Genomic DNA, 72,089 nt, shown 5'->3' on the forward strand with positions numbered 1-72,089 from the left:
CCCTTAGGGTAGAATAATTCTACTCCTGATTATAAATGTGGAAAAAATTATAAATAAAAAATATCTATACCTGTTCTCTCTATTATAGCTCAGTCTTCCAATAACACAGATATATTCAGATCTAGAAGAGATATAAGAAAGGTAACATTTCCAACCATTGTAAAGTTTTATATATATATCCATATCCATATCCATATCCATATACATTGATTAAAATGTACACCAGCCTGATATGGAACCAGAAAAAATATTCCTAGTGTTCTCATTTAGATAACCATAATAAAAGCAATCTACAATAACTTAATCAAACTAAGCACACAATTGCCATCCATCCCTGCAACTCAGTCCCTGATAATTTAACCCACAGAAACATTCAAAAATTCATGAAAGGAAAAGATGTCTTTCAATGCTACATTGGGCAAAAAGTAGGAAATAGTTTTAGATTTCCTTTAAGTAAGAAACAGATAAACTATGAGGGAATGTATGTAAATCACAAAGTATAGCAGGTTAGAATATACAGGACAAAATAAAGTATTGGCATGTGATGATAGGATAGAGAAATATGGAATAGAATAAGATCTATTACAAAATTGCTTTCTGTAAATTAATGTAATGAAACAATAATGCATTCTGGTAGGGAACAGCTACTAAAATATTGATTAACCATGTAATAATACTTGAAGGGAGAACAGCTTCAGTAAAGACGTTAAATACAAGTATTTAGAAATAGGGTGCCTTGCTGGGTGCTGGTGGCTCACGCCTATAATCCAAGTTACTCAGGAGGCTGAGATCTGAGGATCATGGTTCAAAGCCAGCCTGGGCACAAAAGTCAATGAGACTCTTATCTCCATTTAACCACCAGAAAACCAGAAGTAGCATTGTGGCTCAAGTGACAGAGCACTATCCTAGAGCTTAAGAGTTCAGGGACAGTGCTCAGGCCCAGAGTCTAAGCCCCACGATGTACAAAAAAATAAATAAATAAATAGGGTGTCTTGAACAGAGAAGTATAATTGACATTACATTCTCCCACTTATGTCCACAAAAGACAGACATAAAATAGCTCTGAATGCAGAGAGTAAAATCATGGAGAAAGTATATAAATATATATGTATTAGATGTGTGTATATATATATATTCTATAAACATCAAATAGGCAACAAGATTTATTTCATTTCCTTTAATGTGTTTCTTTGCAAATAAGCCCAGTGATCCAGCAGTGAAAAATGAATGAGGCTCTGTGGATAAAACACTGTTTTGTTTTGTTTAAGTTCTTTCTTCTACTTTGATTCTGGAACAGAGTTACAATGTGATTTGGTCAGGAAAAGAGTCTATAGATAATTCTGCAATTTAGAATTGGGAAGGAACTCCAGGGTCATTAAGCAAAATCAACTGAGTTTGAGAAGACTTGAAAATAACAGGCCTTCCCTAAAGCCCACAGGCCAGAATGCTGGGGGCCTACATAAGTCCATTTTCATTCCTGTTCTCTGGGATTTCTGCTATGGGGCTTTATTGCCTCATTGATACTTAGGGAAGGCAGCAGACAAAGAAGGCTGCAAATCATGACCAGGAAACTCTTATAGACTGGTAGGGAAACAAAGGTGGTGAAACTCTCAGAACTCTCTAAAATTATGTCTCAGTCAAACTGAAGCCTTTAAGGCAAGTTCTGCTGGATAATTGATTTGAAGTTGCTTTTATTAAAAATACAGTTCATTATAGTAAAAATGATACTGTGTCTTTAAGGAACTGGTAAACTCTTTTTGCTCTTGGAGTAAGTAATTTGAAGAAAGGCACATTCCCTTGAATAAAAGATTTCAGATTCTTCACTTGCAACCTTGACATCGCATTATTTGTAACCACAGAGGATAAAAAGACTCTGCCAGATGAGTTCTTATTTCAAAGATGCAAACTAGGGATTGTGCTTTCGAATGACCCTTTACTACATGTCATTCTCTCTCAAATTTGATCAATCTCAGTAATGATTCCATTATTGATGCTTGTATTAAAGAGGAAGTATAGCATAGACGAATCTTTCTAGCTTTGCAGACCTTTCTTGACAGAACTTCACAGTCACCTCTTTGGATGAAGATGTACTGTTAAAGTAAAGCATGTTTAGAAGTAAGTGAGTGCCGGGGCCAACCGGCAGCAAACCAGGGTTCGCAGAAATAGGGGGCAAGGACTAGGAAGAAATAGAAGAGAGACAGACACACCGGGTCCGGGATGTCCGCAGTCCAGGTAAAGACTGCCCCGTTTATTTTCCACTCCCCTTCCTCCCTTCTCTAGACCCAAGGAACTTCCAGGTGTTACATTCATATGGTAAATCTCAGGTCATTTAAACAGAATAAGGCCAGAAAACAATAAGACAATAAAGCCATTGTCTGATGCAAATCAAGGTACAGTTTGATCCCACTCTGGCTCCCAACAAGTGAGAAGGGGCAGCTTACTCTTTCTGATCATGGGTAGTGGTAAGAAAGTATATGCAGTACTCGCTAGGAATTTAGTGAGCCTTGTAAATTTCTTCTGCAGTTTTTGCTGTGACTCTTGAAAAGTGGCCTACTAAAAGACCACAGATCAATGAGATCATTGAGGGTGGGTGGAGAAGGGAGATGATTAGATGATCTGTTAGTTGCTTGTGATATCTGGGCAGCATACCCAGACCTTGAGATTCAAGGGCCAAACATGGTCTTGGCATCTTAAGACAGCTGATCCATTATACAGTAAATACTGTACATTAAATACTATGGGATTGTAGGACAAGGCCTACATGATCTGTTACAAAACTTTGCAGAAATGATGAGCTAAAAGGTACATAAAAGAGAAGCCAAGCACATTGGCTCACATCTATAATCCTAGCTACTTAGGTGGCTGGGATTTGAGGATCATGGTTTAAAGCCACCCTGGGGAACTAAAGAACACAAGACTCTTATATCCAATTAATCACTAGAAAATGGAAAATGGAGCTGTGGCTTCAGGGATAAGGCAGTAGCCTTGAGCTGAAGAGTTCCAGGACAGGGCTCAGGCTCAGAGTTCAACCCCAGGACCAACCAAAAAAAAAAAAAGATAGATAAAAGAAAATCATTTTGACGTGAACAAGTAAAGACCATATTTCATTTCTCAAGAAAGTTGGTAAGTGTTGAGCTTAAAGAACATGTTTATCAGCATTTGCATGCTTCCCATCACAGGAAAATAAGTGAAACAATTGATGTCTTATAATTGAGGTCTAAACATAGAAACACAAGTCTGCATAAAAAACACCAGCACGCACTTCAAACATTCGTAGTAAATTTTAAGCAGGAGATTCTCTAAAATAATGTAAAATATATAATGGTGCTAAACATCCTTGTACATATAGATCTTCATCTTGATGAAATAAAGGTTGACTTAAATTTAATTTGCTAATTTCCCAACTCCAAGATTATTTCTCATATACAAGCAAAAAGCAAATCAATTCCTGTCAATGCGGTCTGTGAGCAGAAATACTTGGTGAATGGTTCAATGGCACAAATTTCATCAAAATGTCTCAGATGCTATAAATCGAAATCAGTTAATTCCACTAATTACTTGATTTCAATAATCCAATTTATTCAGAAATGTGAAACCTTTCAGGAATAAAGATTTGGCATTGCTGTTACTTTAAAAACTGAAATAAAAAATGCAGTTGAGGGCCAAGCATGGAAAGGCTGGTACATACCTCTAAATCCTAGCTCCCTGGAAGGCATAAATAGGAGGATCACAGTTCAAGATCAGCATTAGAAAATAAAAACAAACACATAAACAAAACGATACCTTACCTAATATATATATATATGTTACTAAAGCAGGAAAGGACTTGGGAGAGCATGGTTGAAAGCATAGGACACCTACATAGCAAACACATGTTCTGAGTTCAAAACCTCAGCACTACTCAAAAAGAATGTTGCTAAAATATTTCACCATAAAATGAACATTTTTATTGTGACATAAACACTATTTTTTTCTGAAATGGATTCATACAACACAGTTAATAATTTAACTATAAAAGATTATGTATTCTGTGGGAAACAATCCTATGACAATATTTCTATTCTCACATGATCTTCTAACAATGTGACCTTAGCATTTATCCCTGGAGCCCTTGGGGCATAATACCTCCCCTACCTTAAACACAAGGAACACTTGTTAATTCTCTAATAATGTAGAACTGGTGTTGTCATGTGACCTCATCCGTTAGCTTAGGAGGAATGATCTTCTCTGCCACTCGATGAAGAAACCAAAGCAAGCTCTCTTCAAGTGAATGAGGTGACACGCAGCTATGCCAGGCAATGACCACTGGATAGACCATGGGTGGATAGGTATATACATACTAAGTATATACATGATCACAAATGGTTTTAGATAAATGTAACCATCATCTGTCAAGTTTTCTCAAATCCTTAGTCCTTCCTAGCTGAAATCCTGGACATCATGCTGCAGAGAAAATCATCTAACTATACGTACCCTGACATAGAATCTATGATCTTAACAAAAGTAATTTTTATACCATGAACTATTGTGGTAGCCAAAAAAAAAAGAAGAACATGGTTGTGCTGATACTTTAATTTTAATGTGGCCCAGTTTGTGGTCAATTCCAAGAGTGGAATTACTGGGACATAGGGAAGTTGTTCTAGCCTTTTAAGTAATCTCTAAATGGCTTTTCAGAGTGATTGAACAAGTGTACATTTTCAACAACAGGCCACACCCCTGCCAGCATCTGTCATTGTTAATTTTCTTGATAATGGCCATTCTAACTAGGGTGATATGGAATCTCAACATTGTTTGGATTTGCATTTCTTTAAGGCCAGAGATGTTGAGCATCTCTTCATGTGTCTAGTCGCCATTCTTCTTCCTTGGAGAAGTCTCTCTTTAAATCTTTAGCCCCTTTATTAATTGGGTTGCTGTTTTTTTGAGGATTTGTTTTGGGAAAATTTAATTTTCTGAGCTCAGAGTATATTTTAGATATGAGGCTCTTGTCTGATGCATAGCTAGTTAAAATCTTCTCTTGCGCTACAGGCTCTACAAGCAATCTCTATTTTGCCCAGCAGAAACTCTTCAATTTGCAATCCCATTCCTCTAGTCTTTCTTTGATTTGCTGTGATTCTGGATCTTTACTTAGGAAATTGCATCCCCTGCCTACAAGCCCTAGTGTTTCTCCTAACCCTTCCTATAATATTTCCAGGGTATTTGGTCATACATCAAGGACTTTGATCCATTGTAATTGATTCTACTGCTCTAGTTTCAGTTTTCTGTACATGTATAGCCAATTCTGCCAAGTGCCATTTGTTGAAGAAGCTTTCTTCCTTCCATCTGGTGGTTTTTGGCTCTCTCATCAAATATTAGGTGGACATAGGTCTGTGAGTTCAGTTCTGGGTTTTCTATTTTCTTGCAATTGTCCTCAGGCCTATTCTTGTACCAGTACCAAGTTGTTTTTATTAGTATGTCTTTGTAATAGAGTTTGAAATTGGGCATTGATATTCCTCCAGCACCATTGTTTCTTCTAATGAATTATTTTGCTATCTGGGTTCTTCTATTATTTCATATGAATTTTTCTCTGTATCATTGAAGAGTGTTGTTGGGAATTTGATGGGTATTGCACTGAATTTGTAGATAACTCTAGGAGGTATTATTATTATGTTCATTGTAGCATTGTTTACAATAATCAATCAACCCAGATGCTTCTCAGTGGACGAGTGGATCAAGAAATAAAATTCTATACTGTGGATCAAGAAATGAAATTCTATACTGTCTGGAAAGATGTATTCATAGGGCAAATCTTTGGCTTACACATTGCTTCTTTGATAATCCTTTCAAACTGTCCATTTGTTATATTTGAAATCCTCCTCAGTGTCAGTCTACTGTCATGTAAGTTCAAAAGGGGAAGTTTTCTTTGTTTTATTCTTCACTGAGGCCTCACCACCTCATTTTGGATGTTGTATGTGCTCAGAGACATATGTGAAAATGAGATGGCTAACATAGCCCCTACTTATTTACTGGGAATATGTCCCAAGAATCCCCAGTGGATACCTGGACCTCACATAGTCCATTCTCTATTTAATTGTTTCTTTATCGTGAAGTTCATTTTTCAATGAGCTAAAGATCACAGCTGATTGTGAATGAATGAACTCATTAATAAGGAAATACAACAAATATAATGATGTGTGCAGTAATAAATTTACATGAACATAATTTCTTTCTATTAAAGAAATCACAATTGCTATTAAGCTGGGAACTAGGTACTGATCATTCTAATCTTAGCTAATTGGGAAACTGAGAATGGGATGATTAATATTTTGTGGCCAACCAGGTTAGAAAAGTTTGTGAGATTCCCCCATTCTCAACTGATGGCTGAGTGTAATGTTACATGCCTGTCAAGCCAACTTTCATGGAAGACTGAGCTTGGGAGGATTGTGGTTCTAAGCTAGACAGGAAAGAAAGTCCATGAACCTCCATCCCCATGAAGGGAGCTGGATTTGGTGATGTATACCTGTGACACCATAAAGGAAATGAAGTCTAAAATGGATCATGAAAAACAGCAGGTAGTTCAAATGGTAGAGCACCTGACTAGCATTTCCAAGGGCCTGTCTTGGAATTCCCAGTACTACCAAAACATGTTATTAATATTTTCAGCCAGCAATGAACCTGGGGTGATGGAGGAGAGGGAACTCCTCTATTATAAACTGATTTTTCTGTGGGCTAAAGTCAAGAAGACTTGGTCAACACACTCTGTGAGAGGTGTATTATCTTAAAAAGACTCTTGCTGAGGAATGCATAAGACCAATTTTCCTTTCTCAACATCACTTTTGCTACACTTCATTTCGGGCTCTTCATTCCTCATGTCAGATGAGCGACAAAATCATGATCCTCAAGGCTCATTCACAAAGCAGCAATTATTTCCAACTCTGCTATTATTACTCTCTTAAGCATACTCAAGACAAATTCTACCAGTGGCACAAGCTCAACAAATCCTTGGAATACACTTTCTTCTCCTGCATCTTTCATGGTTCCCCAGTCTTTCCTCCCACAGAATTCTGGCAGGCTATGACCTTGAAGTTATTATTGCCCTAACATGGGCAAGTATCGTTTTATTACAGTCTTTCCTGCTCTGTAGGTGATCTGACTTCATGAAGTTTCAAAAGAGGAGGTTTGCAATGAACAGAATTTAAATTACAAGTTACCCTTAATTTAGAACCAATTGAAGATGATTTTTTTAAAAGTTCTGTCTAGATTTTGTGGGGCTGGCCACTGCTGTCTATGTTTGATCTCCTTCAAATGTCAACCTCTGACCACATCCATAATTCAGAAGAGTAAGAAACTACCACTTACTTTTCAGTAGTGTTCCATAGTCTCACTGTGGATTTGCTTCCCCAAATTTTGCACCTTTTGAGAATTACACCTACTTGGTTAACTTGTAGTGAAACAAATGTGAAAACCTCAAGTGAAACTACTGTTTGAATTTATCAAACATAACCTTAGCCTTTTCAATTTCATTTCATCCATTCTCTACTCATCTCAACCCTGATGAGGCTTCTGCCTCACTCCATGCACATATGCCCATGCACAGATGCCCGCACCCCCCCACCTATAGTATGTACACCTAGTTGCTGCAATAGAATGAGACCTGATGACTTAAGTCTCATTTCAAGACAAATTCAGGACTAGTGTTTATGCAACCTTCTAGATGTGACCATAAGGACACAGATTACTAATTGATCTTTTCCTGATGACCTATCTCAAGATTTGAATTCAGTGGAATTAAACATCATAGGAACAGGGTTATCATGTATTTTATTTGTATCCAGCTGTTTATAATGGGAGATAATTTTTATGATTATCTCACTACTATTTATTAAATAGTTTCATCTCTATGACAACAAAATCCTTTTGAAGAATTCATGTGTGGTGTGTGCATGCACACACATGCAAGTGTGGTACTGGTGGAGTGAATACTTATGTGCTTTGTGGGGGTTTGTGATTACTGTGAAAATACTTTATCCCTCATCTCTGTTCACCTCCCCACTCTGTGCCTTAAAATATTATCCATTTACAGAACTTGTTTCCAACACACTCTTTCACAGGAAAGTGTTTTCTCCGGGACCTTCATCTGATAACAGATGTGACTTTTTATCTGTTGTTTAAGTCCCTTCTGTGTCAGAGAGATGTACAGCAATCCTCTAGCAATAATAATGTTGCAGTAATTAAAAGGAAAACAAACAGATAGGACTTTCCATTCTAAGCAAGGAAACTGACAAGTCCTCACTGGAAATGTAGGGCAGAATTTTCTAGTCCAGACTTCAATTCTTTACAGAAGCTGATAGGGTTCAACATCTACAATGTTATTAATATAGGCAGCAGGTAACCCTGCATGTTAACTCAACCCCAAGGCTTCTCCCATTAACTTCCTTTAAAGCAGAACACTCTTTACTGCTAGAAACTTACTAGTTTTTAATCTAGGAAGAGAGATTACTCCTTCATCTATGGCTACTTCTATAATAACTCATTTATAGGAGAGCTTATCAAGAGCTGAACAAAAAAGGAAATTATGCTAAAATTATCTTGAATTATATTAACCCATTTCCCCTTAAAGTATCTACAAGTTTGAAAACAATATGCTTCCAGACACCTTATCAGACAATGCTTAGTCTGTGGATTACAATGTTAGATATTTAATGATGGTACTGACATTCATTATACTTCCAACTTTTCAAAGCCTAAGTGAGAAAAACTTGCCTGGAAATGGCTGAAATTCCTTTGAGAAATAATTATTCTTGGCAAACAGTAAATAAGCAACTCTCAAGCATTTCTGTATCAATACTATTTCTTTCCCTAGTTTTGCAGATTTTGTAATAAGACACACACACACACACACACACACACACACACACACACACAATGTCACCAAGTTATAATGAGTTGACATGATTGCTGTTATATTTTTGGTTTCAATTTTTATCAGGCTTTTTCTTACATTCCTTGTTTCTTATGATATATTAGTTATTTCTCTTTTGTCCAACATTTCGTCATTAAAATAGCCTCTTTTTGTTTTCAAGTATTATAGACTAGAACTCAGTTGCCTTGCTAGCTTATTGCTGGCTCTTTATCCCTTTAGCCCCAACTGTAGCTCTGCTTTACGCTGTATATCTAGAAATAGTCTTGAGGCTTTTCTGTTTCAGGCTTTGAACTGAGATCCTCCTGATATCAAGTTTCTGAGTAGATAGTATTCCAGGCATAAGTTACTGACTCCTGGAGTTTTGAAGTAAACTTTCTCAAATAGAATAAACATAGTTTATTACTAGTTGTTGGCAAGAAAAATGACAGAAAATCCTGCTATTTTCACTAATCAGTCTCATCTTTACCCCTTTCCTTCAAACAACATTCCCTTTCTAAAAAATACCATATTCTCTTTTGTATGGTGTTCTGTCTTGCTTTTAAGTTAAGCAAATTGCTTCAAATTTAGTTTCAGACTGTGGATTGCTTCTGATGATGATAAATGTTTACATCTTTGAGTCTCAATAAAGAACAATAATATTAATAAAGAAATTAACTTATGGAGCTCAGCCGATTTAAATCTCCAAAGATGTGATAAAATTTCAACTACCCTTTGGATTGTGAGATCTTAAATCTAACTGTTTGAGTTGCGAACATTGATACAAAAACCTAGGATTTAAAAAAAAAACACTCAATGATTTCCAAAAATTGCCTGAATACAATGACATACAAAAATTGAGATTAAATGACATCAGTAAATGTTCAGTCAAACTCAGAGTCCAGTCAAACTCAGAATGCAAAAGGTTGTTTGGCAGGACTATCTTTTTACATCTACCCACTAACAGGAGCTGAGGACATAATGCAGGATTCTCCCAAAAGGAGCAACTTCAGCTAAAGTGACAAAATAGCTTTTGACAAAATGGTTTTTTTGAGATGCCTTACATGTATGAAAATCACTGTGCATATTGGAAAAAGAAAAATACATATATATATAAGTTCAGAAAATATATAAAAATGGGAAACCCATAAAATATAACATAAAATTGAAGATATTTTAATCCAGGTCTCAAAAAATATTAGTAATAGGATGGCTCCTAAAAATATAATGCACAATGATCTGATAGAACAGTAATTTTCAGGAGTTCATTGCTTGGCACTAGAAATTGAGGTGGTTACAAAACTTTTGTTATAGGATGTAGATCATTGTGATATAGTTTTCTATACCACACAATATAATAAACATATATCAATAGCTCTTGATTTTTAACATTATTCTCCTTCCTACATCAATCTCTTTCTCTTCTGATTGTACTCTTCTTAAAATTCTCCCCTCCTTAATTATAACTTAACATGCCACATCCTCACTTATCCTGTACAGAAATTATCCCATCCCTTCTGTGGTATTTTTAAGGACCATAGTTATTTCTATCAGAATACTTCTTAAATCGTATGTCTAAAATGAGAACCCTAAATTACTGAAATGAACACAGACTTCTCCTGGATGTGTTCTCCATTTGTGTTGGTGGAAAGACATGTTCACTAGTCATCAGAATTCAGATCTTGATTTTATATTAATCTGATTCTATTCACACTCTATCACATGTACAATCACCTAGCAAATGGCTTGCAATTCTGACTTAAAATATCTTTCAGATATTTATCTTTCATCCCTTCAAACATTCTTTTAGCACTTCCTTAAAATATTAAAATAATTAAAATAATTTCTCTATGTATCTTCCTATCTTTCCTCCTTTTGTCTATTATTCCAGATCTTTTTAATGGACCTTGTAATGGATGTTGCAATTGCCTAAGGACAAAACTCCAAACTTTGCTCCATCTCCCTTTATGCTGAGTCTGAATGAAGGAGACTTCTTCATCACAGATATTGTTTGGAGGAAAAAGCAAAGCAGACCCAGGAGAACTGTATGAGGCACCAGGCTGAAATTCTCCTTCAAAACTGATATCATGTATAATATATAGAAATGTGATTTTTGTCAACTCTTTGTACAAATTAATGACTTCCCTTAATATTTTATTCAGGTAGGTGAAAGCTTCTTTTTTATTTCTGCCAGTCCTGGGGCTTCAGTATTGTCTTTGGGCTTTTCTCAAGGTTAGAGCTTTACCATCAGAGCCACAGCACCCCTGCCTGTTTTTTTTTTTTTTAACGTATGTGGTACTGAGGAATTGAACCCCAGTCTTTGTGCATGCTAGGCAAGCACTCAACACTAGGCTAAATTCCTGGGCCAGAAAGCTTCTTTTACTCAAATGATGTACATATCTAGGATCTTACAGCGTCCTTAGCCAAATACTTCGAAAACTCAATTATTTTTTGGAAAAAACTCTACCTTAGCTACCCCTGATAGTCTTTCCTCCAAATGGAAATTAAATAGTTCTCTGGGAAGATCAGAGCATGAGCCAGGGATTCTAAATTTTCAGATTAGAATACTGGTTTTCTGCCTGCATGTCACACATATCAAATGCACATGGATGGCCATTAAATTGATAATACAGAATAATCTGCCCTGCAGCATTTGCAAAATGCAGAGTTGACATATCTTGTGCTTAGAGGACTAATTCAAAGAACATAATAGCTGCTCATTCTTCTAGGTTCTTCAAGATCCATCACTATATTGGTTGATTTATAATACTCTTCATTGCTTTTATCTTGAATATTTATTTCCTCTGAAATTTTGAAGTTGACGTTGACTTGAAGTCTAATTGGGTACACTTAGTCTCTGCAGAGGTCTTGAGGGAGACAATAAAATATATTTTTCTAATTCTTCACTAATATTTTGGCAAAAAGCTCATGTTTTAGAGAAATCCCCTCTAGATTATATAATCTAGAGAAATTATTGTTTCAGGAAAGTAAAGCAAATACATTTCTTATCTACTGATACATATAAATTATGCCCAAAACAGTAAATTATAATAATATGTATTCATGATCTCTTAGATCTTGAGATGATTCAGCCAGGTACAGTTAAGCATCATCATTTCCAGTGAATTATAATCTCTTAAAAGTTCTGGCAAAGGCTGACAACTCATCAAATGCTTGACTGCAAGAACACTCTCTTCAAAGTTTGTTGACAAGGTCTTTATATAGAATTCAGTAAGAGTTGGGATGTGGAGTCTCTGTTCTTTGCTAAAGGTTGTCAAGAGTCTGCTCTACGGATTTTGTCGTATGAACCTTTTCAATAGGACAATTTTCTTAATCAAAGATTGTAGCAAAACTTCCATTACATCAGTCATAGTCAAACACATTTTTTCAGATTCTGTTTGTTAGCAGTATCTACTACAGGTGACAGTCAATGACAGGATGGATAAGCACACCTGTGATCTCTTCAGTGGATGAATTTTAATATCTCCCATGATCATTCATTTGTCTCTTTTAAATTTGAAAACCTTTTAGAGTTAAGCTATAATAGTCCACTCTTCCAAGTTTCCTAATCCATTTTTATTTTAACGCTAAGTATTTTAAAACTTATTTTCCATCGGACTAACCTGTTTCTAACACTTCTTTATTACTAGGAAATTCAAATATATTTTCACACCAAGAGTGGATAATTAGAGATTAATAGTAGATGGTTGCTGTGCTACTTAGGCTAAAGGACTACTGCACAAAAGAAACAAGTGTAATCCAGCAGTCTATTCAAGAAAATATTTTTAAAAATACAACATTTGAGAAATCCATGGTTTTTACCTCTTTATTTAGTCAGCAATAGCCACACATTAGGCTCACTGTAAAAAAAAACTGACTTTTTGAGTGTTAAATATCATGTAATGGAAAATTATGGTAACGACATTTAGGAGAAAAGGCTAACCTATTCGGTGATCTGTAATCATGATTATGATACAAATCTTTTCCGAATGTCATGACACATGTCTTGAAATCATCTCTGGATGATTTTTTCATTTCCTTCTGCCTGTATTTATTATTGGATTGTAGCTACACAGTAATTTAGCTTTTTGACATTATGACCAATATTCTACTAGGAATTTTATGCAATAGTGAAAGAATGCCATTTTTTTAATCAAAACATTTAATTTAAACCATGTTTCACTCCTGTTCCTGGGAATAAATAATTATAATAATAACATGAGAAATATTTTAAATATTTGAAGGATAACTTTCTTCAGATAGAGCAATCTTCTAAATTTTACAAAAAGAATTTACATATTGGTAATTGGAGGCTTTTCTTGTCCTTTGCATGCTTCCATCAAGCTATAGATAATATGCTTTGAAAGTAGATATCAGATCCTTTTAATATACAACAAATGACTTTTGCATTTATCTGGAAATACAGAAAATAAAAACAGAAACTCTGGTTTCCATGGATGCCAGTTATACAGCTTACAGTTGTTTGGCACCCAGAAACAAGACAAAGCCTTTCTTATTTATATTATGGTCTTTTAACATGAAACATAAAGAAAACCAATAAATATAGCATTAGTGCCTGATAATCCCACCAGGAGCTTGATACTGCACAACTCACCCCTCCAGTTCTAGAAACTTCCTTTCAAGGCAGTGGTATGAAGCAGGTATGGGACAGGAAAGATAAGGAGGCACAAATGGAGCTATGTCTTTTATTTCAGTAGCCTATCATGCCATCTAGGAGTAAATGAATTTGTAAGCTCATCTTTTCATTAATGGATGGATAGCTATAGAAAATGCTCCATAAATTCAACAAGAGTCATCTCAATGAGATGTGAAAATGTCTTTGGCTAGCCTGAGCTTCATTATATAGTTAGGAAAAACATGTTGTTGTTCCAACAATCTCACAAAGTATATTGTAAAGTATTCAGGAAACTAATGAGTCCCTTCTTTCGTCGTCTTTCATCTGAGCCCTCAACTCACAAAACAGTGCTCGCCCACACAGAGGGTGGGTTCACCAACTCACTCGCCAATCTCATCTCAGAATACCTTCACAGACACATACAAAAAGAATGATTGTCTTGCTAGCTAGATATCTCCTGATCCATGCATATTAACACCTAAAATGAATCATCACATAGTCAATGCCTTTTAAAAGGTTAATTTTAAACCAGGACTAATTCATATCAAACTTAATTTTAGAGAAAAAATCAAATTCACTTCTCTTTAGATACAATACAAATCTAGTTTTATAAGAAGACACTTTGGCATGAGAAGTGGACTACTATTTGGAAAGCTATTAATTTGCTTCTCTTATGATAAGAAATAACAAGTAATTTGGACTAAGTTTCAAAAGAGTGCACAAGCAGTAGATAATTTAAAATATAAATAACAATGTGTTGAGATAAAATTCCATACTGCTATTGAATTGCTATTGGCACACATAACTAACCTTTCAAAATCCAGCAGTCATGAGATGAGAATTCTTATGTGTTGCAAACAGAAAAATACTAAGAATACATCTAATTCCCAGTAACATTTGGTGAATGAACATATTGCATCTTTTTTCCATAGGTATGAGTATTGAGAATATAGTTGTTCACTTCAACTTCCCTTTCCTAGGGCACTTTAAAGCTCAACTAACCATGCAGAAACATGCTACTCTGCTGTGACCTGAAATAAGTACTCTATTCCTTTGACTTTAATTGAAGTATTACAGAGTGCCAAGTCTGTCAAAAGTGCTACTCTCTACTCAAGAGAATGTCTATTACTGTTGAATTTAAAATGGAGTGAATGGACATAGGTGAATAAAGTAAGAGTTGTGATCAAGGGACCAGAATGGAATCATAGTAATTTAGAGAAAAATTCACAGAGAAGGAATCAGAAAACGCTTTATAGAGGACTCAACAATTGAGCTGGGCCTTGAAGAAATACAGCATATAAGAAGACTCAGCAAATGAATAAAATTATATTTCTATCCAACATAAGTGGCTTCTCCAGTAATACTAACTATATAGGAGGCTAAGATCCAGAGGAGCATGTTCAAAGCCAGCCTATTCAGAAAAGTCTGATTTTTCTCATCAAAATAATCAGCAAAATAACCAGGCTAAAGGTATGGTTCAAGTAGTATAGTGCCAGCCTAGCAAGAAAAACAAGTGTATATGAGGCTCTGAGTTCTAAACCCAGTATCATATAAAAATGAAATAAAAGATTATTTCTTCCCAAGAACAGTTCTATTGAAATATGGTAGCATTTTCCTGCATATGAACTTCAACTAGATCTCCTAAATTCATAGTGGAACAATAGACTAGTGTTTTTTTTTTAATAACAACTTGATTAATGGAGGGGACTCAAAATTCCCCCTATATTTTCACAGCTTATTGTCTGTGTTTCCAGTCGGATGTAAGATCCCAGACAACAACAAGGAATTAGAACTTTTATGTTTCACTACAAAAAGAGGAACTTAAAAATAATATCAAGAACATTGAATACTGGTGGCTCATCCCTGCAATCCAAGCTACTTACAAGGCTGAAATCTAAGGATCACTGATTGAAGCCAACCCTGGTAGAAAATTCCATTGAGACTCATCTTCAATTAGCCACCAGAAAATCTGAAACCAGAAGTGATGCTATGGCCAAAGCGGTAGAATGCTAGCCTTGAGCACAGCGAGAATCAAAGACAGTGCCCAGTTTCTGAATTCAAGCCCCAGAACTAGCATAAAAACAAATAAAACAGATAAAGAAGAATATTCAAAATTATTCAAGCTTGTTGTCAACTAGGTTTTTGATTAGTAGTATGGTAAAAACATAACAGGATCTCTTAAAAGATGCTAACTGTTCAACCCACTATTAATAGCTATAGACTAGAAGCAATATAGCAGATCTCTTTCTTTCAAGATAAGCAACTTGGGAGACCCAAGTCTAGCTACCCTCAAATCTCCATACTGAAAAGTCCATGCTGAGAGTATGTGAAGTCAAACAGAACCCTTGTAAGGCTCAGATCATTCCAACTACAGCTTCTGATCTTTCCTGGGAGGTGTCAAAGAATTTCTTTCTAAACCTTGCCCAAATTTCATATTCCTAAGTCAAATGATCACTGATAGGCTTATTTATTTATTTTCATATGATGAAGTGATTTTAATCTATTTAGAAACTTGTGCAACTGTTACTATAATCCCAGTGTTTGAGCATTTCTAACAGTTCAAACAGATCTCTCACACCCATTCCCATTTATAATAATTTTCTATTCCCACCACTGATCAATCACTGATTTATTCTCAAACTCTATCTTTGCATTTATTCGAATGAGAGAAGCATTGCCTCTGTCTCATTCAGAATGCATCTGAAATTCCTGTATCAGTATTCTGTTTATTTTATTGTTAAGTAGCATTACCACATCTATATAGTTTTACCATATTTCACTTATCCATTCAGCAGTTAATGGACTTGAAGGCTGTTCATCCTCTTTGGCTACTACAAAAGAATTTTTCTCTGAACTTCCAGATAAATACTATTCTGTGAAAGTGTATTTTCATCTTTCTTAGATAGAGAACTAGTTGAAGAACCACCAGGTTATACGGTTATCGAATCTCGATATTTTATAACCATCTAAACTGTCAAGTGATGACATCATTTTACCTTCTCCTTGTCATATGAGAGTCCTTGTTATCCCTTCTCTTTTTTAACATTTTAATGTCATTATTTTAAGCTACAGTATGATTGTAAGAAAGCTTGAAAGAGCAATATATATTTATATATATTATGAAGACAATTTCATTATTTATTTTTCTATCTCCACCCAGAGTATAAAATATGCTGGCACATATGACTCGATCTTTTTCTTCAGCCAATATAAATCATGCACCTAGATATTTGAACATTTAAAGGAATCTGTTTCTAATGATTTAGTCATCAATGACATCAGGTTAAGATGGCACCCTTGTTACTATACATAATTATTAAATCTGTAATACAAGTCTGTTGCCAAATAATATAAAATAATCTCCAGTTAATCAATTGTTTTTTCTCTCTCTTCTCTACTCAGATTTAAAGTAACAAATAATGTGTTTTGTTTTCTCTTACTTTTTTTGTGTATGAAAGTCATCTGGCAGGTGGCAGGCATCCTATACCTATTATGCCTAATGTTTACCAGGAACTCTCAAGGTAAACACCTCTTGAAGTCAGATTTCCCTGAAGGAGAAGTTGAGATGGGTTATTATATTTCAAATTCTCATAAGAAGCTGTATTGTGAAAGATTTAGTAGGAAATTCCTCTCAGAAAGCAACAAGGGATTCGAAGAACTGAAATAGAGACTGGACCAAGTAAAGCCAGCCTTGAGCATGAGCTCAGGCAAAGGAATTCAGATGGTTGCTTCAGCTTAATCTTCAGGGGAACACTTAAGATGTCCCCTCACCAGAAGCAAAGGAGCTGGTCTACCCTCCACGCACTCACTCTCTCTCTCTCTCTCTCTCTCTCTCTCTCTCTCTCTCTCTCTCTCTCTCTCTCTCTCTCTGTCTCTGTCTCTGTCTGTCTCTCTGTCTGTCTCTCTCTCTGTTTCTCTTTCTCTCATTGGCCAAGGGGCTTGAACTCTGGGCCTGGACTGTCTCTGAGCTCTTCAGCTCAAAGCCAATGCTCTACCACTTGAGCCACAGTGCCACTTCCAAGGGAACTGGTTTTCTATAGTCCTTAATCCATCATTAAACTAGTGGATGACTTAGTGGATGAGGTGAAGCTGTTAACCTCTGTCACAGGACTGAGGAGAAATAGAAACTCAATAGAAATTCTGAACAAAGCTTGGGATCCCAAGCTTTATATTTGTTTCAAAAGCCCCACAATTGATTCCAACATTCTGTGCTCTCCTTCCAGTCTTCCTTCACTTCAGCTGTTTATCATTCCAGTATTATTGCTATTGTTGTCACTTGGACAAATCTCTCCTAATAGTAGTTTTTCTAGCTCTGCTTTGCATCTGCCTTTGCTAAAACAAAAGAATCAAGTCTCCAGTTGTCTCCTTAGAGTGTTTGTTTTATTTGAAAACATTTCAATACAGTATCTGAACTTCTAAAGATTACATATAAGAGTGATGTGAGAAAAAAAGTACAATCTTAAAGACTGTGTATGTGAACTTCAGAGAAGAAGACAGAAAATATAAACTATTTGGGACAATTATGACAAATTGTCCACCTCTTCATTAAGGTGTTATTCTCATCAATCCAAAACCTCTAATTGGGGTTTGATCAAGACTGATTTAGTTTTAAAAACCTGAACTCATTGCAGGTAGGTGAGCTATATTATCTTGACATTTTCTGCAGTTCTATCATCTATTTGCATCCTTCATTTCTAAGCAATGTGGACATATCTCTGCTCATATATTTATGTCTTCGTAAATGTAAAACCTAAGGTTCTATTTATCTAGTCACTGAAAGTCTATAAAATAGTAATGTGAAGTGTAAAATATTCAGTGATTCTAAAGAGAAAAAATTCTATATTTGACCTTATTTCCATTATTGGTCCATTCATCAATGACGCAAAGTATTACTAGCTTGATAATCATACATAAATAAGGACTGAATCTCTAATGAGAGATTAAACTAAAATCACTTTCAAAGAAAGGTGTTATAAAACCCTGACTTGGATCATAATTTTGCTTGTCACTTTTTTCATAAAAGAAGATTTATTGTCCTATAATAGTGCTAACCTTTTCAAAGAATGGCAAGTAGACTTCATATATTTAAGGAATTATGACCCATAAGTTACAACGTCTAAAAATAATCAGAGAAAATGTGGGAAAGTGGGATAGATCAAATGAGAATAGGAAGTGATTTTGTTCCATTTTAACTGTATGTGTAGCACTATATTATTACCATCTCTAGAACTTTTACCCAGTGATTCTAATTTCCTTTGGCTTTACAGATCATAAGTAGGAAAATAAATACATCAGTTATTACAAAGATATTTCATGAATGCTTACTAAACTGAAGTGTTCGTTATGCTAATGGTATTCAGTTTAGGACCTTGTTTTCCAAGATGACTCACTCATTAAAACACTCAACAAGAATTTACCAGGTACCAATCCTGGCAACGCTACACAGAGATGAAGCAAACTATTTGCCTAATGTCAGGAGCAATCTCATAAGACAGAAAAGTCCAGGAGGGGCATGTTAAGGAGTGTGAAGAGAGGAAAAGAAGGAGAAATGCATACATATAGAAGGCCCAGTCTAGGAAAGTGTTGTAGAGGGAGATATGAGGTGCAGCTGTGGCAGTAACGAATAAGGATTCTTAACAATCCAACATCTGAATCCAGAAGGAAAGTGTGGGAGCTGTGAGGCAGGAATTCAGAATACTTTCTTAAACAGGAAGTAGGAAAATCATATGTACAGATGGAGAAACATAGAAATATAGCTGTGCATGTCTTAATTCTGGCCAGAAGCTAGCATTAGACAGGAAATTTGAGAGGCCACAATTTTTCATGGTATAGAGCTTGGGATCCCATCCAACAAGAAAATAGGATGCTTCAGAAAGTTCCTAATGGGAACTTTCATATGTTGGTTGATATACAGGGTGTTAAAAAAAATCAATGCTGGAAATCAAACCACTGATCTGTATCTCTGGCCATGGCATACTACTTTAGAAGCTTATTCTTCATCTATTAGAGAGGTTTGTTTTGGAGCAGTTGAGACATTAGTGAAATGCCAAAAGGAAAAACATTAAAACATAAATTACCATCAAAGCATTAGAGGAAATGTTAACAGAATACTATTACTATTTCAGACTGAAACTAAGCATTGGGGAGGGGAGAAGAAAGATCTGACTGAACTATTTTATTTTCCATATATTTTTGTTGTAATTGATACAAAGGTTATATTATATTCACCAGATAGAAGGTGTTTACTTCACAAACATTGATACCCTTTCTCATGTCTTGGTCCCCATTTCCCTCCCCCCACCCTCACCCTCCTCTTGTTTTCTCCCCTTCCCTATCCAATTTCAAATAAACAAATATGCAGATATAGAATATATCAGATAACAAGGTGAAATACTGTAACAATATGAGATAACCAAGGGACAGCAACATACTACATTAAGGACAACAATCACTTATTTTGTTTCTATATCCTGGAGGTCCTTTCATTTAGCATCATACTATATGGACTTATGTATCTAGGTTTTGCTCTATTGTAAATCTCTGCTAGGAGAGCCAAAGGTTTCTACTGATTATGACAAGAGGGAAACCATTGAGCCTATGTTCCTTTGAGTTTGGCTTACTTCACTTAATATGATTTTTTTCTAAGTCTTTCCATTTCCTTACAAATGGGGTAATGTCATTCTTTATGAAAGCAGCATAAAATTTCATTATGTATAAATACCACATCTTGAAAACTAAAATTGGATCCTTCTTTGTCACCCTGCACCAGGATTAACTACAAATGGATCAAAGACCTGGAGGTAAAAGCAGATACACTGAAAACTTTACATGAAGGTAAACTAGGTACACTAGGTCTTCTTGGCATCGGTCAAATCTTTCTTAATAAGGACCAAGAATCACAACAAATCAGAGAAAGTCTGGATACATGGGACTGCATTAAACTGCAGAGCTTTTGTATGGCAAAGGACATAGCTAGCAAATTAACTAGAACACCTACAGAGTAGGAGAAGTTCTTTACTAACCATACAACGGACAAAAGCCTCATATCTAAAATATATCAACAGCTCAAAAAATTGAATCACTCCAAAACTAATCTCCAAAGAAACAACCATCCCATTAAAAGATGGGCCAAAGACTTAGAGTCTTCTCTGAAGAATAAATAAGAATGGCCTATGGACACATGAAGAAATGCTCGACATCTCTGGCCATAAAAGAAATGTAAATCAAAACAACTCTGATATTCTACTTCACTTCAGTTAGAATGGCCATGATCAAGAAATCTAATAACAACATATGCTGGAGGGGATGCGCCAGGAGGGATCACTACTACACTGTTGGGGGAGTGCAAACTCATTCAACCACTATGGAAAACTGACTGAATTATTCTTAAAGACTATTCATTGATTCCATACTTCATTCAACAAGTAGTCATGCGACCAGAGGAGGTTAGTGAAAATAACCAGAGTTGCACAACTAGCAGGAGATATGACTGACTCAAGACACATGAACACATTATAGAAATTATATGTGGTTGAATCTGAAGAGATTAAGTTATTACCTATTGGGAAATTGAATGGATTGGAGCCATGGTACATGCTAAGAAATTGGTCATTCTCTTTTCACACATTGTTTGAAGAATGTAGACTAACATGGGTGAAGATAATCACCATCATATAATATATATTATATGTACTATTAACATTAGTACATATATATTATAGTAATATATATTATAATAATGTAGTATATTATACTTATGTATACACACATATATATGAACAACTGAATACTAAAATGGTTATAAATTTCTCTAGAGAAGCAAGATTTTCAATAATTATTGAAAGGAGTAACTATTTTCTTTCTTCCATACAGATGTAGCCCTATTCTAGAAGAAACAGTAAAATATCATAAAATCCTTTCACACATGCAGAAAATTCATGTTATGTGAAAAAATACATATGAAACTTATTTCAGCAAATATCAAAAGGATGCCAAACAACTATGACTACAATAACATATTTCACATTCCTCATACGATTTATGTCCCTACACTTTTTCAAGAATTAAACGCTAAATAAAGGAGCAGGTGGTATAAATTGGGGTGGGAGAAGCAATGGTGCCATCAGAAGAAATAAATTTAAACTCCCAAGCACTAATGTGCACATTCCATATGTTTTAAGCACATACACACTGCATTATGTGGGAGTTTTAATGTCTATAGTTTTTAGAAATAATAATTTCTGTAAGATTGAGAAGGTATAATAAATTGACAACTGTCAACAAGCTGAAGAGTTGAAAGGGACCCTATGAAACATAAAATACACAACTTCCTGATGGAATTACTTAATGAGAATGCAGCAAATTAAGGTTTTCTATAAACAAAGGATGTCCTAGGCAAATGTTTGGAAATATGTTTTATCGATGTATTCTTTTATTTTTACAAAACCATATTTATCATTTTCTTTAATATGGTGACTGGTAAGATAAACTTGCAGGAGAGACTTAGAAATTCTTTCTTTAAAAATATTTTGAAGAGGAAGGGAAGATGGGGCCGGGACAATAGGGACGCTGCCTAGCTCTCTATCACAAAAAGAGAAAACCAGGGAGTCCCACGAGTCAATTGCCTTAAAAAATCCATAACAACAAACTCAAGAAGCAATGGAGAAGGACTCAAACTAGTAAAGAAATCCAGATAAAACTTACATCCAACTTTCTCAAAGAATTCGGAATGCGAGGACCCCTCCCCCACCCCTCACCGCTGGCTCCAAGCCACAAAAAGCCACAGCAGAGGGCGCCGGGCTGGGCAGCCCCGACCCGCAGAAACCAGCATAAGACTGGGCCAGCAAGCCGCAGAAGCAGCGGAACCCAGACATGGAACACAGGCAGCAGCAGAGATCCGAGGGGAGTGAAGGATTCTCCAACACCGTGCAGCACCCACAGACTAATGCAGAGGTGTGAGTAGTGCAGCAGGTCCCCAAACCCATTGGGAAAGCAGAGCTGGTGCCAAGCAGTAAACTTTAACTCAGACCCCTCCACCCCGCCTGAGAAAGACTGGCAGGAGCAGGGGGGCAAGGAATTTAGAATCCTGTCCCTTCCCTCAACAGCCCTGTCCCATTGACTGGCCACTGACAGGCGGGTGGCACTAAGACCTAGCACCTCACCAAGGGAGGCAGAGGTGTCCCAGCGCCCACCCACCCACCAGGTTCCTCTCCCAGGCCACTGGGTCTGGAGAGTGGGGGGCGCTGAGACCCTGCCTTACAACAGCGGGTGGGGTGTGCGGGAAAATAGGAGCCAGCATCTGTCCCCCTCAAATCTTGAGCCGGGCATCCTCCAGTTGGGAATCCTGAGCAAGACAGCACCGAGGGCCCCTCCCTCCCCCAGTCACAGACTCTCTGACAAAGCAGCAGGGAACCGAAGGGCCGACCAGCAGCCATGCTTGCCTTCTGAGAATCAGAAAGGCGCGGCTCCCTGCTTGGAGCCCACATCCTCAGCTGGGACCCGCCACTGGGAACAGAGTGGACAGCTGCTGGTCCTGCTGAGAGCCCTTGGAAATTCCCAAACCCCAGACCCTTGGCCGGGGGCCTGCCCCAAGAAGCAACACAGGAAAACCAACCATCTGCCCAGCACGCTGGGACTGAAGCTGGCAGATCCATCCCACGGCCCACTGTGAGGCCACTGGTTGGGCTGAGAGCTAGTCATGCAGCAGCACACAGCCTCTGGGAACAGGCCAGAACACCTGCAAAAACTGCAAACTCTGACCTAGTCAGCAGAGGAATCAATTTCACCGAGAACCACAGGTATTCACATATTCCCAGAACCACTGGTCCCAATCCAAGTAAAGACCGCTACCTACTGACCACAGAGCGAGCTACAACAACAGTTCTTGATGCTGAGGAGAGCGCAAAGAAGAATTATGACATACATAAATAATCAAAGTCTCACACAAAGCCCAAAAGGTAACAAGAGCGAAGGGACAAGAGAGATGTCACCATCCCAAGAAATGACACCTGAAGGGACGCAAAACATGACCCTATTCAAGGAGATGATTGTGAACATGACTAAAGAGATTAAAACAGAACTCCAAAAACAATTCCAGGAACAAAAGCAGGAAATCTCCAAAGAGCTCCTTGAATTCAAAAGAGAAATGGAAGAAAAGATTAATACCCTCAGAGCAGACATGATCAGCTCAGTGTCCACACTTAAAGCAAAAATGGAGGCATTAAGCAGCAGATTGATGGAGATGGAGAATAAAACATAAGAAATGGAAGATAAAACACAAGAGCTGGAACAGAGAATCGCCACCTTGGAAAAATCAGTCAGAATCTACCAGAGAAAGCTCCAGGAACTGACAGATGCAGCAAAGAAGTCTAATCTTCGTGTAATAGGGATTGAGGAGGGGGCCGAATTCCAGGACAAAGGTATACAACCTTTATTCACCAAAATCATAACAGAGAACTTCCCCAACTTCAAAAGGGAAAACACTCACATTATTGAAGGTTTTAGGACCCCAAACAGGCAAGATCCTAGAAGGAACTCATCTAGACATATCATAGTAAAGACACTAGACCTGAATACCAAGGAATTGATCTTAAATGCTGCAAAAACAAAAAAGGAGCTATATTATAATGGGAAGAAAATTTGAATTACAGCAGATCTCTCCATGCAAACCCTAAATGCAAGAAAAGCTTGGAAAAACATCATTGATGCCCTGAAGACCAACAACTGCCAACCCAAACTGATATATCCAGCAAAACTAGCATTTACATTTGAGGGAGAAACAAGAATATTTCACTCCAAAGAGAAGCTTTATGAATATGTGCACACTAAACCAGCGTTACAAAGAATACTAATTAATCAAGAACAAATTGTAGAACATCAAGAACCCCCATCAAGAAGCAAACATCTATAATTCACTAAACACAAAAGGGGAAAAAAGAGAAAGAAAGAAATCTAGAAGTAAAAATAAATAATGACAATGGACACTGACCACTTCTCCATAATCTCCTTAAATGTGAACGGGTTGAACAATCCAATCAAAAGACACAGAGCAGCAGACTGGATTAAGAAACACCACCCATCCATATGTTGCCTCCAAGAGACCCACCTCACTGCCAAAGACAGAAACAAATTCCAAGTGAAAGGATGGAAACGAATTTTCCATTCCAATGCACCATGCAAAAAAGCAGGAGTAGCAATCTTAATCTCCAACAAAATTAACTTCTCAGTAAAATCAGTACATAAAGATAGAGACAGCCATTATATATTAGTAAATGGTACAATCCATGCCCATAATATTACAGTTATAAACATCTACTCCCCCAACATGGGAGCACCCAAATTCGTCAAACAAATTCTTTTAGAATTATAGAACAAGATAGACTCAAACACAAGCATTGTGGGAGACCTCAATACACCACTCTCAACAAATGACAGGTCAACTCAACAAAAGTTAAGCAAAGACACCATCGACTTAAATGACACCATATACCAGCTGGGCTTAACAGATATACACAGAGTTTTCCACCCAATGGCGAAACTTTTTACATTTTTCTCAGCAGCACATGGAACACACTCCAAAATAGATGCTATAATAGTTTGTACAGAAAACTTAAGCAGATACAAGAGGTCAGATATAATCCCATGCATCCTATCAGACCACAGTGGAGTCAGACTAATTCTGAACAATGCAGTCAAAGTCAAAAAACATTCAATCACATGGAAACTGAACAACACACTTTTGAATAACTCCTGGGTAACAGATCAGATCAGAAATGAAATTAAAAACTTCCTTGAATGTAATGACAATCAAGAGACATCACAAAGGATCTTATGGGACACAGCAAAGGCAGTTCTAAGAGGCAAATTTATTGCACTAGGAGTGCATATTAAAAAGACAGAAGAAGAGCATGTAAATAACCTTAAAAAAAACTGAAACACCTAGAGGAGCAAGAAAAAGTTAATTCTAAAACAGCTAGAAGGACAGAAATAACAAAAATAAAATCAGAAATTTCAGAGATTGAAATAAGATCTACTATACACAAAATTGATAAATCAAAAAGTTGGTTCTTTGAAAGAGTCAACAAAATAGACAGACCCTTGGCAAGATTAATCAAAAAAAGGAAAAGGGAGACTCAAATAAACAAGATTAGAGACCCCACGGGAACAATCACAACTGATTCCCAAGAAATCCAGTCCATAATGAATAGGTACTACCAGGGCCTATATTCAAAGAAACAAGAAAATCTAGTAGAAATGGATGATTTCTTAAATAAATATAGGCTACCCACACTGAACAATGATGAGGTAAACAAATTGAACAGACCAATTTCTTACAACGAAATTGTGGAAGCAATCAGGGAAATGCCAACCAAAAAAAGCCCAGGTCCAGATGGATTCACTGCAGAATTCTACAAGACGTTTAAAGATGAAATAACACCTATACTCTTGAAACTCTTCTGAGAAATAGAAACAGAAGGAGTAATACCAAAATCATTTTATGAAGCTAATATTACTCTCATGCCCAAACCAGGGAAAGACCCAACAAAAAAAGAAAACTACAGACCTATCTCTCTAATGAACACAGATGCAAAACTCCTCAATAAAATATTAGCCAACAGAATCCAGAAACAAATTTAAAAAATCATACACTATGATCAACTGGGCTTCATTCCACAAATGCAAGGCTGGTTTAACATTTGCAAATCAATCAATGTAATACATCATATCAATAGATTTAAGGATAAGAATCATATGATAATTTCTCTGGACGCGGAGAAGGCATTTGACAAAATACAACATCCATTCATGTTGAAAGCACTAGAAAAAGTAGGAATAAGAGGTACATTTCTCAAAAGAATGAAAGCCATATATGAAAAACCTACATCCAGTATTATGCTAAATGGTAAAAGAATGGAACCATTCACCTTAAAATCAAGAACTAGACAGGGATGTCCACTCTCTCCACTTCTCTTCAATATAATGCTGGAATCCTTAGCCAGAGCAATAAGGCAAGAAAAGGACATCAAAGGGATCCACATAGGGAAAGAAGAAATTAAACTATCCTTATTCACAGACGACATGATCCTCTACTTGAGTGACTCAACAAACTCCACTCCCAAACTTCTAGAATTAATAAACCACTTTAGCAAAGTGGCAGGATGCAAAATCAATCTTCAGAAGTCAGTAGTCTTCTTGCACACCAACAATACACAAACAGAAGGCCAAATCAAGGAAATGATCCCATTCGCAATAGCCCCCAAAAGAATAAAATACTTAGGAATATACTTAACCAAAGATGTAAAGGAATTATTCAATGAAAACTATAAAAGCCTAACAAAAGAAATTAAAGAGGACACCAGGAAATGGAAAGACATCCCATGCTCATGGCTAGGGAGAATCAACAGAGTGAAAATGGCTATACTACCAAAATTGTTATACAAATTCAATGCAATCCCCATCAAAATCCCAGAGACATTCTTTATGGAAATTGAAGATATAATCCAAAGATTCATATGGAACAAGAAAAGACCTAGAATAGCCAAAACAATTCTAGGCAAAAAGAGCAATGCTGGTGGTATTACAATACCAGACTTCAAACTCTACTATAGAGCCATAATAACAAAAACTGCTTGATACTGGCACAAAAACAGACCAGAAGATGAGTGGAACAGAATAGAAGACCTAGAAATAGAACCACATACCTATAGGCAACTTGTATTTGACAAAGGAGCCAAAGATATACAATGGAACAAACACAGTCTATTCCATTATTGGTGCTGGCAAAACTGGGCAGCCACATGCAGAAAACTAAAAATTTATCCTAGCCTTTCGCCATGCACAAGCATTAACTCAAAGTGGATCAAAAATCTCAACGTCAGACCGGAAACCGTGAAACTGCTACATGATAAAGTAGTAGAGACACTGGAGCTCATAGGCACAGGCAACAGATTCCTGAACAGAATCCCAGGGTCACAACAGATTGGAGAGAGACTCGATACATGGGACTACCTAAAAATAAAAAGTTTCTGTACAGATAAAAACATAGTTGCAAAAGTAGAGAGACAGCCAACCAACTGGGGAAAGATATTCACCAATAATACATCTGACAAATGCTTAATATCCAGTATCTACAGGGAACTCAAGAAACTAATCCCCCCTAAACCCAATAAACCATTCACTAAATGGGCAAGGGAACTAAAGAGAGACCTGTCAGAAGAAGAGATTAAAATGGCAGAAAAACATATGAGAAAATGTTCATCATCTATGGTCATAAAAGAAATGCAAATAAAAACAACCCTAAGATACCACCTTACCCAACAAGAATGGCCAAGATTTTGAACTCAGACAATGACAGTTGCTGGCGGGGTTGTGGAGAAAAAGGAACCCTACTACACTGCTGGTGGGAATGTAGACTAGTTCAGCAACTCTGGAAAGCAGTGTGGAGGTTCCTTAAAGAACTGAAAATAGACCTTCCCTATGATCCCGCCATACCACTTCTGGGCATCAATCCTGAACAGCATGACCCAGGATATTATAAAGACACACACCTGCTCAGCTATGTTCATCTCTGCACTGTTCACAGTAGCCAGGCGATGGAAACTATCCAGATGCCCTACTGCAGATGAATGGATACAGAAAATGTGGTATATATACACAATGGAATTCTACATAGCCAACAGACAAGATAAAATAATGGCATTTGCAGGGAAGTGGATGAATCTAGAGCGAATCATGTTGAGTGAGACAAGTCAAGACCTAAGGAACAAAAGGTGCATGGTATCCTTAATATGCGGTTATTAAATCCAAAGTGTACAAGAGCAAGGACTCAATAACTGCATACCCAAAGCTATGGACATGGTAATGGAAATACAAACATAACTAAATAGACAAAAAAACCTATGACTGTATAATCATAATGTTTTATTTCATAAATTGATATGTTTCTATGACATACAAACCCTTAGCCTAATTTTGATTAAGTTCTAAATACTAAGTCCCAGAGATTGTAGAGATTCCCCCCTTGAACAATTCTTTGTTAAACTTGTCATTTAAAATATGATGTAAACATAAGCCATATAATGAATGATTGTTGTTCTTAAGGTACTAGGTTATCTCTCATCACTTTTACTGTCCCTTGGTTATCTCATATTGTTACACTATCTCACTTTGTTACCTGATATATTGGATATATTTGTATTTGGTTATCTGAAATTGGATAGGGAACGGGGGAAAACAAGATCAGGGGTGGGGGTTGGGGGAGGGAAATGGGGACCAAGACATGTGAAAGGGTATCAATGTATGGGAATTAATGCACCATCTATCTGGCAAATATCATGTAACCCTTCTATTAATTACAATAAAAAATATATGAAAAAAAGAAGGAAGGGGGAAAAGTGACAAAGGGGCAACATCTGTCAAGATGCTTTGAATTCATAAACTGAACTGTTAAATGGTTACTCTCTTGTACAATTACTTAAAGATAATAATAAAGATGTAAGTTACAAAGACAAAAAATATTTTGACAATGAATTATTATTTTAGGAATAATTAGCAATATCAATGTTTTCATTTTTGTCAGTCCTGAGCTTGAGCTCATGGCCTGAACACTGTCCTTGGACTTTCTCAAGGCTAGACCTCTACCACTTAAGCTCTCCCACTTAAGCCTCAGCACCACTTCCCGCTTTTTTCTCTGTATATGGTACTGAGAAATCAAACCCAGATCTTCGTGTATGCTAGGCAAGCACTCTACCAGCAGACCAAACTTCCTGGCCCACTATCAGTGTTTTCTAAAGCTTCATTCTGAGAGCTAATCCAAATTAGTTGTTGGTGGTGGGGGGGTGTTTTTGCGGGTGAAGAGTCTTGAAATCTGAGCCTGGGCATTGTCCCTGAGCTCTTCAGCTCAAGGCTATAGCCCTACCCCTGGACCTGGGCATTGGCCCAGAACTCTTCAGATCAAGGTTACCACCCTCTCCCTTGTGCCACAGTTCTACTTCCCATTTTCTAGTGATTAATTGGAGATAAGAGTTTCAAGTTCTTTAGTACCTGGGCTGGCTTTGAACTTTGATCCTTAGATCTCAACCTGCTGAGTAGCTAGGATTACATATGTGAACCACCACATTCAGCAATCCCACTTCTTTACCTTCATTCTGCCCATAAAAGAGATAGAAAGGACAAGAGAACTTTTTTCCTGTTGTTTTCATTTATTTACCATTTCTATTCTTTTTTTTCCTTTCAAGTACATTTACAATGATTAAAACGATGATAGCTAAATTCATCAATGGTACATAGAGAAGATGCCAAAAATAGCTACCTTTATTCAGGGTCTAACCCACGGCTGATTAAGGATTTGGCAATGAGGCTTTCCTTCAGTATCAACACTTCAGTATAGTGAGTATTTGGGGAGTACATGTATCAGAGATATTTGTCACTAGTCCCAGAGGTGGAAAGGATGGAAGGCTTATTCTAGTCAAACCCTACTTTGCACTTTACCATACTAAACTTCAGGTCAAGTAAAATTATGCTTCTCAAAACAATCACTGTGAAATTATTTTCCAGTCAGGATACAGAAATGAAAAATAGATTTGCTTCTTGCTTCTCTTTTTCACCACAGACATTTAGAACTGGTCAAATCTTGACTTTACTGCATTAAAAGAATATCAACATTTTTTAATAACTTTTATACTCAATTACATTTCTGGTTTAAAAACCACAGCCTATTTTCAGGTAAACTTGTTAAAAACTCACTAGAGTTTATTAAAATTACTAATTTAAGCAAAAAAAATTCATTAAAGTATTCTAGGTATAGTTTCAGCTGAAGTTACTGAAAGTAATATCAGCTAAGGTAAAGTGGCAACACTTAAAATAAATGAAACAAAACTTTGGGATTTTACAAAGAGGGCCTCTATGACATGGTTCTGTTCTACGGGAAGAATATACTGATCTAAAAGTCTACAATAAAGGCAAATTCATTTAAAGTAGAAATTTAAAATAACACAGAGAGCTATAGTGGATCAAAGAAAATAAAAATCAAATTCACTTGCTGCCTACAATTAAATAGACACATTTAGATCATCTTTGGTATTCAACAAGATAATAGAATAGTGGCTTTGAAAATTTGCTTTTTAAGGCATGAAAATAGAGAACATGTTCATTCATCAGTTTTCTTTGGACCCAGACAATTATAAATAAGAAGAAAGAAAGTTTTTCTCTCCCACTGTTTTCACTAATGAACATTAGAAGAATATTAGAAGTTTTGAATCACCCTTTAGACATTAAATGGAAATGATCTGCTGACTCTTGCTTTTTGGTTTCCAAGTTGTCAAGTGTTATTAACAATATCTCTCATTCCAGCAGCAAGGGCATTGATGTGACTGAAAACACTGTACTAAAAATATTACCCTTTGAGGCTTATCAACTCTTCTTGCTATAGACAGCTTGAGGAGATCCCTTGACAATGATTCATGGCTTGAAACTCAGAACCATCTGCTCTCCTGGAGAATCCCTCAGCCAAGGTGAAGAGGAGAGAGTTTTCATTGCTGTTTTCTTTCCATTCTAAAGCCTATGGATGTGCAGCCAACAAACCACAAAACTCTGGCACTAATTTGAATGTAGCAGACATTATCTGCCATATGTTCGTGTTTCAATGGAGTCTTTTTACAGTAACTATCTCATTGGATGCCATTTCTTTCCTCTCTTCATGACATGAAGTGTCAATTTGCCTCACTCTATAAACTTTCTAATATCCTTTCTATCCCATGCAGTTCAAAGTTATTTGTCCATTTCTATTTTAATGAGAAGTATGTGTTGCTATTGACAAAATTCAAAGTTTAACCCAATCTCATCAATTTCAAGCATATGCTTTATGTTTAAGGAACTATGCAAAGATAAGGTTAATTAATCATCTTAAAAATGGCACAGAAAATCTGTAAAAATAATTAGGATTTGCCTTCTTGTTTACCATCACTGTGCATAGTATGAACTTTTATAATCAGAGGTTTAGTTTCTCTGTTTTCCTCACTTTGATATGTTAATGAGGAAAGACTTTTTTTGTTCACTTATCACCTAATAAATCTCAAGGAATATGTAAGATGAGCCAAATAATTTAAATATTTATAGAACCCACTGAGAAAGAATGTACGCAATTCCCAGAAGGCCATTTTTCTTTTTGGTATGGAAATAATTTTTTAAAGCTAAACATTATAAACATTAGTATTAGATATTGTCACCTCAACTTCCAAAATGTGATTTCACGTAAGGTCTTTAAAAAATTCTAAGTGTGCATATAAGATGGATATCTTATAGTAGCTAGTGTTCAACTCTCTGAAACTAGACAGTGGATAGGGAGATGTGACTAGTAAAAACAAAGAAGGTTGAGAAGTAGTAAATTATTCTAATGAGCTACAGGAGAGTATTAGTTCAGTTCAAATCCATATAATTTAAGCCTAGAATAAGATTTAAAAGCCCAAAGTATCTACCACAATGAAAAGTTTGCTTTCCTTGTACATAAAAGTTTCCCCTTGTTCTGAAAAGAGGGGCATTATATAATTATCAAGAAGTCAAATCTACAAGAAAAAATATAACAACTCTTATTGTGTATAAAGCTCATAAAAATATGTGTGGTAGAACAATAGCAAGAAGCAGACAATACTACCATGTAGTCAAAACCTCAACACTGTTTTTTCAGAAACTGAGAGATTTGGAAGATTGAAAATCAATAAGTATATACCTGAGCGGAATCACCAATTCAAAAACAGTAAAATATTCTTTATTGTTTCCCATCAGATATTCAACCAAAATAACTTTTTCAAGGCCATAAATCCTAACTTAAAAAACGTAACATGCAAATTATGGTTATAAAATAACCATCAGATAAGTATTTTTTGAAATCATTAGAGTTAACATTGCTTAAGACATTTAACAGGACAAGTTGTTTGAGGTAAATGTTGACAAAAATAAGGGAAGAAGATGGCAGCAGTTCAGTGTGAGATGTACTGAGCTCCCGCCAAGATTCAAGTTCAACTTAAATACAATAGAGATTAGATTGAGGGGCTTATTGTTTGGGTCATAAATCATAATCTGTGGTTGTATTAGATTTGTATGTAAGTGCACAAAAAGAAAGAGAGAGTGATATTACAATCTAAAAGTGCGAACATCTATTGTCAGCCAACTGAAAAGGTCTAAGTTGGTAATATCTGAAAAATTATGATTTTATTTAGTATAATCTTGCTCCCATTTTCAAATGGGCAGAATAAGAAACTCAAGAAAAATGTCAAATCAAGGAATAGCATGTCCCACCCAACATAAACAGGCAATGGAGCAGTCAGTGGCAAATCTAGAGGAGAGTCTTCCAAGTGTTATACAAATGTAATTGATAAACATCATTAATGAAAAGTGTGAAAACATAAAGAAAGAGATAAGGGAGAAAGCCATAGCTAAACAAGAGGAAACCATAAACAAGGTAATATACGAAAAAGGGGAAGCCATAAAGGAGGCTGTAATAAGGGTTTTTCAAAGAAAAATGGACGAATTCATAGAATCCATAAACAAAAAGGTGACCGAACTCCAACAAATGTCCAAAGAGAATAAAGCTGCTGAGCTAACCACTCAAATGGAAATCAAGGAGTTAAAGAAATCCATACATGATGTAAAACAAGAGATGCAAGGCATCAAAAATGAGCAATTAGAAGCAAGGGAGATGAAGAATAAAGTAGAAAGTTTTGATAGCAGGTTAGACAATGCAGAAGAGAGAATTTCTGGGATTGAAGATAATCTGAAATGGATCAATAGAGACCAAAGAAAGGATCCTAAAAGCATCCAGGGAGAAGAGAACAATCACCTATAAATTGCCTTTAGAATAACCCCAGATTTCTCAGCAGAGACCATGCAAGCAAGAAGAGATTGGAAGGATATATGTAATGCCCTGAAGTCAAATAACTACCAACCAAGAATACTGTACCCAGCTAAGCTCTCATTCACAACTGAAGGAACAAAACATTCTATTCCAGGGAAAAGGTGCAACATTATGTAGCAACCAAACCAACATTACAGAAAATTCTCAAAGGTGTTCTACACATACGAAACCAACATAAATGTAATAGAGAAAGAAATGGCACCTAAAACTCATACGATCTAAGCGCCACAAGAACTGTCTAGACACAGGCCCTAATGAAAGCTTTTAAAAATGACAGGAACTAATAAATATTTCTCAATCCTAACTCTCAGTATCAATGGACTTAACGCTCCAATTAAATGACATAGACTATCTAGTTGGATCAAAAAGCAAGATCCATCATTCTGCTGTCTTCAAGAGACACATCGTACCCAAAAAAAACAAACCTTTTTTGAAAGTGAGAGGCTGGAATAAACTTTATCAAGCTAATTGCCTCAATAAACAGGCTGGAGTTGCTATCCTCATATCAGATAAAATAGACTTCAAACTAAAATTAGTGAGAAAAGACAAAGAAGCTTACTACATAATACTAAAGGGATCTTTCCTCCAGGAAGACATAACCATCCTAAATATTTACACACCTAATCCCAGAACTCCGAACTTCATCAAGCAAACTTTACTTTCACCATACATAGATCAAAACACAGTGATTGTTGGTGACTTTAACACACCACTCTCACCTATGGACAGATCAACAACGCAAAAACTCAACAGAGAAACCTTAGAATTGAACAAATGTATAGACCAACTAGATCTAACAGACATCTGCAGATTATTCCACCCAGCAACAATACAATATATGGTTTTTTCAGGAGCACATGGAGCATTTTCCAAAATAGACCACATTTTAGGGCATAAAACAAACCTGGGCAGATTCAGAAACAATGAAATTATTCCCTGCATGCTCTCAGACCACAAGGGCATCAAATTGGAACTGAACACCCATCTCCACCAACGAAAACCCCGTAACTCATGGAGATTGAACAACCCATTGTTGAATCACCAATGAGTCATCAAACACATCAGAACAGAAATCCAACAGTTTATGAAATTTAACAAAAAGGAGAACACAAAATACCAGCTCCTTTGGGACACGGCAAAGGCAGTACTCAGAGGAAAATTTATCGCTCTGAGTGCCTACAATAACAAAGTAGAAAAATCACAAACCAACAATTTAATGTGTCACATTAAGCTCCTGGAAAAGGAGCAACAAACCAACCCTAATCCCACTAGAAGGAAGCAAATTATTAAAATCAAAGCAGAAGTAAATGATTTGGAGTCCAAAAAACTATAGAAAGAATCAACAAAACAAAGAATTGGTTCTTTGAAAAAATTAACAAAATGGACAGACCCTTAGCAAATCTTACCAAAAAAAGAAGAGAGCATACTGAAATAAACAAAATCACAGACGAAAATGGTACTATCACGATAGAAATTACCAAAATCCAGAGCATCAGGAGGGAATACTTCTCAAACCTTTATGCCAACAAATTCGAGAATCTAGAAGAAATGGATGAATTCGTAGCCAATATTAACATACCCATACTGAACCAAGAAGAACTAACCCATCTAAACAAGACTATTTCAAGCACTGAAATAGAAATGGCAATAAGAGACCTTCCACCTAAGAAAAGCCCAGGGCCAGATGGATTCACAGCTGAATTCTATAAGGTCTTCAAAGCAGAGGTCACACCAATACTCCTCAAGCTCTTCAACGAAATTGAAAATGAAGGTTCTTTACCAAACTCATTCTATGAAGCCAGTATAACCCTCATCCCCAAACCAGACAGAGATTCATCAAAGAAAGAGAACTATAGATGATTTTTTTGATGGACATCAATCTAAAATTCTCAACAAAATACTGGCCAACCGTGTACAACAACTCATCAAAAAATTATAAACTATGATGAAACAGAATTCATCACAGGGAGGCAAAGCTGGTTCAACATACACAAATCAATTACTGTAATTCGACACATCAACAGGAGCAAGGACAAAAATCACATGATTGTCTCAAAGGATGCAGAAAAGGCATTTGACAAGATCCAACACCCCTTTATGTTAAAAGCTCTGGAAAAACTAGGAATCCATGGAACATTCCTCAGTATAATAAAGGCTGTGTATGACAAACCAACAGCTAGTATTGTACTTAACGGCAAAAAGCTAAAGCCATTCCCTCTAAAATCAGGAAAGAGACAAGGATGCCCACTCTCTCCACTACTCTTTAACATAATATTAGAATTCCTATCCAGTGCAATATGGCAAGAAGCAAGCATAAAGGGGATCCAAATAGGAAAAGAGGAAGTAAAACTTTCCCTCTTTGCAGATGACATGATCCTGTATTTAAAGAATCCTATAGACTCTACTCCCAAGCTCCTTGACCTGACTCAAAACTTTGGAAGTGTAACAGGGTAGAAAATTAACCCTCAAAAATCAACTGCCTTCCTCTACGCCAACAGTGAGAGGAATGAGGCAACAATCAGGAAAGAAACTCCTTTTGCAATAGCCTCAAAGAAAATGAAGTACCTAGGAATTATCTTAACTAAGAATGTAAAGGACCTTTTTCATGAAAACTTTAAAACCCTGAAAAAGGAAATTAAAGCAGAACTGAGGAAATGGAAAATCCTCCCAATCTCCTGGATTGGAAGAATCAACATCGTGAAAATGACAATCTTGCCAAGGACTATCTATAAATTCAATGCAATACCCATCAATATCCCAATGTCATTCTTTAAAGAAATAGAAGAGGCAATCCAAAATTTCATATGGAATAATAAAAGACCCCGTATAGCAAAAACACTTCTTAGCAGAAAGAACAGTGCAGGAGGAATTTCAATACCAAACTTTAGACTCTATTACAGAGCTATAATTATCAAAACAGCTTGGTACTGGCACAAGAACAGGCCTGAAGACCAATGGAATAGAACTGAGGACCCAGATATTAAACCACCTATGACCACCTAATCTTTGACAAGGGAGCCAAAAAAATAGAATGGAAGAAAGACAGCCTCTTCAACAAGTGGTGCTGGCAGAACTGGTTAAGCACCTGCAGAAAAGTAAACTTGGATCTTTCTTTGTCACCCTGTACTAGAATTAACTCCAAATGGATCAAAAACCTCAAGGTAAAAGCTGACACACTGAAAACTTTACAAGAAGGAATAGGCGATACACTAGGCCTCCTTGGCACAGGTCAAAACTTTCTTAATAAGGACCAAGAACCACAACAAATCAGAGAAAGGCTAGATATGTGGAACTGTATTAAACTGTAGAGCTTTTGTATGGCAAAGGATATAGCTAATAAATTAATTAGGAAGCCTACAGAATGGGAGAAGATCTTCCCCAACCATACAAGAGACAAAGGCCTCATATCTAAAATATATCAACAACTCAAAAAATTGAATCACTCCAAAACTAATCTCCAAAGTAACAACCATCCCATAAAACATGGGCCAAAGACTTAAAGAGAGTGTTCTCTGAAAAAGAAACAAAAATGGCCTATAGACACATGGAGAAATGCTCAATATCTCTAGTCATAAAAGACATGCAAATCAAAACAACTCTAAGATTCATCTCACTCCAGTTAGAATGGCCAGGATCAAGAAAATAACAACAGATGCTGGAAGGGATGTGGCCAGGAGGGATCACTACTACACTGTTGGTGGGAGTGCAAACTCGTTCAACCACTATGGAAAGCTGTATGACAGTTCCTCAAAAGCCTAAACATAGAGCTCCCCTATGATCCAGCAATTCCACTACTAGGCATTTACCCAATTGTCCAGAAACAAGGACATACTAAATCCAGTAGCACAAGGATGTTCATTGCAGCACTATTTACCATAGCAAAGATATGGAACCAACCTAGATGTCCCTCAGTTGATGAGTGGATCAACAGGTTGTGGTATTTGTACACTATCGAATTCTATGCTGCTGTCAGAAAGAATGACATTTCCCATTTGTTAGTAAATGGATAGACTTAGAAAAAATCATATTAAGTGATCTAAGCCAAACTCAAAGGAACATAGGCTTAATGGTTTCACCCATTTGTCATAATCAGTAGAAACCTTGGGTTCTCCTAGCAGAGATTTGCAATAGAGCAAAACCTAGATACATAAGGCCATATAGTATGATGCTAAATGAAAGGACATCTTTGATATAGAAACAAAATCCATATAATGAGTGATTGTTGTCCTTTATTGTACTACGTTATCTCTCATCTCTTTTGCTGTCCCTTTGTTATCTCATATTGTTACAGCATCTCACTTTGTATCTGATATATTGGATATGTTTGTATTTGGTTATTTGAAATTGGATAGGGAAGGGTGGAAAACAAGATGAGGGGTGGAGGCTGGGAGGAGGGAAATGGGAACCAATACATGAGAAAGTGTATCAATGTATGTGAATTAATGCACTTTCTATTTGGTGAACATAATGTAACCCTTCTATTAATTACAATAAAAATATGGAAAAAAATATATAAAACAACATTAATTTAATGTTCTAATTTTGATAGAAAACAAAATACAGAACATAACTATTTCTAGAAAAATATAAAATATAACAGTGGAATAGTAAAGCATAAAACAGTAATATAGAATATAGTAGTGCAGTAACCTTTCATACCTCATTTATATACAATTAACAATTTCTTATAATTTACATGTACTAATAATATATTGAGATTTATTAATAAAAGCATTTACACACCTTGACTTAATCAGTTTGCTTCTTCTTTTAAATATACTTGACAATAAGCCATTGTACACATACTAATGAGCTATGTAAGTGTGACATTTAGTACATGTAAAGTATATATCAGATCAATAACTGATGTATCTATTTCCTCAGACATTTATAATTTCTATATGCCAAGAACATTCAAAATCCTATTTCTTTTGCTTATGCCATTAATTATTGTCACCCACAGTTCTCCTACTGTTATAAAGCATTAGAAACTCAGTAATTTTACTTCTGAAAATTAACCATAAAGCAAAAAATTTAAAAAGCCAAGAATTTATATATAAAATCATTTCATAGTATCATCTATAAAAGGAAAATGTAAAGCAATCTAAGTGCAGCAAGAAATTAATAAGTTATATTTTAATATTCTTTCACTCGGAATACAAGTACAATCACCACATAACATTTACGGGGAAGAATAATAAAGACATGGGAAAGCAATCACAATATAATTAAAAATGAAAGAAAATGTTAAGTGTAAAATATATTTTTACAGCAGAATCCCAATTTGTCAGTTATACTGAACTTTAATAAAGGCTATTTCATATAGTGCAAAAAAAAGCAATTTGTTTTTCTCTCCTTTATAGTTTTTGTTATTTTCTGGATTTTCTACAAGTAGTAGATATTGTGATTATATAAAATAAATGAACTTCAAAGGAAATTACAAGACAGCAAATGAATTCACTATTATCAAGCAACTTCATGGACAATTCACACAATGACTTCCATAATAGCTTGAGACAAAAGAGGTAGAGTTTGTTTCAAGGTTAAAGGAGAATTATGTCAAGTAGTGACTAAACTAGAAGACTCAGATTCCTCTGAGAACTCCTTGTCACCCATATGCAAGGTGAGAAATAGACTGTCTGATTAAATTTTGGTTGTTGTACACATTGCATTGAAGGTGCTCAGTTTAGAAACTTGGTTTTGTGATTGGTCAGAGTCAGCCATGAGGGAGAAATGCAATAGATTCTTCGAGCAGAGGTTAAGATCACAGGGTTTCCAAAGAGAAAAACGTAATCAAACATCCCAACTCACAAGTGACTTCATCCATATAGACTAGACCTAAGGATAGGAATTTCACAGGCAATCTCAATTAAGTATTTAAATCCTAAAGGCTATTATTTTTCTCAGAGTAGAGACAATCCACTTTTGTGTTGAAAGTGTATTTGATTTGTAACAGGAACTTTAAACTGCTTTTTTTTTTTTTTTGCCAGTCCTAGGCCTTGAATGCAGGGCCTGGGCACTGTCTTTGGGCTTCCTCAAGGCTAGCACTCTACCATTTGAGCCACAGCAGCACCATTATCAGCCTTTTCTGTGTATGTGGTACCCAAGAATTGAACCCAGGGCCTCATGCATGCCAGGAAAGCACTCTATCACAAGGCTACATTCCCTGCCCCTTAAAACTGCTTTTCCTGCCACAAATTAACTACAAGCAGAGCAAAAGCCTGGCATATCTGCCTTCATTTTGTGTTTGTCTTTGACCTAAGACAGACATTCTCTCTCTAAAACCACTTTGAAATTGACTTGTGTTCCAGGAAGGTTAGAATGGATTCATAGTATCTTTTTTTATTTGCCAGTCCTGGGTCTTGAACTCAGGGCCTGAGCACTACCCTTGGGTTTTCTCAAGGCTAGAGCTCTACCACTTGAGCCACAGTACCACTTCCAGCTTTTTTTTCTATGTATGTGGTACTGAGGAATCGAACCCCCGTCTTCATGCATGCTAGGCAAGTGCTCTACCACTAGGCCAAACTCCTGGTCAGATTCATAGTGACTTTAAAAGAGACAGAAACTACCCCTCAGTCACAGCAGAGCCTTGCAAGATAGATTATCCCCAAATGAGGACAGTTACTTTCAACTGTCAGGCTGTACCCCTGAGCTAGATATACTATATATGGAAACCTGATTGTTCCCTTCAGGTGATGATTGTAGTAACAATTCCCTTTACTGAGATAATAATTTGCCAGGTCATACCTTTAACCATAACACTTAAACATTCATACTTTCTATCCTGAAGATGACTGAAGACCAAGTGTCACCTTCCTGTGATAACATGCCATGTTAAAAACTCTTTTCTCTACCATGTGCCTTTCCTAATAAACTTCCCCATCACTTTTAATACATTACATGTCTTGTCTGAATTATTTTCTCACCAGAACTGAGGCAGATAACTATTTTGACATGGTAGCAAATTGTAAATGCCATCTCATTAAAATCATCATAACATTACCCAGTCTTCCCATAATAATTCTGATGCTACTTAAAGAACACGGCTGGTGCTTACCATCTCTGGCTAACTATTTTTAGCCATAATATACTCTATTAATTAGTATATTACAAGGTGTTGAAAGATCTAAAAACACAGGTTTCTGTTTTCTTGAATAAATACAAAAGGTAAATTAAGAATAAAGAACATGCTATGCAAAGTTTTTTCTGCTGAGAACAGGGAACCTGGACCTGACCTCACTATGATTTAACACATGGATTAATACAGGGAATTTGGTGACATTCCCCTTTAGTGGATAGGTAATCAAATATAATAAAGAGAAATCAAGGTAAACCTTTAGAGTTTTCAATGCTACTTTGCATAGAGAATGAGACTCATATATGTAACTAAGAACCGTGAGTGAGGGAGAAGATGCTGAATTATCTGGGTGGGTCCTAAATGTAATCATAATTGTTTTTATGAGGCAGAGTCAGAGGGAGATTTGGTACAGAAATAGAAGGGACTGAAGAAAGATGACTGAAAAAAGATGCATTACTCCTGGCTTGAAAGATGGTGAAGCATTAGGCGCCATGGAAAGTAGCTCCAATGGCTAGAAAGGTTATTGCAGCAGATTCTCCTTAGCATCTTCGTAAGAGAGCACAGCTCAGACACCTCGATTTTTGCCTAGTGAAACTATTCTCCAACTACAGATATCCTATAATTTTAAGAGAATAAGTATTCATTAAAGCCAGTCCAAATTTGTGGTAATTTTTTAGAGCATCGATACAAAATTAATCCAGAGTCCACAGCAGATAAAAGTAAACCTCAACGCCCGGCCCCAGGTTTGCTCTCATTTAATCAGCCAGCTCAGCTCCTTTCCACTTTCTAGTCTTTGAGCCCAAGAGGAGAACTTGGGAAGAGAAACAGACAGAAATCATTTAAGGAATCCAACAAGCCCAACAGAAACCTCATTTACTTGACTTTCCCTATGAGAGGGCATTCTTGTCCACAGGGATAGCCAACAGTGCAAATGCCAGAGAATACCTAGTCTGTTATGTTACCTCAAGGGAAGCAGAGTTTAAGTAATCCTACTTGGCTAAGTGCATGCAACTAGCCTTAAACATTGATACTAAATGGGACATCTGCTAATATAATAAATGCCATACAAGAATTCAAAAGTCATTTTTTTTTACCAGGCCTAGGCTTGAGCTCAGGGCTTGAGCACCGTCCTTTGGCTTTCCTCAAGTCTTAAGTTCTACCTTGAGCCACAGTACCACTTCTGGCTTTTTCTATATATGTGGTACTGAGGAATTGAATCCAGGTCTTTGTGCATGCTAGGCAGGCATTCTACCACTAGGCAAAACTCCCGGCCCCACGAATTCACTTTCAATGATGAAATATTTTCTCCAGAACTTGAGCTCTTTCCCACGTCTTTTTAATGTTCTTGTAGTAACCACACTCCTTTTAGAGATCCATTTCAAAACAGATTGAAAAGCTTGGCAAACACCAGTGGCTCATGCTACTTACTGGTATCTTATTATAGCTACTCAGGAGGTTGAGTCCTTGAGGATAAGAGTTCAAAGCCACCCCAGGAGACATAGTCCAGATGTTCTATCTATAATTAATCTGCAAAACGCAGAGGTAGGGACATGGTTAAGTGGTAAAATACCAAATATATGCATGGCCCTGAGTTCAAACCCCAATACCGTGAAATAACAAAAAGCAAAATAACCCACATTTCTCTTTTGCACTAAAGGAGTTGCACAATCCTTTAACAATTACATACTCTTCATAATTAATACAATTTATAACATAAAAGATAGTTTTTACACCTCATCTATGAGGCAACAACTACATTAAATGGTGTGCTGATAAGCAAACTCTGAAAGAAATAAAAAAAGAAAGAAAAGAAAAAAGTAAAAGCCTCTGACTTACAGGAATTCCAGTTTCTATGGAGATATCATATTTTACCTATGGCTAATTTCAAGTCACTAATAATTTAATATCTAACTCACAAAATTCCTGAATATTGTCAGTCTACTCTTAGAAGACAGCCAGATCTAGTCTACCATCATAAAATGTCAAATGTGTGTAATTACTAATGGTACTAAGATTGGTCTTCCTTAATTGCTTTTTGGATATCAGAAGACAATGAATAAAAATGAGAGAAATTACTGAATTATCAATTTTGCCTTTGATTTGTCTTTTGTTCAGGGTTTTCCAATACAGATGAAAAGGAAGAGTAGAAATTGGACACCAGAATCATTCCCCAAATAAAACTTAATGTTGACAAAAAAACCCTTCTATTATCCTTACTAATCTCTACTTATGGATTGAGAACCTAAATAGAAATAGAATATCTATATACAAGAATGAAAAATAATTAAAGATATAAGGTTGAGCCTTGGCTCAATACAAAACAAGGAACATAGATGTACTCACTAGTGTTTAATGAATTTTACTTGTGGTATAAACTGTCCAGGATCATATTTCATGAGATATCTGCAGCTACCATGTACAATTAATTGACAATTAAGAGGAAACCTAGGAAGAGATAGTGAGGTCTATGTTCCTTGCTCATGGATAGGGAACCACATTCTTGTCCTGTGCTTCTATCTCAACAACCTAGTCGGCTACAATTTTTACATTTAAACTAGATTCTGCTAGTGATCCAGGCTGGCAGAAACATATATGGAGAAGGAAACAGAGGAAGTTCATATGGTGACCTGACATACCACTCTCTAGGAATCTTAACCTATTCCCATGCTTACTGCCTCCAATTCATAGTAACCAGCTTCTATCCACTACTTGAGCTCATCTTTAAACAAAAGCTTGAATCCCAAATTCAAGAAAGTGGGCTGAGAAATGACTCACCTCTTTCCAGGAACACTAATATCACAAGTAACTCCTTATTCTAGGGAAAACTCTACTCGTGCACAGAAATTCAGCTTAGACCTGGTTTCCACCAATGCACCCACACTAGAAGCCTGTAAGATGCAATTTTATTGTGCTTTCAATGAGTGTATTGGCGATTTTCATATATTCTGTCCACTGTGACCACTTCCTTTGCGGAATTCCTCGTCTAATTCTTGATCACTTGAAAACACATTAAAAACACATTCATGGGCCAGGAGTTTGGCCTAGTGGTAGAGTGTTTGCCTAACATGCACAAAGACCCGGATTCGATTCCTTGGTACCACATACATAGAAAGCATGTCCTTTATCCTTCACAAAGCCATTCGCAATGACTTCTTTCAATGCTATCTCTACCTGCTGGAGAAAATTCCTCTGGCAAAATTGTATGCTCTAACAAGCCAAGTCATCGATGGTGAGATTCAATTCTATGCCAGAGCTAAACTTTTCTATCAGGAAGTACCAGCCACAGAAGAAGGCATGATGGGAAATTTTACTGATCTATCTAACCCAGATATCCAGGTCTCTTGTGAATTCCTCAAGAAATTTGTTGGGAGTCTAGGGAGAACTGGAACAGACTGTGCCTTGGACTGTAGATCTGGAATAGGAAGGGTCACAAACATGTCTTGTTGCCAGTTGTCAACAGTGTGGATCTGGTGGACATGATGAAATCATTCCTCAAAGCTCAGAACTTCCTGCAGATCAGAGAGGACAAGGTAGAAAGCTATCATTGCTCCAGCGTTAAGAACTTATACCTTCCTTTGGGAGATAGGATGTCATCTGGATTCAATGGGTCTCTGAAAATGGCGTCATGATACTGAAGGACAATGTGGCATGGGAGGGCTATATCTTCCATCTTTCTGACAGCAGTGTGACTCCAGACATGGATATCCTTCAAAGCTTCATTATGAAGAGTGGGCTTGTAGTGTTAGCCCAGCAGAAGCAAGAAGGCTTTCCAGAGCAGTGCATTCCAGTGTGGATGTTTGCACTGCACAGTGCTAGACATTCCTAATCTGCAATGGCTTGGTGATTAGAGTGGGAAGTGGTGCTTTGGGACTGAGGTGCCTCTGTAAGATGCCTCTTGTAATGCAGCCAGAAATGGGGAGAAGGGAGCAGAAGGGGTGACTGAAATGATAGGGCACAAGCTGTGAAAAACAAATCCAAGTGGGTGCCTGTAGTTCAGCCCAGCTGAACCCAGGCAGAAGAAAGAAGGAGAGAAAGAGAGGGAGAGGAAGAGAGAGGGGGGAAGAAGAGAGAAAGGAAGGAAGAAAGGAAAGAAAAAAAGGAGAAAGTAGGAAAGAAGGAAGGAAGAAAGAAGGGATATAATGCATGCCTACAAATGATGGATCATAAAGTATTTCCAACTTTATACTAATGATGTAATGCATGCAATTTGATATGCACACATTTAGATAGGCACAGACTAATAATGAGATGTGCTGTAATGAGACGTGGATTTTCCAAAAGATGGAGTAGAATATTGGGAATAGTGCTTAAAGAAGCTGCTTGTGGACACCTAAGCTGTACAAGTCTGTATGAAGATAGGGGAAAGAAAGGAAATAAAGGAAAAACTCCAGAAGATAAAGGCATACATATTTTCTGAAGAGTAGTCCAGTAGTCCAGCAAGTTAGGGAAAGAAAGGGTGAAATCAGATTCAAATTTGAAAGTTTCTGTGCAGAAGAAGTGATTTCCAGAATCAAGAAAGAGCCCACAGAATGAGAAAAAAATCCATGATAGCTACTCAACAGATAATGGAATAATATTCACAATACACAAAGAACTAAAACTTTAAACAGCAAAAGTACAAAGAATTAAATTAAAAGTCAGAAAATGAATTGAGCTGACAATTTTCAGAAGAAATACAAATGGCTTATGAATACACAAAAAATGTTAAACATCATTACACATAAAAGGAGAATCAAAACCATGTTAAGATTTCATTTCATCTCTGTCAGAATGGTCATCATTAAGAAAACAACAACAAATCCTGGTAAAGATACAGGAAAAAGAATCTATATACACTGTAGGAATAACTACGCAACCGCTATGGAAATCAATATGGAGGATCGTCAAAAAATTCTACCTTATGACCCCACAGCATCACTATTGGGTGTATGTCCACAGAAATGTAAATTATATACAAGAAAGATATTTGCATATCATGTTTAGTACAGCAGTGCTTACAATAGCCCAATAAATGAAACTAGCCAAAGTATACAACAGTTGATGAATGGATAGATAAAATATTTATTCATGGAATATTACTCAGCCACAAATTAAAACGTAAATTATGTCATTTGCAGGAAAATTGATCTGGAGAGCATCACATTGAGTGAGATAAACCAAAGTCAAAAAGCCAGATATTGCATATTCTCACTCATTTGTGGGTTATAGACTTAGGAGAGGCAAGGGGATAAGGAATGAATACTAAGAAGTGGAAAAGAACAAAGGACATTGTGTGTGCACATATGTTGATGCATACACATGTATACTTCATGATATACATATATATGTATATGTAAAAAAATAAAACCATCAAACACTGTTTGCAAAAGGGGGAAGGAGGTAAGAGAAAAATAGAAATATGGTGGAAGTGAGTGATGGCTAAAACTACTGTGTGCATGTGTGGAAGTATCATAATGAGACCTCTCATATGACAAATGCATGTTTAACTGAAAAATTAAAAAAAACACTGTTCAAGAAACAAAGAGAAACAATACTCACATTCTATACTGTGTTCTCACTGGTAATTTATATGATAGAATAATCTGGGATAAATGGAAGAAAATCTAAAAGGCTCCTCTTCCTGATGTCAGCTACATTATACTTCCTGTCTCTTCCTTACTACGAACATAATCTCTTTATTAAGAAGGCCTAGTGAAACAACCTTAGGAAAGTAAGTCTGTTCATTTTGCCTCTAGCCTTTCTCTTGGCGGAAAAAATACATGGTTTCATTTACTATTTGGGTCAGGGTTACTACCCAATGATGACATACATATTGGATGTGATTTGATAACAGAATCCAGCATTATGGTGATGGGTAATGGGGAAGTGTCCCCTTTCAGGGGAAAATGCTGTACCCTAGGTTCAGCCTGGAACATACAAGTAAATGCAACAGATAAATCTAATTTTAGGCACTGTCCTAAAATTGACTTGATTGAAATAAATACACACTGGAAGGAAAAAAAACATCAAAGGAAGTAGACAAGGAAAGGATCAGACTGCAAATTGAACTGGCTGGATCTATGTAACACATGAAAGGTGTGATGAAAAACAATTTAAAATCAAAAAGATAAATTTATTTGAATTTTGATTGGCAGAATATGAGACTAACATTGCTATCTTCTTTAAAACAAAAAACCCCCACATTCATATAATGTATGTGTCTCTAAGGTATCCCTCTCATTCAGATGGCCCTTTGAGAAGAACAGGATAAAGTATGAGCTACACTCATACAGGAATGAGAGTCTCAGAATTACATCATTTTTTTCTGATTTAGTTCAGGCAGAGCTGAATAGAGCTCATGCAAAGACTTATGAATGGTGCTACATTCTCAACTAATCTTTTTGTATGTGTGTATATTGTATCTGTACATATGTGTCAATACTAAGGCTTGAACTTGAACTCAGATCCTCCTGCTCTTTGTTTTCTAGAAGCTAGCACTTTTGTCACTGGAGCTATGCTTATATTTCTGGTTTTAGTTTTTTTTTAATTTTTGCTAGTCAATTGGAGTTTAGTCTCATATGTGCTTCGTTAGGTTACCTTCAAATTCTATCCTCAGATTTTAGCACTTGAGTAGCTAGGATTATAGGCATGAGTCACTGTCATCTGTTTCAACTAATCTTCTACAGAGAAAATGATCTGGAAATTGGTTTGGGATGAGGAAAAATACTATGGATAAAGTTTTATCTCAAACTCTCACAAGCTTTAAAGATAGTCCACTCCTAAACATATAATAAATGAATTCAGTCTGATTTTCTCTGATAACTTTATGAAATGTAAAATGACAGCTCTGACTTGAACCAAAGGTACAACATTAAATTCAGACTATGGATAAATTTCCAAAAGGGAGGAATACGAACTAGAAGAAAAATAAAGTCTTATAGAAGGTAAGGGAAAAGAAGAAGACCACAGCCAAGAAGCAAACATTCAAAGAAGCACAGGAAGTCAAATGGCAAATTAACAGGTAAAGAATGACTATTCTACTACAGGTTTCATTTCCTAGATTTGCCCGATGTAGCACAGAGTAGAGCTAGTTCACTTCATTACAATCATGCTCAGAATCTCCTGAGCCTCATCCAACAGTAGCATGTTTATGAGATATAAAAACCTCATTGCTCACAGCTTCAAGTCCCTCAGTGTACACACAATCAATCAACTACCAATTCTATTGGAAATCCACTCGTTGTTGCAATAAGAAAAGCCCAAGTGTTTGTTTTTTCATCTGTACCTGTCTATCTCCTTGCAATTTTCTAGTCAATAAAATTAAAATATAGATATTGACTACGACATAAAATGGAACACACCACTTTTAAGTGTTTTTTTTTTTGCAATATGGTGGTGTGAAATCTCTTTTAGAAAGAACTTTACAAAGAACTTTGGGAAAAAGTCTGAATGGCCTCACTATTATTCAAAATAACATCGACTTTTAGCAAAACCCTCAAACCTGTCAGTAAAACCATCATTCAGACAACATGTATTGCTCTGGAAATACTACCAAGTATTACTCTGGCTCCATAATAACATCTATTGTATGGGAAGCAGATGCAAGAACATTTTGAGGCAGATGTTGTGCAATGGAAGGAATTTAAACTTTTTATGTGAAGTTCATCTTCTCTAAGTTTTCTATATGTTTATTAGGGGAAATATTTTGGCAAAACTGAGCATGATAAACCTGTATTTCTTCATGGAAGTACTAGAATATTATTTCCTCCTGACAGTTCTAGACCTGTAGGTGCATTGTCTCACTCTCTTCAGCAGGCCAACTTCCTATGACTTTTTATCTGCCTAAGAAACCTGTATTCATGTAATAACTGAGTAAAATCATATAAATCCCTTTTGTGTTTGATCATAGGAATAACAGGAACTTAGAGGTCTTTTTTTTCCCTTTCTTCTTTTTTGACACTTAGGTTTGAATTCAAGTCTACATGCTTGCTAGGCAGGCATTCCATCACCATCATAATTTTTGCCCTAGTTATTTTTCACATACAATCTCATACTTCACAGATATGCCACTAGTCCAATGTAATGATTTACAAGTGTATTATTGCTACCATTATTTTAAGTGAGCCTTGAGCATGTTAAGCAAGCACTTTACAATTTAGCTACAGTCAATAAAGGTTTCTTTTTAAGTTATGTTTGTCACCAGTGCATATTACTTTGATTTAAAAAATTTTAATTGTAACACCTACAACAATGTTGCAATAGCAACACAAATAGTGCAACTACACCCTACATTACTTTCTCCCAGTGTTCATGTTCTGTAAAGCCATCCTAAAATTATCAAAACTAATAAATTTATGTATGGACAAAACTATGGGAAATAAACCACACATATCAATGTCTTTATTAATGTCTTCTTTTCATTTCCAAGATACAATCCAAGTTCATACCTTGCATTTGATTTTAATGTCACTTGAGTCTCTCCAATCTGCATGATTCAAACACTTGTCAAAATGGAAGAATTTTTAGGAATTATTGATATACACAAAATAAACCAAGATTTAGGCAACCAAATAGGCCTGTAACAAGCAATGAAATAGAAACGGCAATAAAAGTCCTCCCATCCAAGAAAAGCCAAGAACCAGATGGATTCACAGTCAAACTCTATAAGATCGTCAAAGGAGAACTCACTCGAATGTGAAAAGGTATCAATGTATGTGAATTAATGCACCTTCTATCTGGCAAATATCATGTAACCCTTCTATTAATTACAATAAAAATATATGAAAAAAATTGAAAGTGAAAGATCACTACCAAACTCATTGTATGAGGCCAGAATAACCCTCATCCCAAAACCAGATAGGGAGTCATCAGAGAACGAGAACTATAGACCCATTGAGCAATGCAAAATTTCTCAATAAAACAACTAACTAAAAAATAATATTATAATCAAACGAGATTCATTCCAAGTAGGCAAAGCTGGTTCAGGATACTCAAGTCAATGTAACCCAGCACATCAATAGGAGCAAGGAAAAGAACCACATGATCAGGTCAGTGAAGTAGTAAAAGCATTTGACAAGATCCCACACCCCTTTATGATGAAAGCTCTTGAGAACCTAGGAATCCATGGATCATTCCTCAATATTATAAAGGCTATATATGGCAAATCTATAGCCAGCATTATACTCAATGGTGAAAAGCTAAAACCATTTTGTGCAAAATCAGGAACAAGATAACGATGTCTACTCTCTCCACTCCTTTTCAATACAATACTCAAATTCCCATCCACAGCAATAAGTCAAGAGACAAACAAAGAGGGGAGAACTGGGTGGGTGGCTCACGCCTGTAATCATAACTGCTCAGGAGGTTGAGATCTGATGATCAAGGTTCAAAGCCAGCCCTGGCACAAGACCAAAGGACCTGAGTTTCTTATCTCCAATTAACCTCTAGAAAACCAGGAAGTGGGGCTTGGCTCAAGGGTAGGGCTGTAGCCTTGAGCTGAAGACCTCAGGAACATGCCCAGGCCCAGGGGTAGGATGGTAGCCTTGAGTTGAAGAGCTCAGGGACAGAACCCAGGCAGAGTTTAAGCTCCTCAACCCACCCCAAACCCCAAAAGGGGGGATATTCAAATACAGAAAGAAGTAAAACTCTCCCGATTTGCAGAGGACATGATCCTGTATTTAAAGAACACCATAGATTTCTCTCCCAATCTCCTTGAGCTGTTCCAAAACCTTGGCAACATACCAGGGTATAAAATTAACTCATAAAAAATTAGTACTTTTGGGCTGGGAGTTTGGCCTAGTGGCCTATCATACATGAAGATCCGAGTTTGATTCCTCGGTACCACATACATCAAAAAAGCCAGAAGTGGTGCTGTGGTTCAAGTGGTAGAGTGCTAGCCTAGAGAAAGCCCAGGCCCTGAGTTCAAGCCCCAGGACTAGCCAAAAAAATTAGTACCTTGTCTGTATGCCAACAATGAGAAAAACAAAGTTGAAATGAGTGAAATAATTCCTTTTGTAATAGCCTCAAAAAAATAAAATAAAATACCTAAGAATTAACTCCATCAAAAATATATAGATCTCTATGATAAAAACTTTAAAGACCTGAAAAAGAATCAAAGTAGATTTAAGGAAATGGAAACTCTTCCCTGCTCCTGGATGAGAAAGATTAAAACTATGAAAATTGCAATATTGCCCAAAGCTATCTATTTCAATGCAATACCCATCAAAATCCAAACTCTCTTTAATGATATAGAAAAAGCAATGCAAAAATTCATGTGACATAATAGAAAACCCTAAATATCAAAAACAATCCTTAGCAAGAAGAACAGTACTGGAGGAATATCAATACGTAGCTTCAAACTCTATTACAAAGCTGTAGTAATATAAACAGCTTGGTACTGGAACAAGAATAGGCCTGAGGACCAATAGAATACAATAGATTACCTAGAAATAAACCCATAGATTTACAGCCTCCTAATCTTTGTTATGTGATCCAAAAACACAAGATGGAAGAAAGATGGCCTCTTCAACAAAGGATGATGGAGGAGTTGGCTATACAAATGCAGAAACCTGAAGTTAGTTACTTATATATCACCATGTACCAGAATCAACTCTAAATGAACCAAGGACCACAATATAAGACCACATGCCCTGAAAATATTACTGGAAGAAATAGGGAAAACACTAGGGTTCCTTAGGACAGGTGAAAACTTCCTAAGCAAAGATTCAAAATCACAATAAATCAAAAAAAGCCTAGGTAAATGGAATTGCTTCAAACTGAAAAGTTTCTGCATGGCAAAGCCCATAGCTAGCAAGATAAAAAGAAAGCCCATAGAATGGGAAATCTTTACTAGCTATGCAACCAGATAAGTGCCTCCGTATCTTAAAAATACACAGAGCTCACAAATTTAAACCACCCAAAAACAAATCCTCAAAGAAACAACTACACAATTAATAAACAGGGGAATCACAGCAAAATGGTGGAACAAAGAGCGAAGTAATTCAGCAGTGATGCTAACTGGATAATATATTGCAAAAAAATGGAGAAAATGAACGAGGAGTGACACTGTTCAAAAGGAAATGCACTCATTACCTGACATGTAACTAATCCCTCCATACATCAGCTTTACAATAAAAAATTTTGAAAAAAAAAAGGCTGGGGCATAAGCTCAGTGGTAGGGCACTGGCTTGGTATGTGAGAAACCTATAAATCACTCGCTTCTGCTCTCACTTTGTGGACAGCTAAGGGTAGAAATGGGCAAGGCCACTTGCATTCCATTAGACTTTTCACCTAAGAAACATGTAACTATTGTTATCTTTTTCAGCCACTTATCTTCAGGAAGAATGCCCGGTTTGGAACCAATTCAGTTTTTTTTTTCTTGTTAGAAAGCTACATTATTTCTTTTTTTTAACTTCCTAAAAGAGAATGGAACAAATAAAAGATATGGTAATGAAAACCGAAAAGTCAGCTTCCTCAGATTTAACAAAAGTGAAAGATGAAATATTTTCTATTATTATTTGGGGGTATAAAAGAACCTTATGGGGTATGCAATCATAAAGAGGGCTATTTACCTCATTCTACTTGTGCAGTTGTATATAGCACTAGCTCTGCAGTGAATGTGAGCCTGACAAATAGGACCAAGACTCTGGGTACCTTCAAACAGTATATATTGATAATATATAATATATGCATAAATTTATATATACATATGTTTGTGTATATACATATTGAAGAGAGACATATATATGTATAACTATATATAACTATATATATATATATGGAGGAAGACAGTGAAAGAGATACACAAAGAGAGAGAGAGAAAGAGAGAGAGATGAGAAGATGAGAGTGTACATTATAATTTCCTAAACAGAAATACCTCTGTAGTTTGTGGGAGTCAGGGAAGGTGTTTGAACATAAATCTAAACTTCGTTATTAATAGCAATGCTCAAAAAAACAGAACCCAATTAAAAATAACAAAGTAAGAGTCCTTTACTGTTTGACATTAAATCAGTAGGCTTTAATGTCAGACTTTACATCTCTTAACTTCATTTTACTTAAACAGAGATGACATTCACTCATGCACCATCACTGCAAAGGCTAGCATCGCAGAGTTCATCAATGTTGGCTGCAGAATTTGTAAGCACTGTTCACAGCCATCATCAAGTACTCAACGTTCTAATTAACCAAATGTTCACCTTAACCAAATGTGTCATTACTTAATAAATTTAACACAGGAGAACATCAAAAAATAAGTTTGTGATAAAATAATTTGTGTTTTCTTTTCTTCATGTTAGTGTTTCATTTCTTGGGGTTTTCATGTTTTCTGTTAGCATCAATTTGTTGAAGGGGAATCATAAAGAAGAACTTTTTTTCCTATGTTTTCCCAAACTTGAACACTAAGATCTTCTATGTACATTGTTAAAGTAAAAGGTTGGGTCAAAAATATTCTAGATCAAAACTTAAAGGAAGCTGACATAAGCAAATGCCTTGATGGCTTTAACTCATACTTACTGGCTCACTTGCAAATCATATTCATAATAGCATTATATCAGATAGATTAGATTCTATTTAGGGCAGTCTATTTTTTCTCAACAAGTACTTGAAATGCAACATTTTGATTTTCATCATATGGGGCTTCAAAAAGCTGCATATGTTCTTTTATTGTCTAATACATGAGCATGGTGAAGTAAACAGCATGGCACAAGAAACATAAATAAGCTAAAATTCCATCCTACCATTCCTAAGATACATTCCGTGATACTCCATAATAATGTGAAGAAGAGAATGGTGTGATATTTTTACAGCCAATACAGATATGCCCAAGTCCAATAATTATATCTGCTTATAGAATTACTTCAACTTCACAACTTCTCACTCCCCTATAGTCCTACAAAGAAATTTGACATTGACTATAAGCTTATTTAGGTAGCAGCTAAAATATTAAAATAAAATCAAATTTGGGGCTAAAATGAAATAGCCTGTGGCAAGACTCTTGTGTAAATAAAATCATTGTTACTTTGTATATTAAGATTCTATTTATCAAACATCCATGAAAAATGAACACACATCGAATGAAAAAAAGGCAAGTCAGTTAGGACAAAGATGGTGGTGTGTAATAAGATTTATCGTGTGACTGAGATGAAAATTAAACTCCTGTTAAAATATTTATGTAGATGTGCCTGAAACATTCTGCTGAGAGATAAATCAGAGGGGCCTTTGGCATTTCCCAGGCATAATTCCTTTATTCTTCTGCTGCAAATTTAGAACCTACAAGATGCTAATGGCACCACAGTTTTCCAGGACAGTCTCTATAGACTACTTTTGCTCAGCAGGTGGTAAGAATTTGCATCCATATTTCAAATATACTTCTATCTCATTACTGGCTTCTTATTTCCTTGTGATTTATATCTCTATAAAATTTCAGCTACTGCAGTGGGGAATGGGATTTCAAAAAGGCAAATTCTGCATAATAGGGACATTGATCATATTCTTCCTTCATTATTTTTTTCTTCCTCTCCTGGGTGATGGGGAGAATGACAGGTAGCTGTTAAAGGGTTTGAGGAGGGTGTACTTTTCTTAAAATAATGCCATTTGAAAGCTTTCAACATTAAGAATATTGCTGTAAATGGCACTTTCTAGGAAGTGGCAGTATTGTTTGCAGTGCTACCTACGTTTCACTGAACTGTGATCTTTAAATAATATATGTACATTTAGAAAGTCACTCACCAGGTAACTACTAATTTGTAAAAGTCTTAATCATTTAAAATTCAGAAAGCACTTTTTGTAGTAAGTTCCTGATATAACGAATCTATTTGGTATTCATGTGGATGTCACAAGCAATTTCCGAGTTGTTACACTATAATTCTGTGCTACTTAATAGATATTAGGGTGCTAGCAGTTGTGTCACTGTAGATAAGACTCTTTCACAGTTCCCATGTCAAATTCACCTCTTACTGGTGTTTAGAATTTAGTTAAAGCAAAATTACACGCTTGTGAAACCTGACAGTTCAGGGATTTAGAGGCATTTTCCAGGGGCAAGAAAGAGCAAGTTGTTGTGGAATAAAAGGCAGTAGGGACATATATAGGCAAGAAAGTTGAATATTATAGAGATTAAACTTAGATGTGTTAATTTTTAATTTATATGGTAAATTGAAGTCTTCAAACTCATGTATTTCCTTCCAGACCCACTCTTTTAGGAAAAGACTGAAGAATTTTAATGAAAGTTGATGGGACATATATTTGAATGGCAACTTCCAGGATGTCTATCTTCTGTTTAACAACTTTATTCAGGCATAAATAGTTTTCCTAATTAAATCTAAAACATTTTGTCTCTTGACTCACAACTTGTTGTACTGAATAATTAGGTATTGTATGGTGAAGTATTGAGAAATTTCTTGTTGGATTTACCAAAAATTTCAGATCAAAAGGATTAAATAATACACAATGCTTTTGATTCACATAACCAGCAAAGATTAGATATAAGAAAGTTTAATCACATCACCAAAGACCACATTCTATCCCTTTGTTCCTCTGTTTCTCAAGATCTCTGTTCGCACAGAGATGCTTCCAGCAACAACTATTCTTCATGATTTTCATCTGGTGAGCACAATGATTATCTCATCGAGGTGTTCATCTGTAAGAACATGGACTTTTCACTCCCAATACTCACCAAAATAGTCCCTTCAATCTCATGTACAAAACAGGTATCAGATGCCTCTTTCAACTGAATCTGCAGTAAGCGGCTTAAGCTATTCAAGGTCAAAGTCAGTTTCTTAACATGGGTGTCAAATGTATTGCAACAGAACAGCCTTGAAATCCACACAGGCACTACTAAAACTGAGGACCTGGGAAGCAAGGTGGTAAAAGAAAAAACTGGATATGTACCCTGGGTACCCTGGACTGCAAATCTATGATGCATTTGTTCCTCAGAGAAATCTGCTGTCTTAGACTTGGAAGACCTGAAGGTCTTAAGGCAGAGAGAAGTTGAGCAATGTCTTGAAACTTACTTGGCTATAGACAGTAATCTGAGTTATTTTATACAGATTCTATGATTTAACCATCTTATTAATTGTGAACTCTAATAACCTGATCATTTATTTTTATTTCTGACAGAAAACTTATCGTTGGATAAAATAGAATACATAAGAGAAAGACAAATTCATCTGCTTAGAATTAATTATTCTGTGTTAGTTAGAGACATAAAAAAGGATTTTACCCATTTCCTGTGTATTTAATAAAGAGAAACAGCGATACTCAAGACAATATGTTGGAAATGAGCTGCACAACATGGTAGGTGAGTGAAGGGAAGGGAAAATGGGCGAAAAACAAGGGAGGGGATAACAATGTTCAAGAAATGTCCTCATTAATTTACCTATATAACTGCAATCCCTCTATATATCACCTTGACAGCAAAATTGCAATGTAAAAAAAGAGAGAGTAGCTGGGTGCAGTGGATCCCACCTGTAATCCTAGCTACTCGGGAGGCTGAAATATGAGGATTGCAGTTCAAAGCCAGCTGAGGCACCAAATAACATGAGACTCTTATCTCCAATTAACCATGAGAAAATGGAAAGTGGGGCTGTGGCTCAAGGGCAGGGCAATAGCTTTGAGCTGAAGACCTCAGGGACAGCACCCAGGCCCAGAGATCAAGAAGCCCCATGATGGACAAAAGAGAGAGAGGGAGAGAGAGAAAGAGAGAAAAACTTTCACTTAGGCAAAGAAAGCCAGCTTCAATGTCCCTCTCCTTCTCACATATAGTTTTGTAGGGTGTGGGGGGTCGCTAATTACAGTATAAGTGCCACAAGTCAAAATGTATGCCTCTTTTTTTTCTTGTGTATATACCTTAGTCCTAAGAGAAGTGTTCAGAACAAAGTAGATGCTATGGTTTGGATAAGCTCTGCTCAAACATTGGTATGTTAAGGAATGGGACATCTGGTGGTGGACTAGAGGAGGTGGCAGAGTAGGCTCAGCCTAAATGGAAAGTCTTCCAGTCATCAAGACCTTTTCCTAGAAGACAATATTGGGAAGAGAGCCCCTTCCTAGTCTTCTGTTTTCTGGGGTTGTCCTCCACCGGGTGTTCTGAAAAGGTACCTCACAACAGCTCCAAAAGAGATGCAGACAATTAATCATGGACTGAAATCTTCAACATGATGATGAAAACAAATATTTTCACTTCATATTTCACTTATTCGTAAAAAAAAACCTAACATAACACTTGATAAATACATGTTGAACGAGTAAACGACTGAGTAAATGAATAGAGAGAAGTTAAGAAAAAACAATGGCATTTCATTCATCTAGGCAAGATCGGTGAGCAAAGGAATCATGAGATATTAGGTTCATCAGTAACCTGCTTTCCATACCCAGTTGAAGAGGAATAATGCTTCAGATAGTAAGTCATGGTAGGCACAACCAAAGAAACACACACCAAGTATGCATCCTGTATGTAGCCCTAAGCTCTTCGAGAGTTTAGTCATTTGTCCTGTCCTAGCATGAGAGCAAGAGAATAGCTCTAACCCTTGTGAGAGACAGCCACACTCAGAAGCTGGACATCCTGAAAACCCCACAACAAAGGGCAAAAGCAACAAGATATACATAATATGCACCTATACTTAAAGGAGTCTCAGTGGAATGTCAATAGTAAGCTATTATTTTGAACAAAATAATACTGCTGAAATTTGATTTCTTGAACCAGCTTTATAAGGACCAAGATAGTTTTCTTCTTATGAAATAGTCTTATGAGGAGAAAAATTTCATTTGATCCTGGTTTATGTCTGGACAAGTTTATGTTTGGACTCATTTATCACTTGCAGCAATAGATAGGCTTACAGTGCAGCACAGCTCAGATGTACCTAGGTTACAGAAGCTTTGGGGCTATAAAATCACAACTCTAAGCTAGGTGTAGTGGCTCATGCCTGTAATCCTAGACACCTGGAGGCTGAGATATGAGGATCAAGGTTCAAAGCCAGCCCAGGCATAAAAGGATCTGAGATTTGTATCCAAGTAACCTCTAGAAAATGGGAAGTGGGGCTTTTCTCAAGGGTAGGGCAGTAGCCTTGAGCTGAAGAGCCCCATGACCCACACAAAAAAAAGTCACAACTCTAAAGTGATTTTCAATAGTTAAATGCTAATGCTATCTCAGCAAAGAAAAGAAATAGAAATATTCCAGTGTTTATACTCACCTTGTGTTTTTATTAATTAATCATAAACTCCTTTTATCTAAGATAAACACTATCTTGAAATTCCATGCTAATGACCTACCTTTTCTTATAGTTTTAAGCCTAAGTACACATCTCTAAAGCAATATAGTTCATGTTATACTCACAGTGAATTGAACATAAGTATTTTTGTGTATATATGTTACTGTGTTACAGTCATATTACCATAAATATTCTTTAATAGACAAGAGTAATGATAGATCATGGATATGTATCTATTTCTTCATTGTGGTAGATAGAACCACAGTTTATTTATATTCATTATTTGTAGATATATATTTATTTGACTGATTTTTTTTCCATGACTTTACTCATCCATTCTAACATCAAGGAATATCTGGACTCACCTTTTCCCAAATTTAGAATTATTTATCTTAATGCTGTAAACATTCTCAGGCTGTATAATGAGAATGCATTTATTTAATGCAAACATTAACAAATTTCTCTAAGAACTTTAATTAGTATTAGAATTGCTGGATTATAAATACCAACATCTTTCTCTCTAGCTTTAATTGATGTTGCCCATAATTCTCCCCAGGAAGCAGATTCTATGAGAGATTTATAGGAAGGAAATTGATTGGAGAGTGCTTGTGGGCTCAACATTCAGAGACAAGAAGGAAAAAAGTAAAAAATGAAGCCACAATTCCCTTCAAAGAACTTTAGAGCCATTCTGAAGTTTTAATATGATGGAGGCAAAGTGTTTCGGCCATCAGGCACTTTAAGATGCCATTCACTCAAATCTTTACAATTGTCTTTTGAAGAACATGAAGACAGAAACAGGAAGGCTATGGCTTTAGCTTCTTCCTGGCCTTGCAATAGTTACTCATTGTGGAATAGTGATACTCCCCCCAAAACTTACTCCTCAACTCTTCCATTTAAATGATGTCTTTGGGGGGGAAAAAGAGGAACACAGAGTCTGAGATAAGTGGTGGAGCTCTCTTAAGAAGTTGAAGACATGGCAAAGAGTTTTCTCTTCCATCAGAGAGGTTTTTCAGAATAAATGCAGGAGCTGGGAAAGAGGCCAAGAAGAGGCCCCTTGAGCCCCTTGAGAAGTATATAGAGTAAGAATACACCATGAGAAAAATTATTTTGTAACTACATAATTATTTTCTTTACCTATGGCCTGTCCTTGTTGATAAGCCCATTTTTCCATTCTTTCCTCAAGGACTTGAGCCTTACTCATTCACTTGAAGCACCTCACCTCCTGACAACTCAACATGAATGAGTTCACTTTGTAACAGATTTGATCTAAGTTTCCCTTCACATCTGTCATCCCAAGAAAATGATCTGAGACCTGTACACCCTTGTACCATATTAGTAGGAAAGCCCTGACATTTGGAAAAAGAGAACTGATCTTAAAAGTTTAAAGAAAATACTTTAGAACAAGTGAAAGTAATGAATTACTCTCCCCAAAGGGACCATCGTTGAATATCATGATGCCTTATAAATTTTAGCTTTATATCCAATCCTAAATATGTCTTTGCTGTCAAACGTAAACATCACCTGCCCTCAGCAAGGGCAAAGGGTATTAATGAGATTGTGGTGTGATCATCATGATGCAACTTCAGACATATCTGACCTGATGCAGGAATTGTTAAGTTCCGTGTTTATTAATGAATGTGTCAAAATGCTTCTGGCTAGAGCAATCAGTTAATTAAGAGATTACAGTATCACTGATATTCCCATAATTGATCTGTGAGGCTTATCGAAAATATGTGCATCTCCTCGTTTTCTTTCTCAATTAAGGGGAGTGCGAGTGAGATCAGATGGCTCTGACCTCTAAGATCAGTAAGCAAGTCAGTGGTGAGCCCCAGAGTCTCTTAATTCTAGTCAGGCAAGGTATGGTGAGCATTGCTAGGAGGTTATGCTTACTCAGTATCCACTCTGGGAACAGAAAGTCAGATATTTGCTACAGAGATTTTCCTCTGGGTGAGACCCACTGACCTGCAGAGGATCGATTGAGTTTTTGCATCACCAAACCCAACGAGCATAGCTCACTAGTAAATTAAACCTTGGCCTTGTGGTTTCTCCTTGCATTCTGAGTGAAAGTGTGGGATGCATCAGAATGGCTTCACATGCATATAGTAGCAGTGATGGGTACAAGTATTTTACCAACTACATTTCTTCCATTCACTATCAAGAACTGGACTGAAAAACATGTCAACATATATTTCATGGCATATAAAAATGCCTAGAATCTGCTCACACTGTGCTCTGAAGGTTTTACAGATTCTGCTCCAAATGGATTCATCCAAGAACTTCAGAAATAAGTAAGGATAATTTTTTTTAATTTGTAAGAAAATAATAAATAAGTAAAAAAGAATCTTGTCAGTGTAGAGATGCATGAGATAAAGGAATGGAATTTTATGCTCATTTCTTGGGGATTACATGCCCAGAGGTAGCTGGTTCACTCAAGATAATGAATGACATACCAGAAATGTTACTATGAACTGTTGTTATAGATATGGACATTATGCAAAAATAATACTAGCCTACATTTCACAGTAACATCTTCCTATAAGCATAAGCATTATAGCACAGATAAAATAGTATTTTTCTATGTATATGTTCTTTGGCTTATACTTGAGATTGAGCGAAGGGTGTCTCATTCATACTCACCTTTTTCACTAATAGATGGTACTCTACCACATGAACTGTATGTCCAGCCCAGCATATTTCTATTAGAGATAAGTGTCTTTAAGAACTTTCTGACCTGTTTGACTTTCAATCTCTATCCTCAAATCTCAACCATCTGATTAGCTAACATTACAGCCATAAAAAAATGGTTCCTAAACAAAATAACCTCTAACTCATTCTCTTCTTACTCTCAAATTGGCTCAGCAGCAAATGGCATTGATTTCTACATGATGTCCACATACAACATCATCCTAATGCTATCTTGCTGTATGAGTGACTCTTGTATCTTATCTAAGTCAAACTCGCTCAAATGCCATTTAGCATCTTCCTTTCCTCCCTCCAGTTGTTTCACCAACTTCTCATGTGGTATGCTTGTGATTGGATAGCAAGGAAATGAAAGTTCATACTTCTAGTCCAAAATCCAGGGGTAGTACTTGTACTATACTCCCTGCATTTCACTACAACCGTTTGTTTAAAAGTGTCCAATCTCATCTTATTTTGTTTAAAAAAATGGACTTTTGAGCTGGGTGCCAGTGGCTCACACCTATAATCATAGCAACTCAGGAGGCTGAGATCTGAGCATGGCAGCCAAGGAAGAAAAGTCTGTGAGACTCTTATCTCCAATAAGCCACTCAAAAATGCCAGACGTGGCACTGTGGCTCAAGTAGTAGAGAACTGGCTGTGAGCTCAAAGAGGCTCAGGGACAGGGCCAAGGCCCTGAGTTCAAGCCCCAGACCCAGCTACTGATGATTAATAGCTAGCTAAGATTCTATAAGATTATCCCAAAGAAAAAGAAGAGCTGAGCAGAGTGGCTCACACCTGTAATCCTAGCTACCCAGGAGGCTAAGATCTGAGGATCAAGCTTCAAAACCAGCCCCAACACAAAAAAGACCTGAGAAACTCTTATCTCCAATTAACCTCTAGAAAATGGGAAGTTTTCTAGAAGACTTTCTAGAAAATGGGAAGTTTTCTGAAGAGCTCAGGGACAACTCCCAGGCCCAGGGTAGGGTAGTATTCTTGAGCTGAAGAGCTCAGGGACAGCACCCAGGTCCAGTTCAAGCCCCATGACCCACCAAAAGAGATAGATATATATAGAGAGAGAGACAGAGACAGAGACACAGAGAGACAGAGACACAGAGAGACGAGACAGAGAGAACCACCAAATGTTTGAAGAATGAGTGATAAGAAATGCACTTTAAAAACTCAAGAAAGAAGAAAAGCTGATCAATAATTTATGCAAATGTGTAAATGCCACAAATGAGCAAGGAAACCATAGAGAATGAGTGCATAGGAAAATGTAAAGTAAACCCATGAGAAATACTTGTTCTAAAAAGGAAAAAACTAGCTTAACACCACAATGGTTGATAAGGCTTTATCGTATGCCTAATAACAACATCTTTCTGAAATAATGTTTACATGCTTACCTCTAGGTGACCTAATGAATATGCTTTAGCTGCATTGCAGAGACAATATATGGCTCATATAATAGCTAACACAGTTGCATGTTTTGAATGTTCCCTCTCATTTGCCTTATGTATTTTTTTAAATGCCAAGAATAGGGGTTAGCCCTCAGGTGGTCTACTGGTCGAAAGTTGGGAAATTGGGCCTATCTTGGCATAGATCGCTCTTCTGAATTCTTCCTGCCCACTCTGCTTTAGAGTGATAAACCCCATATCCTTTGCTATTTGTCTTTCCAGTTTATCACCCTGGAACAGGTATGCATATCGTTCTCCCAGCACCAGGGTCCAGTATTGGACTTGTCTCTATAACTTGCACATGTCAAAGATCAATGATTTGGAGGAAGTGAGCATGTGCCTGCTGTGGCTAAAGGGTTTAAGAGACCACAAGTGTGTCTGTTCCTGTTTTTACTCCTGTGAGCACCATGAAAAAAAAACTTCAAAAAACCCACTGAAGTGCCTCACCACTGTGGAACATATAAATTAGATCACAATTCAAATGAAATGTAGAGTCAAGCCAGCACTGCCAGCCACACTACAGACCAATTAGCAAGAAAAAATAAACATGGGGCATTACAAAACTATGTCTTTTATGGAATCAACCCAAATACCTATCAGTTGATGAGTGGATCAACAAGATGTGGTATTTATACACTATGGAATTCTATGCTGCTGTCAGAAAGAACAACATCGCCCCATTTGTAAGGAAATGGAAAGACTTAGAAAAAATCATATTAAGTGAAGTAAGCCAGACTCAAAGGAACATCGGCTCAATGGTTTCTCTCATTTGTCATAATCATTAGAAACCTTGGACTCTCCTAGCAGAGATTTACAATAGAACAAAAGCTAGATACATAAGGCCATATAGTATGACACTAAGTGAAAGGAGCTCCAGGATATAGAAACAAAAGCCATATAATGAGTGATTGTTGTCCTTATTAAGGTACTATGTTATCTTTTGCTGTCCCTTGGTTATCTCATATTGTTACAGTATTTCACCTTGTTATCTGATATATTGTATTTATGCTTATTTTGTTATTTGAAATAGGATAGAGAAGGGGGGAAAAACAACATGAGGGGCGAGGTTGGGGGAAGGAAATGGGGACCAAGACATGAGAAATGGTATCAATGTTTGTGAAGTAATGTACCTTCTTTCTGGTGAATATAATGTAACCCTTCTATTAATTACAATAAAAAATATATGGAGAAAAAAACTATGTCTTTGATGATGGTTTTTATATAACATTCTTGCTGAGGAAGCTGAAAAAAAAGAATGGTTGTCCAGACCTTTATAAAAATAAAGCCTAATACAACTCAATGTGTTGACATTTAAATTAGGATATGGCCATAAAATTGTCCCTCAAAATTATAAAGTACAGAGTCTTGACAAGTCAGACTGCTTGGTGGGGCTGGGCTGTTATGTCTCTCTGACTCTTGTTCAATCATTTTTCATACCAACCTCTTTGTGTGTGGGGTATTATTTGTAGCACTGTTCACATCTCTCACTCTAGAGGTCAGACACCCTAGGGAAAAGAGGGAGATCCCCTGAGAGATGTTGAGAACATCCCTAAAACCCAGAGTCAAACAACTCCTCAGAATCCTTAGCCATTTCTCTACAGAGAAGCTTCTTTTCCTGTTCGACTTTTCTAACCACAGAGAAGTTACTGGAGAAAAATAATTCACATGAATATTTTAAGAAACACAAATTGCTTTTGTAGAAACATCAAGACCACGGAGAATTCAGGGAGAACAATAATGAGGAATAAGACCTTTGACTTCATTCTTTTGCATTTTGAAATCTGGCACCTGTCACAGTATTTCTGTCCTCCACCCCCTTCCATTATTATTCCTTGAAGAGTATCTTGCTACAATTCAAACTTCTTCCTAAGTTCCTCCTCTCCCCTGAAATCTTGCCACTAGACACATTGTATATATACTGATCACATATCTGTGCTTTATGTTTAAACAAATCATTGGGCTTTTCTCCTCTATTTAATAAAATATAAGGACTCATTTATTTTGGCATGTCTCAGAAGATTTTAAAGCCCGGCTTTAATATAAGGAAATGTCCACGTGTCTTTGTTTAAAGTTCTCTTAAAATTAAATAAAAATTGAGTTCCTCAGTCATGTGGGCCATATTTCCATGTGTGCAATATCATCCTATAACTAGCAGCCACCCTAGAGGATTAATAACAACACAGCCATCATTGCACAATGTGCTGTGTTTTGCACTGAACCCTTCTAAAGTATCCAAGGTCCACAGTGGAGAAAGAAACCGAGTTTCAACAAATTCTCAGAGGAAAAACAATAATAAAACTTGGCTTTGGAGACTAGGATTTACCATTTTCCAGAAGGATTATGATGAACTCTCTCATATAAACAGGCGGGAGTCCAACCCAGTGCCAGGTATGGCACATACTCAATTAGTACACAGGAAATGAGTGGCTGACGTAGCAGATTGGCTTCCTGAACTGCACAGATTAATAAGCCCTTCATGTATCCTGAATCTGGAGTGTATTTGTGTGTGTGTGTGTGTGTGTGTGTGTGTGTGTGTGTGTGTGATCCCCACTGATCCCTTGCCCAACTATGCAGACAACCAGATGGAAAGAAGGACCTATGATAGGACACTTTGCATAGATAAAGCTCTAACAGAACTGGTATCTCTGCCCTCGGGGACAAGAGATTTTTTCCAGCAGAGCAGAACCCCCATAATGGGTGTCACTCTCCAGTGGATAGCTAGGGAAAACATGCCCACCATCTCTAGAGCTATCAGATTCATGTAGCCTCTGCAGACAAGCAATGCCCTGACTTTCTGAGAAGCACCTGGAGACTGGTGCTTGGGCAGGCACAGCTGGCATTGCCGTGAATCGCACTCCAGGGACACATTTTGTTCATAATGCTAACCTTTTATGTAGAACTTGTATGAGAGCAGCTTTGTAGTTTGAGCACAGTTGTGTAGGGAAGAGTGTGGCTGAGCTGGGAACCCTGTATCTAGCTAGGGAGCCTCTTGGAGCTCATGCAATGGCTGCTCCATCAAGTGGTTATATTGCAAGGTTAATCATATCTATCTCTGTATCCTGGGAAAGGATACTGTTTTAATCATCCTGTTCCTTTACGTTTTGTTTCCACATTGGCTATAAGAAGGAAGCATTCATTTTGTAATATAAAGTGAACTTTACTTGAAACACAATCTGCATCTTTGACAGCTGTAGAATTAAGTCATTAATTAAGCAAAACTTAACTAGATCTGACGTGATTAAAGTTTAATTTTTGAATAATGATCCAATTACTGTTCAGGTCATATACAATTAATTATATATTCAGTTCATTCTGTTGTTTATTCAGCCATCCATTTCTCACTTATTCTTGCTGTCAATTATTTATTTATGTTTGAAGGCTGTGTTAGGACAGATATCAAACAGGCATCTTGAGTTCAGAGATCACGATGGCATCAAGGGCAGATGAAAGTCAGCACATGGTATTCTGAAGTTTGCTGAACTATTGGGCATAGTGACAGCTCCATGGCAACTCAAAGGAAATAAAACCCTAGGTTATTGCTTCTAAACCCACCTCTAATACAATCAATCTCATGATCTCAGAGATTCAATAGTGCTGGAGCATACCAGCTATGCCAAAATAATAATAATAGTCAAACCAAGACTATAATCAAGGATACAATTGTATATTACCAGCTTGATTCTCCACATTAAAGTGAACTTACATGGTACAATTTTTCTATCCTAGGTACATGTCAACTTTTAAATATCCTAAAACAGGAGGTCTGAAAATATAAAAGCCTTGAACACAAACATTAACGTGTTTGTATGACCTATGTTAATATGTTGGGACAATGAAAAGAAATCTCCAATGACAAAATGAATTGTCAAAAGAAATTTGATAGACTAACAGATAATATAATTAAACTTATCAGAAATACATGCAAAAATATACTTGTAGATGAAATATTCCTCCACACAAGTTTGGTACAACCTTAATAGAGACTATTAGTGACAAAACGCTTTTGCGTTCTGCCAGATGAATGTGCTAATGTTAGCCTTTCCTTGCATTGTATGGAAGGGAAAATAGAATGTGATTCTCCCATCAGGAGACATAGGAATGAAGGCTGAAGGATTTGGTGTGGAGAGTCTACAATGCAGACATGCCTTTAGTGTATGTCCTAATCTACCTTTGGCACTTTCTGTACCATAACTTCAGATCTATGTTCCAAGACCTGCATTCCAGGACATAAACAGTAGGTTAAGGAGGATAATAAATAAAACTTCACAAAACCCTGAATATAAAGTTTCACATTTCTCTTTTAACACTAGATCATGTTTTTATGCATATTTAAACACTTCTTAAGAACATGATTCTTTAATGAGTGTATGACATTATAAATGATGAAAGTAGTATAATTTAATTTCCCTATAGCTGCATACTTGTTTCTAATATTTCCTTTTCATAAATATAAACATATTTATACATCCTTTTCCTCTGAGTTGTAAATTTTAAATCCTTACATTTTTGCAAGAGCAAACAACATGAAATTTTAAAGAGAATTGTGGTACATTACTAAATCCAGAAAAATCTATGACAATCTTTACTCTTGTCAATCAGAGGGTCGTTTTCACCAACAATATATTGATAAAGGAAATGCCATTGTTTTTATATTTAATTTGTTTCAGTAATCTTACATTTAAACCTTTATATAGGTATATTGGGCCTAAGTGTTTTATTTCCTTTTGATCATCTTCCCCTGTAACTATTGTTCAGGAAAAAAGTGACATTAAAAAATTCCACAAGCATTCATATGTGAAAAGTGATTTATCATACCTGTTTTAGGATATCACTTTGGGAAGTCATTTTGGTTGCTACAATGAAGCACATAATACAAAAGGTAATGACATTCACAGTGGAAACAGAAGAGATTTCAAATCAGTACCTGTTGAACTCCTACCACTTAGTCCAAAAAGATGACAGAGGGAAAACACAAAATAGTTCCCAAGTGACCCTGTCTGCCTAAAAACACCCATTGCCTTGGCACTGCAGTTGGACACCAGAGGTGGAGCTTGCAGCAATATTCAAAACCTATTCATTTCAAACCCTTCCACTCTGCTTAATACTCCAGGTGACACCAATTGTTACTGAATGCTGTATAATCTGTCACACCTTCTGACTCAAGTTGGCTATCTTTTTTTTTTTCCAGTCCTGGGCTTGGGCTCAGGGCTTGAGCACTGTCCCTGGATTTTCTCAAGGATAAGGCTCTACCACTTGAGCCATAGCACCACTTCTGGCTTTTTGCTACTTATGTGGTACTGAGGAATCGAACCCGGGTCTTCGTGCATGCTAGGCAAGCACTCTACCACTTAGGCCAAACTCCCGGCTCCACCAAGTTGGCTATCTTTTTAACATTCAAATTTTCACACTCTTGAGAGTTCGAAGTCACTGAAGAAAAAAGACCTCAACCCAGAAGTCAGAATCTGTAAATGTCTTAAATCAAAGGGGATACTTGGAATGTCCATAACTTAGAAGCAAAAAAGAAAGCTGTCCTCAAAGATCAGGCAATCTCATTAATAATATGATCTACTGATTTAGTCTGAATAATGAGAAAATTTTGGTTGACATGAATTGAATTCAGGGTCTTCTATTAGTTATCACTAGCCACGCCCCCAATCATTTTACTTTCTTAGTTTTCATTCCAATAGGGGCGTTCATTGTAGCTAGGATTAAAAGTATAAACATCAGTTCTGGCTTGGTTAGTGTGATAAAGTCTCTGACTTTTTGATTGGGCTAATTTCCAGCCACAAAGAGGGCAGCCACATTTGTTTTGGTAAGTAAGATTACTTCAGGGTTCACAAATTTGACTAAAAATTAACAGAAAGACCTAAATCATTGCAAATATATTTATGTCACAAATTTGTCAAGGATGTTTTCGAGAAATCCTATTATTTCATATTATTAGTATTCTGCATAATATAAATATATTAGCATAAATTATATTATAAACTATATCATATATTATACTACTAATATGACCCAATATGAATTTATTTTTAATATTATTTATATTATATATCATATACTATGTCCAATATAATATATTATTATAGTAAATGTTATATACTATTTTATATAGCATATCATATATTTATATTATTATATTATAAATACTATTAAGACATTTGTTTTCCTGTTTTATTTATATTTTAATGCATCTATATTTGTATAAATTATTTGATTTATATTTAACAATTAATATAAATTCTACATCATAGCCTTCCCAATTAATTATTATCATTATCTTAAAATCCATTCACAATCAATAAAAAATGTCTTCACTTCACTGGAGATTAAGATATTTTAAATTAAATGAATAAGAGTGCAATTAATATAAAACTTCCATTTAAAAAAAATTTAGAGCAGAAAATACAAAGGATAACAGGGACAAATGCCTTTCAGATTAATATTGATGGGCAATACTATTAGATATTATACAAGGTAAAGCTATTGTACTGTGTACATTGTTCAGATAAAGCTAAGGACAAGCACTCATAATAGTAATTGGGTATAACCCAAGGGAAGGTAGGATGATAGTATTTAGCTGTTAATTATGGTCTTTGAAATTATCTGATGCAATTAGCAAATAGCAAATTAGAAAAAAACAGTGACCCAAATATAATAAGTGACTAGGTCACCATCATATAGCTAATTAGCACCAAAGACTGAAATTGAAGTTGGGTTTTCTGATAATATGTCCAGTGTCCTCTCTATGCTACCTGCTGGCAATCCACCAGAGGTGACAATATATCTAAATTTATCTTTGTAAACAAGATCTACTTGATGAAATAAAATATGAAGTCTAACCTTAAATGAATCAAAAATGAAACAAAGTTTGTAGATATCACAATATCAACCAAAAGGTTTAGAATAACAATACTGTCCCTAGATGAGTGTTTAGAGATGTTTTCATTTTTATGCTTCTTTGAACATCATGTCATTATCAGAAAATAATAGTAATTACTTATATAAGCAATATTTTGATAAAAGTAAAAATTACACTATTATATAGTATGATATTAATATATCATATGTAAAATCATAAGTATGACAGATTATTAGAATTACATATAGTACATTATAATATACTGGCATTCTTATAAGAAATTTATTAAGTGTTTTCTAAAGAATTCTCTAGTAAAAGTTCATCAAAGTAAAACAAGTTTTAAAAAAGCTAAGTGAAGAAAGACACTTCAAAATTATTGTATACTCTATCTCCCATTTAATGATTCACACCTTTTTTCATATATTTATTATTGTAATTAATAGAAGGGTTACATGATATTTACCAGATACCTTAAACCAGCATATTAACAGCACTGAGACATAATGCAGTAAGGAAATGCCTTTCCTTGGCTAAGGCACACTAACCTACTCCATTTACTCTGTATGTTAAGTAGTACACCACACACTTACCAAGTAAAGATTCGCAGGACAATCATTAGGAACTTTTAAATCTTTCTTTCGTTGTTGTTGGGGGTATGCTCATCCTAAGGCTTCACTGGGGGCTTGGGTAAGATAGTCCCTGAGTTTTGTGCTCAGGATAAGCACTCTCTTAGACACTCAACTCCACTTTTGGCTTTCATGTGGTTAATTCCTGCCCTGACTGGCTGCTATTGATGGTCTTGGAATTTCATCCTCCTGAGTAGCTAAGATTTACAGGTGTGAGTCATAGGTGTCCAGGAAAAACCATTAAATCTTTAAAAATTCCAAGTCCTTTACTCATAAGAAGGTCAATACTTTTAAGATGTGTAACTGAAAACTGTTTATGACTATTTTTTATGGTATACTTTTAAAATAAATTATATGCTCAGAATGTGTAAATAATTGGACCCATATCTAGGAGGTACCCTTTTCTAAACAGTGAATTTGTAATGAAATCAGCAATACGAGAGTTATTTCTCCAAGTTAATACTGCATATCTTCACATGTTTTTCCCCATTGACTTTAATGTTCAAGATGATTAATTTTAATTTTGCTTCTACTTCAAGCTTTCTTTCAAGAGATCAATAATTTTGAAATTAAAAGCATCAGTTGCAGTAAGACTAGAGCCATGTCACTATCTTGATCTACATTTTACTACCTCAAATAAGATCTGTTCAATGACCTGATTTTCATAACAAAGGCCTCCAGTTAGTACAGTGAGTTCTGAAATCCAGGCAAATAACTTGAAATCTAGAAAATGTACATATCCTCACCATCGCTCTTTCTTATAAGACCACTCAAATGTTTAAATACATTTGTGCATGACTGACTATGTCTTAGCTTCACTGTGACTCAGGACTTTTCATCTTTGGGCTGTAAAACAGGAAGACATATGACACAATCAGGTCTGTGTACAAATTGAAATATAAGTAACATGAAATACATGAAATATGATTAGAACCTTGTTTCATTTAAGAAGCATAAGGTATGTTTCAGAAATTAGACATGATTTTCCTCTGCTCCTGATACTGTTGTCACAATCTTCTCTAATACACGCTGTGGAGATAATGATATCTTTTCCTTCCCTTCTACTATTATCGTCCTAACTGTACATACTATACACAATCATTATACAAAATTTTTTTCTTGAGTCTCACCTGAGATATACATACATGCATATAGGCATGGGTGCACACACACACCCCACAAAACACAATGAAATTCATTTCAAAATTCTTTGAGTTGTTCCTTTGAAATCTACTAAATCCTTTATCTTGTATTTTCACTACCATGATAGGACTAGAACTAAAGCCTTAGAACTGAACAGTAAAAGAGCAGTACCTTTAGACTATATCCTTCAAATTAATCTTTTCCCCCATTAAAATCTAGCCTTTTGAACTAGCTAGTTTTCAGTCCACAAACTATCAATGCTTGTATATCTAACTGTATAAATTAGTAATAATTTTTAAAAAGACCATTAAAGACATTGTATAGACTTGCTATGCATTCTCCACTCTTCCCAAAGAAATGTCTACACTAGTTTTCACTGAGGCTGTGCCATTAGCATAAAATAATAATTACATCCTTCTTTTCTGTTCCCTCTGCACATCATCTCTATGATAAAAAAAGCTATATAATGAGTGATTGTTGTCCTTAACGCACTATGTTATCTCTCATCTATTTTGCCATCCCTTGGTTATCTCATATTGTTACAATATTTCACCTTGTTATCTGATATATTTTATATGTGCTTAATTGGTTATTTGAAATTGGATAGGGAAGGGGGGAAATCAAGATGAGTGGGGGAGGAGCGGAGGGAAATGGGGACCATGTCATGAGAAAATGTATCAATGTTTGTGAAGTAATGCTCCTTCTAGCTGGTGAATATAATGTAACCCTTCTATTAGTTACAATAAAAATCTAAATAAATCAAAAAATTTAAAAAACCATTAAGAACAACAATCACACAAGATATTGTTGTTCTTAATGTACTATGTTATTTCTTTTCTCTTTTCTTGCCCTTATGGTTAACCTCATGTTGTTACTGTATCTGACTTTATTACCTGGTATATTGTATTTATGTTTAATTGTATTTACATTTATTTGTTTACTTGAAATAGGGAAGGGAAGGGGGAAAACAAGATGATTGGGGGGGATAAAAACATGAGAAGTGGTAACAATGTGTGAGAAGTAATGTACCTACTATCTGGCGAATGTAAGTGTAACCCCTCTATACATTATCCCAACCATAAAATAAAAATAAATAAATAAAAATGAAAAAAAACATTGTTGGATTCATTCACTTTAGAGAGTGAAAGCCACGATGCTGAGTTCATGAATAATCTCCACTACTGCCATGTGATCCCTTCATTCTTGATGCTTTTGGACAATGGAAGATGGAGCTGGGAAAGAAGCTAATCTCCACAAAACAGTTCATCCTATTTATTCATTCATAATTTTACTTGCTACTTAAGTCACTTATTGATAAGCATTCGCATGGAACACGAACACTCAAGAATCTTCACAGCCTTTACCTGAACTGAGAACTCTATTCACCAACTTCTGTGTCACCAGTTTTTCACTGATACGACTATTTATTAAAAAAATGTACCACAGCAAATAACTTGGAATACAAATTTATCTCTAGTAACACTTTATTTGTTAATGGCAAATGGCCATTATAGTTACATAACTCAGGTAAGGAGTGCATTTCCTTTTGAAAAGTGTTCCCACTTCCCTTGCTCTCGCCCAATTTTTCCCTTCCATCATCCCCTACAAGTGGTATACACAGAAATATTTTTTAAGAAAAATGAAAACCAT

At 36.2% G+C, this 72,089-nt stretch overlaps 1 pseudogene; it reads left to right on the top strand.

The window, feature by feature from the left end:
• The first annotated feature begins 43,612 nt into the window (after positions 1 to 43,612).
• LOC150052956 (N-terminal Xaa-Pro-Lys N-methyltransferase 2 pseudogene) lies at positions 43,613 to 44,324 on the top strand (annotated as a pseudogene).
• The last annotated feature ends 27,765 nt before the right edge of the window (positions 44,325 to 72,089 follow it).

Source organism: Megascapheus bottae, chromosome 16 (genome assembly GCF_031878675.1).
Source record: "Megascapheus bottae isolate mThoBot1 chromosome 16, mThoBot2.hap1, whole genome shotgun sequence".
Lineage (NCBI taxonomy): Eukaryota > Metazoa > Chordata > Mammalia > Rodentia > Geomyidae > Megascapheus > Megascapheus bottae.